This window comes from Caretta caretta, chromosome 8 (genome assembly GCF_965140235.1).
Source record: "Caretta caretta isolate rCarCar2 chromosome 8, rCarCar1.hap1, whole genome shotgun sequence".
Classification (NCBI taxonomy): domain Eukaryota; kingdom Metazoa; phylum Chordata; order Testudines; family Cheloniidae; genus Caretta; species Caretta caretta.
Window position 1 is genome coordinate 25814157 of NC_134213.1, and position 70916 is coordinate 25885072.

Genomic DNA, 70916 nt, shown 5'->3' on the forward strand with positions numbered 1-70916 from the left:
AAAATTAGGTGCTGTAATATATGTAAGCAGTCAGGATGAGCTCCACCCTGACATCTGGTGGTGAGGTGTGGCAAGTTGTGGAAAAGAACTTTAGGGGCTGCTTTCATTTGCATAGGCACACCCACCCCGCCTAGAATGAGGCCATAACTGCCCAAATGGTCACTTTGGCTGTTGTGGGATCCCCAGTGTCTCTGTATTGGGGCGGGAAGAATAAATTATTACCCTGATTATGGGAGCTGTGCTTGGAACTGTACTTTGCCTTTTGTTATGATGGAGGGACTCACCATCAACTAAGTAGCACTCGCTAGGCAAGGGACATGGGTTCCAAAACTCTGTGAATGGAGAGAGGCTTGACAGGTATTAGTACCAGGTGGTGTGGGCCCCATTGTGAGGGCCTGAAACACCCATTGCACCTCTGTCTCTCTCCACTGTGGAATGTCAGAGCTAATTTGGGTCTGTTAAGAGTCTTGCTACAGGTACTGTGCTGAATTCACTTTGGCCTTATGGTGCACCAGCACTAAGGCTCCCACTACTATGAGCTGAAATCACTGAGCACTGTGTCAAGTAGTGGGGAGCCAGAAGATCTAGAGTGCAGTGGTGCTGTTTGTGGATAGACTGGTGGAGTGTTCGTGAGACGGCAAGGTGAGTGTGCAGAGCGGAGCCGTTTGTGAGACAGCGGAGCATTCGTGAGATGCAGAGCAGAGCTGTTTGTGAGACGGCGAGGCAAGCAGAGCAGAGCCGGTCGTGGTGAAGCGGAGCCGTTTGTGAAACGGCGGAGCAGAGCCCTGTGGGGCAGTCAGCTTCAGGACACGTAAGGTGCCCCTTACCTCTTTCCCCCACACACAGGCACATTTTAGCCAGACTGGGGAGTAACACTATGCAGATGAACTTTTGAACTCTGGGGCTGGACTTTTTGGACTTTGGGTGATTTGTGGATTGCTGGACTCAAGAGACGTTTGGGTTCTGGAACTCAAGAACCGGAGGGAAAGGATGTGGCCCAATTTGCTGGGGTGGGTCTTTGCTCATGGTTTGGTTAATGAACACTAGTTGTGGTGTTTCCCCAATTTAATGCTGATGTCGTTTACCTCGTGTTATTAAAGATTCTCTGCTACACCGAGACTCTGTGCTTGCGAGAGGGGAAGTGTTGTCTCTTTGAGGCGCCCAGGGGGTGTGTAAGATTTTCCCAGGTCACTGGGTGGGGGCTCGAGCCAGTTTTGCATTTGCTTTGATGAGAGGGAACTCCTGTGTACTGAACCCGGCCCTTGCTGCTATCAACTTGGCCTGGCAGAAAGGTTACATATAAATAACATTTGGCCCTGGGGTGAATAGATTTCCGAATTCACTCTATTTCAGCTGTCACTTATAAACCTGTTCACAGGAGGTTGTACTTGTATACTCTTCAGTATAACTGGTAAGGAAAGATCACTGAATGAATTAACAGATATCTTTGTGACCTTTTTTTCCTCGTGCAGGTAACTTTAAAAGGGTTCAGCAGTGAAACTTCAAATGAGAAACGTGTTTATTTATTCCTGCAAAGTTTTCCAACAAAGGAAATTTCAGTGGTACTACTTGTTCTCCAGCACATGTAAGTAGTCTCATTGAATAGGTGTGAGCCTTAGGGACTATGCAACCCATCTGTGGGATAGACCAGTGTTTCCCAAACTTGGGACACCACTTGTTCAGGAAAAGCCCCTGGCAGGCCAGGACGGTTTGTTTACCTGCCGCGTCCACAGGTTCGGCTGATCGCGGCTCCCACTGGCCGCGGTTCACCGCTCCAGGCCAATGGGGGCTGCGGGAAGCGGTGGCCGGTATATCCCTCGGCCCGCCCCTCTTCCTGCAGCCCCCATTGGCCTGCAGCGGCGAACTGTGGCAAACAAGCGGTGTCCTAAGTTTGGGAAACACTGACCTAGGCTATTGCTAAATTAAACATAAACCTAAAACCTTTGTTAAAATGAAATATAAATCATTTCTTACCTATGTGAAAAAACCTGAATACAGTAAATAATCAAATAGAGCTGGTGGGATCTAATAAATACAGTTGGGAACATATGGTTGCAGCATTCAGTTTTAAGATATTGTTATGGATAAAAGTGTTAATAGTTATATCAATGCTTATAATGTTTTGTAAAATATAGTTTATATTAAAAGCCTGGCAAAAAAGGCAGGAAAGAAACACGCCACCATACTCCACCATGTAAAATAAGTGACACCTTCAAAAATATTGTATTTCCAAGAGTGTCAAAGGAAGGAGTGCTAGGGAATAATGAAACACCAAGGCCTTAAACTGAATAAACACCTCAAAATTCAATAGGCAAAATTGCTGACAGAGCTTTTTATGATTTACAAGCATAGTGTGAAAGCTTGAGCAAAATTAACTTGAAAATCCATGTTTGGAAAAGATAAGAATGCACAGGCATTAGGACATGTTGTTCTGCATAACTTTGCTACTCAAATAAGAAAAATAAAAGTTATGTTAATGAATAATTTAGGAAGATACACATGCACTGAACTATTATATTAAAATATTACAAAAATTACTGACCGGTTAGTTTAATGTTAAGACTTTATGACAAGGTGTGTTGAATGGTAAAAGGATAGCTGATGTAAAGTTAATGTTAATACAGTAATTAATAATAACAGAACGGAGAATGAAAAGCCAGTTATGAAAGTCTGAGTAAATAAATAACTGGGTATGTGTAATGTTACATGGCATAGAGGGACAAAATAATATATAAAAAAACAAGTGAACACAGGCCAAAGTTAGAGAACAGTGGTACAGAGACTGAGACTACCATCATGAAGTGGAGATCTTCCTGGTACCTCAAAGAATTTGATAACTTGGTCCCGTACCAGTTCTGTCTTATCTGTCTATTATATGTATATGATCAAAAACTATACATCGGGGTGGCCAACCTGTGACTCCGGAGCCACATGCGGCTCTTCAGAAGTTAATATGCGGCTCCTGGTATAGGCACTGACTCCGGGGATAGAGCTACAAGCACCAACTTTCCAATGTGCCGGGGGGTGCTCACTGCTTAACCCCTGGCTCTGCTACAGGCCCTGCCCCCAGTCCACCCCTTCCCACCCTCTCCCCTGAGCCTGTTGTGCCTTCGCTCCTCTCCCCTCCTCCCCCCAGAGCCTCCTGCACCCCATGAAACAGCTAATCAGAAGGTACAGGGAGGGAGGGGGAGGTGCTGATCAGTGGGGCTGCCAGTGGGTGGGAGGTACTGGGAGTGGGGGTGGGGAGCTGATGCGGGGTTGCTGACGCATTACTGTTGCTCTTTGACAATGTATGTTGGTAAATTCTGGCTCCTTTGAAGGCTCAGGTGGGCCACCCCGCTATACATGATTGCCAATGACTCTGTCTGAAAAATGGATTAATCCTAAATTGGGTGGATTTGTGCCTAAGTGTCTGACTTTACATATAAGTAAGGCCTCCTAGCATAAATAATGGTTATAGGATTGAACCCTTGGCATGCTGGTTTCTCAGAATGTTAAAAGGCAAAAGCTTGGTTTTATTTCCTCTTAGCCTGGACCTTTCTACCCTGTGCCTAGGCCTCTAGTTTTTCCTCCCCAGCCTTACTTCTTTTTTGATCCACAATTATTGGATCAAAAATGTGATTCAACTTTCAGCTCTTGGGCCTTTTATCCCAGAATGACCTGTGGCTCCCAGAGCTCAGGAAAATGGCCATATATGCCTAGAGCAGTGGTTCTCAACTCTGGTCCACCGCTTGTTCAGGGAAAGCCCCTGGAACGCTGGGTTGGTTTGTTTACCTGCCACGTCTGCAGGTTCGGCCGATCGCGGCTCCCACTGGCCCTGGTTCGCTGCTCCAGGCCAATGGGGGCTGCGGGAAGGGTGGCTAACCCATCCCTCGGCCCGCGCCACTTTCCGCAGCCCCCATTGGCCTGGAGCGGCAAACCACGGCCAGTGGGAGCTGCGATCGGCCGAACCTGCGGACACGTCAGGTAAACAAACCAACCCAGGGTGCCTGGGGGTTTCTCTGAACAAGCGGTGGACCGGAGTTGAGAACCACTGGCGTAGAGAGTGAATCCCCACTCCCTAAGACACTTTCAGATCTCCTGGCTGGAGACTGTATCCTCAGGCATTTAAGCCTGCTGCAATTTGATTTGTAAGAGTTTTTGAGGTCAATTCCCTTCTCCTTTGTCCTTGATGATACTCCAGGAAGGCCACGAATGGTAAACTGGTGGTAAGCAGGCACCAACTGCATTCTTGTGGCTCAGTTTAGATAAAGGCCTGCTCTCTGCTGTCCCTTTATTGTTTCTCATGCTCCTGCTACACTCACTGTTTGTGTCCCTTGGATGTTGGTGAACCAAACCTGGAGGTGATGATTGGGCTCCTGCCCCAGATTGGGTCTGGGGACAGAGAGACTGGATAGGTCCAGTTAACCCTTTGACCCTTTTTCTAGTTGCATATTCTGTTTGTATGTTCCTGGGGTCTAGCTTGGTGCAAGTGCAAACCCACTGCTTTTCTCATTACATGCAGTAAAGTCCATATGTAAGGGCAGGTGCATATGTGTATGTGCAAAGACAGTCATGCACTTTTTTTTTTTTTAATTAGGTCTTTGCTGTATCATTTTTTACAGTCCCTGAAAGTATACAATGGATTCAAAGTTTTTCACTATTACGAAATACTCTTTTTCTACAAGCAACATCTCCGATACGGAGGCTGTCAACAATCACCTTCCATCTTTTGCAGTCTCGACTGTGTTGTAAAACTTCCATTCACCTTTGGATACCAGCCCACCTGGTGATATTTCTGACATAGCTGGCTTTCTTTCTTCCCCTTCCTGGTTTGCCTGCAATCTTGGCTGATATAGTCTGAGTACTGGAATTGAGTCACTCTGTGATCAGCAAGCAATGTGTCTGCAGAAAGATGTTGTTCTCTTACCAAGGGTCTCATGTAATTGTGATCTTTTTAAACTTATCCTTCTCATCACCTCATTGTTCATAGTTTTGGTTATCCAGCAAATTTTTAATTTTCTTTCATAACACCAAAATTCCACTTCCCGGAGTCATCTCTCGGTGTCTTTTTTAAGTGCCCAGCTCTCATATCCATTCAAGAGTGTTGATCATTTGTTGCACTTCAGCAATCTAGTGCAGATGTGTAGTTTTCACTTTTGACAACACAGAAGTCCTTGAAAATTGTTGAATGTATCTTTTGCAAGCTGTATCCTTCCGGTTTTTTTTTTTTTGTTCTGTCCTCCATTTGATGTTATTAGACACCCTAAAAGGGGAAACTACTCACCACTTGACCATCAAGATAAAGATGTTACCTACCTTGTCCATTGCTAAATTTACTTATTTTTATCCTTTCTGTCCTCCTGACATTAATTGTCATTCCATATTTCTTGCAGTCAGCAAACCCCTCTACCTCCCAACCCCCAACCCTCAAGTTACTTTTATATTTCAAAAGAGGGATAAAATGCACCATCGTGTAGGTGTATGCTGATGTGTATCAAGATGTGAAATTGTTAACAGCCTTTGGGGTAGGGTTCAGCATTTCTTCTAAAGCTCTGATCATTTATTTTTAGCCTCTATTAGGCCTTTTATAAACACATGGGTAGATCTAGCAAAGGTCTGCCATCTTTTTCATCTTTGAACTTCTGGAACATCTATCCTGGTTGTGACTCAATTTATCAAAAATGGTATTACATGATGATGCTTTCCTATCCCTAAAAATATTTAGATACCAAGAAAATTAATAAGGCTGCACCAAAGCACCTTGTGGTCGTAGTGGCTCTTAATCACAGTTGGAGCAAGTCACCTAATACCACAGTGATAGGTAAGTGAACATTATAGACTAGTGGTGGTACAACAATTGAACAAAATTGAATTTTGATGTGATGGCACTTTGATACTACCAGCCAAGTCACCTGATGAAGAGGTGGCATTTGGATATGGTTGGACGAGGTTGCCTCTTGGATGGTGGTGCTTTAGAATGACTAAGTGAGGTTGTCTCCTAGCACGATAGCATTTGGACAAAGTCAGCCCAGGTTGCCTCAGTACTCTCAGTCCCAAGTATTCAACAAGCATGAGTTAGGCCCTCAAAAGTCATAAAATTGGTTTAAAATTCATGAGATTTAATAAATAAATGTAGGGTCCTTTTATCAGACTTCTGTATTTTGACCCTTTGGGGTACACACAAACATTGCTTTGCAAACCTGGGGGTTATAAACTTGTTTTTTTGTTTTTGTGACAACTGAGATTTTCAAACATTCACATTATTCTAGGAACTAGGGCTTTAAACACAGCCAAATAGCATGAGATTTGCAGTAAAACTGTGAGAGTAAGCAATACTATATCCCTCCAGTCATGAAAGTGGTAGGACATGGCTGGGTGGTGCCACCTTGTAACATAGTGCTATTTGGACATAGCCTGGCCAAGCTGCTTCATAGCTAGGCTTGAAAGAATTAGATCTTTGTTGATAAATGTTGGTAAACATTGATTGTACCATATGCACACAAACCAATGAAAAAAATTTCCATTGATAATAACAGAAATGTACAGATAGATAAAGTAAGAAAAATACAGCTTCAGAATTTATAAGAGTCAAAATCAAATGATTCAGACTTTCAGATTAGGCTTGTTACCAATGAACTCGCAAATAAATAGTAAAAATAGGTATGATTTGTTGATTTAACGATATTTACTTTGTATATTTTGATATTGACAATTTGTGTTTTAATGGTCTATAAAGCTTTAACTTTTGAATCTCAGTGTCTGTCATTAAATAACTGTCTGATCCCTCCCATAATTTTCCATAACTGTGAAAATTTAAATAGATAAAAGTAGAAAACAATGCTTAAAACACCCATGATTTTGCACAAATATGAAAATTTAAATAGATAAAAATCTAAAAAAGTTTAATAAATCAGTATTATCCTTTTAAATTATTTTTAAAATGTATTCTGCCAAGCCTACTCATAATACTATATTGCTTAGACGTAGCCAGGTGAGCTTGCTGTGTTGCCCACATTCGTGATTTCAGCCTGAATCTCTCATTATTTGATGTTTTTTTTCCCTAAAGTCCCAGCTCCCAGAGCTATATAATTAGGTGAGAAACTCAGCTTTCATTAAAAGATAAAGTAAGCTTCAACTCAGATGTTATTTCTACCTTGACATACAGATGTGCAAGCTGGAAATCCACCAAAGTTATAGACAGATGTCTAAATGCCTTCAAAAGGAGGAGGAACATAAATTTAAAACAAAATTCAACAATTTAACTCTGAAGTTTTCTAGAAGAGAAGCAGGAAACATCAGGACCCTACAAGATGAATGAAGCCAGAGCATCAGCTGTTGGGTAGCTGGAGAAATAGGTAAAAGGTGCCAGCCGAAAGAATCCCTCTGTCAAATGGTATCCAGATTGGGGAAAGCTTATGGGACTTAAAAACACACAAAGAGGAGCCAGCAGACTTATTTGGTGGTGCTGGAAAGATTCAGATTCTAGCCCTCCAGGGCTCATGATGGCTTGTGGGCCATTTGACTCCTGGCACAGCCCGAGCAGAAAAGCGCCCAGAAGCCAGGGACTCTAGGCAGGAGGGAAGCAAGGTGCCATTGGCGACTTCATCAGCTGCTTCCAGGCATCAGTCTGACATTTCCATGGTGCTAGGAGCTGCCTCTGCCCCCTACCGACCAAGCCAGGCGGCGCTAAGGATCACTGCGTCCTCCCCTTCCCGACCGCCGAGGCTTCTTCAGAGGCCGGTAAACTCCAGCCTCGCCCTCCCTCTGTCAGCGTCTTGATTGGCCGACTGGCTGGTGGATCAGCCCCTGAAGCAGCCAACCGGAGGCGAGTAGGGGCGGGACTCGTCCTCCCCTCGCTACATAAGGGCTGGGGTCGGAGGGTGGTGGGGCAGGCGCCGCCGCAGTGGGGTCTCGGGCCGGCTCTGCGTGGCGTCGCGCGGTTATTTATTGTTAACCACTCTGGGGTTTTAAGTAACGTTTTATAAGTAGTTAGCCGTGAGGTGCCCGCCCCCGTCACACGGTAAGGGGTCGGCGGGGGAATGTCGGGTGCGGGTTCGGCTGCGGGGATCGATCGTTTCTGGGTGTGGGCTGGGGGAGGTGGGAGGATCCAGTCTTGGGCAGGTCGCGTGGGGGTTTGGGGGACCAGGGGCTCCAGGCTGGGCGGTCGGTTCTCTGCCCCATGACCCAGCCGGTCTGTGGTGGTACAGCTTGGGGCTACAGTTGCTGGGAGGGGGAGGACTTGAAGCTCCCGCCCGCACTCAGATCGTGTCTCGGGGTCTATAAGCCCGAGTCCCCTTTCTCCCCAGCGGGGCGGACAAGCCCAGGCATGTCCCTGTGGAGGGGGAGGTGCCGAGTGACTGGAGGGGCTCGGGCAGCTGACGCGTGTGCAATGTGTCTGTGCTCTTCAGTCAGCGCTCCAGCTCAGCTGTCTGCAAAGTGCTGACATCTCTCTCTCGGCGGAATGCTTCTGAACTTGAGTTTGGGTTCCTTGCATACATAAAATGCCAGCCCAGATTCCTGTATAATGTGGGCGTTTCAGGGTGTAACCTAAAGGGGAAGGCTGCTTGCTGGCCATCACACAAGGCCACCCAAATCCAGAAATAATAATAATCTTCTGTAAAATGTGTACTGTTAAAATCAAAAGTCTACGTTCAGAAATATAACAGCAGAAAATGTCAGTCCAGAACAATGGAGAGAGCCTCTATAAAGCTAAGGAGCTCTAGCTAACGTTATGAACGTTGAAGAGCTTTTGTGTAATTGAAAGAGCATCTTTGCCACTGATTGATGTTGGGGCAAATCTGTAACTCCCCAGCATACCATAAAGACATTTTGGGACTTTTCTTAGTAGCGTCTTGCATTAAGTATTTTTCTCTCATTACAGATGATTGAAATGCTTGTAACAACTGAAGCTCAGGAATTGCTATACCAGCTCAGTGCTCTGTTGGAACAAGAGTTAAGATATCAGCCAAAGGCTTCTGGCCTGAGACTAATTGAAACTGCTCATGACAATGGCCTCCGAATGACTGCAAGGTTGCGAGACTTTGAAGTAAAAGATCTCCTCAGCTTAACTCAATTCTTTGGCTTCAATACAGAAACATTTTCCTTAGCCGTGAATTTCTTAGACCGGTTTCTGTCAAAAATGAAGGTATGCTTTGGAAACATAAGCTCTAATGCACTAACTTTCAATGGCCTTGCCTTCACTTAAGAAAAAAAAATGTTAGCTAGGCTTCATAGCCTTTAATGTAACCACCTATGTGAAAACTACATAGTCTTGTCTTCAATAAGATTTTTAACTCTGGTTAAGAACACCTTTATTCCAAGTGAAGACACAGCCTGTGGGCTTGTCTATACCAGGGTTTGGTCAGTTTAACTATGGTGTTTTTTGGTGGGGGGGGGGGATTTTTCACACCCCTTAGTGATGTGGTTAAGTCTACTTAATTTTCGGATGTAGATGAGGCCTATGTCTCAATTTGTGCAGACACGTCAGTTTCACATCTCTGGTTAGTCTTAAACAATAAACTACTCTTGCTCTTTTGTACACAGGCTTTCTTACTCCTTTCAATATAAGATGTACATTCCTGTAAACTATTTTTTATCTTACTACTCTAGATCTGTAAGGTTCTTGTCCAAAATGCCAGGTGCTTAACAGACTTCAGATGTAGGTCGCACTGAGAGTTTCAATAGTTTTGGGGACTGAAGAGTACTCCTATAATTGCAGAGTGACCAAAGGATCTCATTATGCCATTGTATATGCTATCAGCAATAAAAGTAATCAAAGATACTTGTATAATAATCAAAAGTAAGCGATTTAAAATGTTCCAACTCAGTCTTAAGGCAGTTTAAGCGTACCACAGTTGGAGACCAGGCATATTCCAACCCCATCAGATTAAAAAAGGACTAAGCACACTCGCTTCTGAGCACATGCCAGTTTCTTTCAGTGTTTTGAAAGAAATGTGCACTAAAGTTAGATTATTATTAATTCTCCTCCAAGGCAGAGTGATAAGTAATTTTGGGCATCTGATATCCTAGTGCGTGGATGCGGATTGCTACCTGCAGAGCTTGTCTTAAAAAAGAGCCTAACATCTAATTTAGCTGAATACATGTTTGTTTTTTCTGACTTACTATAAAATGCTTTCATTATAATAAGAAACTTGATCTCTCTCTTTTAGGTGCAGCCTAAACACTTAGGCTGTGTTGGACTAAGCTGCTTCTACCTGGCTGTGAAAGCAACAGAAGAAGAAGAAAGAAACATTCCCTTAGCCACTGACTTAATTCGAATAAGCCAGTATAGGTTCACTGTATCTGACATGATGAGAATGGAGAAAATTGTGTTAGAGAAGCTATACTGGAGAATCAAAGCTACAACTGCCTTTCAGTTTCTACAACTCTATCACTTGCTCATCCATGAGAATTTACCTTGTGAAAGGTAAAACAACTATTTCACCATGACTTTGAAGCTTCACTGCCCACTGGAAAGGGCTGGTGGGGAAAATCGCTCAAGTAATCTATTTTCATGTATACAATTTAAATCAAAAGTGAGAATGCAAACAGTTACGAACAGGTAAAAAGTGGCTGATATGAATTCCTGTGGATTGATACTGTGCTCTGATGAACAGAGCTTTTTCCAACTTCAGTGACAACGTTGTTTACAGCTAGAATAAAAATGACCCAGAGCATAGTTTTAGATCGGGGAAACAGCCTTGCTGAACAGGTGCAGGTTAATGCATTGCTGATCAAGCAGCAGTAGTGTCTGGCCGATAGTCTTTCAAAACGTCTTCTCTGTAAAGAGAACTGGTTCATGAATGTCCTTAGTTACTTCAAGATCAAAACTTGCTTGGTCAACAAATATTGTAAGCACATCAAACCTGTAATACCCCTTAGCTGGGTCAGAACAACCAGGGATATAAAGGCAAAACTACTTTAACTTTACCATGTTGCCAGTCTTGCAAATGTATATAGAAAAATATCTATGCATAAAACAAAGAAATAGCACATTAAGCTGCAACACTTAATTTTATAGTACAAAAACTGAGTCCTAGGGTGGTCTACACTGGGAACTTACATTGGCATACCTACGTCTCTCAGGTGTGAAAACTCTACACCCTGAAAGTAGCTATGCCAACCTAACCCCTGGTGTAGACAGTACTAGGTTGACAGCTGAAGGGGGGAGGTGGATCACCTACGCTGACAGGAGAACCCCTGCAACTGGCATAGGTTACTGTATACACTGAATTGCAGCAGCAGCACTGCTGTAGTGGTTTAAGTGTAGACATACCTAACACCTCTGAATTTAAAAGAAGCCTGTCATTCTTCTTTCACAAACACTTCTGAAACTGATGGAGCCCTTTAAACTGTATCCAAGAGAATGTCTGAGTAATTTTGTATTTAAACACTCAGCAAATTTCTAAGGCTGTTGCAGTCTTGATCTGATTTTTATATACTAAACTCTTAATACCATTCTTTTACAGGAGAAAGCATCTTAATTTTGAGAGACTTGAAGCCCAGCTTAAGGCATGTCACTGCAGAATCATGTTCTCTAAAGCCAAAGTAAGTGGTTTTTAATAACAAGTGCACTGAGTTTACTGAAGCTTAACAGGCTTGGCTGTCAGTATTGACGTTTACTTTCTGTTCCCCTTAGCCTTCTGTTTTGGCATTATCTATATTGGCACTAGAGATAGAAGAAAAGAAACTGCTAGAATTGAAGGAGGCAATAGAATGCCTTCAAATACATTCCAAGGTAGGTCGTGGGGAGGAAATGACCCTAACAACAACTAAGTGTAGAGCCTCTTAACGAGATTAACATTAGGTTGTTGAACATAATTCTCCTTGTCTTGAAGGCTCCTCCAAAGAAAGGATTCTGGTTTGCTACTGTTAAAAATGGAGTAATTCTTTACTTGAACTGATAAATTGGAGTTGACTTTTTTTCTCCCTGATGGAGAGTTTTGAAAAACTTGCTTGTAACTTTTATTCAGCATTCATCCCCCTATGAGCCAGTCACATGAAAGGGCACAACAGTGCCTCACAGTATCCATGATGTAAATAAACAGTGAAGGAAGACTGACAAATCAGGTTTCTGCTCAACTTGACTATTACTGTAATCCACAACTTATATGGTGTCATTCTGTGGAACTATTGTGAAACTTGTCACAAGGGAAAAACTAGTCCTTTCTGTTGGAGGTGCACAGTAAATCACAAAAGTAACGTGGAGTATTTTGTCCAAGCTTGTGTAGTTTTTTTTCTTTTTCTTTTTTTTAAAAGAGCAATGTTTCAACTTAAACAGTTGCAGAGGCTGCAATAGCATAAGAAATGGAGGCTGGTTCTGGTTGATCCTTGACTGAGGATAAAAAAACCTCATGTGCTGGGGTACACTGATACTAGTCTCCAGGTCAGGGGTAGTGTGGGGGGAGCAGCAAGGCTCCTTCAGTGGAAGCTGGGGGAACCTTTTAAGAACTAAGGGCCTTTGGGAGTCCATTGGTGCCCACGCTTGTCCCCTTCATACCTCCCCCAATTGGCATGTGGTACAAGGCCTTTCTTAATTTAGCACACTTGTAGGTGGTGGGGGTGGATTACAACTGGGAAATGGGTGTCTAATTCTAGCTTCAACCTTTCTTCATTCAGACAAATAGCAGAGACCTAACTTTCTGGAAGGAGCTGGTATTAAAGTGCCTTGCAGAATACTCATCAAGCAAGTGTTCAAAACCAAACGTTCAGAAGCTGAAGTGGATTGTGTCAGGACGTACAGCACGGCAGCTGAAGCATAGCTACTACAGAATCTCACACCTCCCCACAATCCCAGAGACTGGCTCGTAACAGGTAAGTTTCTTTCACTGCTTTCAACTTAGATTTGTGCACAAACAGGAATCCTTAAACCACTAAAACTTTCTTCATGCTTACTAGACTGGAGGCTTCTTCAGCCCCCTAGGCACAGCCTAGATATTCAACTTAGTTCTCAAACAAAGCAACTCTTCAAGAATTGACAGGCCACTTGAAATGTTTTGATTAAATTGGACACATTCTGCTGACCTTTAGGTGCATCAACACTAATGCCTGAGTCTGAAAATACAAACTGGCAACCCTCCTAATGTCTCCTGTAAGCAGAGTACCAGTTCTTTCCCATACTCTGGTGTCCGCCACTTGAATCTCTCTCACTGAAGTCTGGAGCACAGCTAGGTGAGTAGAGCAAGTGGTGGGATGTGACACAGATGCCAGGTTGTTAACCTGCTTCACATTCTGATGCTTGAAAGGAAAGGAAGAAGAGTGTCTATACTTGAGCAGCAGGTCCAATGTGTCAATCAGTGCACCAAAAATTAAAGTGAAGGTTCGTTAGCTCATCCTCCAGACACCAAGTTACTGAAATTGGCTTGCCTGTAACAAGTTTCTGGTTGTCCTGAAGTCCTAGGACAATGTTCCTAACATGCATACAGGCCATGCAATACAGATTCTGAGATACTCGTCATAGAAGTCTACAAAGCTGATATCAAACAATGATTTTCCAACAAAAATACATACTACTTCAGTTGATCGGGTATTTAATGTGTAAAGACATTGGTTCCCCTCACACTTCCAAAGGCTCTACATTAGAAATTCAGTTACAAACACCAGAGTTACAAACTGACCGGTCAACCCCACACTTCATTTGGACCTGAAAATATGCAGTCAGGCAGCAGAGATTGGGGGGAAAATCAAATATTGTACAGTACAGAATTGTGTTAAATGTAAACTGCTAAAAATAAGTCAAGGCAGTATATTAAAAAAAACAGATTTGACTAGGTAAGGAAACTTTCTGTGCTTGTTTCACTTAATTTAAGATAGTTAAAAGCAGCATTTTTCTTCTACATAAAGTTTCAAAGCTGTAAGTTAATGTTCAGTTGTGAACTTTTGAAAGGACAACCATAACGTTTTGTTCAGAGTTAAACGCTTCAGAGTTACGAACAACCTCCATTCCTGAGGTCATAACTCTGAGGTTCTATTGTATTTACATTAAGCTTAACCATGTTTAAACTGTCTGGCAAAACTAGCCTCTAACTTTGTCCTGTGCATTGATTAAACAAGTTGTTTTAAAACATTTTATTGGAACACTGCCAGTATCTAACCAATGTATGGTAAACTCGTCTTGCTGAAACAAACTTTAAAGGCCTGAAATTTCTGGGGTGGGGAGTCTAAGCGGGACACAAGTTAGTTATTGTTTTAGCCTATTACCCACCTAACTTTCATTGCTGAGTTGCTGTGGTTTTTTTTGTTTTGTTTTTGTTTTTTGGGGGGGGGGGACAGCCATTAACTGTCTCTTCCCCAGAATATCCTTTTTCCCCCTTACCCCATCCTCTTTCTACTTTCAGGGGCAGAAATTGTCTTACTGTACTATATTTGTACAGCACATAGCCATTTGTAGAAACAGCTGTTTAGTTAACTTAATGTCTCTTATACTGTCTGCACAGGAATCTTAAAATGGAAAAATGACTGTCCTGAAGGCTGGTTTACAGTATTCGGCTGTAGAATTGAAAACTGAAGCCTAAAACATAGCAGCTGTTCTAGCATCTGAAGTTCAACTCTTGGAAAACTGAAACATCCAGAAGGTTTCTTTAATAGATCTTTCCAGCAAATGCAGTTGTATTGGTGCTGACTACAGGAGTAATAAGTAGTAAATAATTCCTGAAGGATGAATGAAATATACATATGTATAACAGTAAAGTATCATGCTGTTTTATAGTAGTGAATAGCCTCAGACAACTTGGTAGTTAACTGATAGAACAGCTAGTGTAGTTTAACTTTGGCTTACTGCAACTGTGGCTGTTTAGTTGGATTACTTCATGCAATTTGATTCTCCACCTCCTAAAACTTGTACGTGGAACATAGGAGGTATAATGTGCTTCAGGACTGCTGAGGCTACCAAATTGTCTCAGACAAATCTCCCTGATACTGCACTGAATAGTCTCTGGGATGCAGTTACCTAAGTCAAATGTTTTGTATTGTCATGTTTTGAGTAGCCATGTTCTCCTGCACAAGGCATTGGTCCTTTGATGCAGTGCAGTCCATTTACTTCACCTCCAGTGCAGAGTTAACAACTCTGGCTAAGATGATAAAATACAAATCAGAGAAATGCTGGGAAAGCCTGCAGTTGTTACTCTGCATCATTATTGAACTTGGCCATCCTTCTACCCTCATTTTGTGAAAAGTATAATTTTGTGAACTTTGAATGGTGGAGATTGAAAGCATGGCTTAACAAGCAAACTGCACCCTATATCAGTTTGCAATGTCCGTAAAACTGCTACTTTGCTATTTCTGTCTAAAGTCAGAGCCTGACAATAGCTTTTTCGCTAGGGTCACTTACAGACAAGGGGACAAATTCTGATTATTACACAGGTGCAGTTTGCATGCCCTCAATAGAAATTGTGCAAGTACCACCATAATGTAAGATGATCATCAGCTTTTGTTGCCCAATAGGAAACTGTATCTATACCTCTAATTTTGAGTTCTGAATTGGCTCTGCTACTTCATTCTTGGTTTGTCCCTGAAAGACCTAAACCTTGTGTCAATGCTAGCTCTTCATCATTAGAGGAAGGTCAAACATGAGGTAGTACCCTCTAAAGATGTTCAGAAAGGGGATGCCTAAGAGCAAGTAAAGCTGCAGTGTTGTAGTTCATGAAATGAATGGCTCAAGTTGGGATGTAGGTAGTGAGCTCTGAATGCTTTACATCACATTGCATGGGAACCTCTTATTGGTCAATCATTAAGAACTCCTGCATGCACTCTTAACTAATTTGGGCAGTGGGAGAAAAGAACTGTGAATAATTAAATAAAATGTGGGGCTGGTACACAAACATCTATTTTCCAAAGGCCAACATTGATTTTGGGGGGATATTCCACACCCTCCTTCTAATGTAGTAAAGCATAGTCAAACTTCCTACAGAGCACTTTAAACTACTGCTAAGTAGTGAACAACTTAAGGGGGAAAAAATTCTACTATGAACTTATAGATGAATGTTACCAGCCTTGACCATGCAGATAGGTATGCTGTATGTAATTACCACTGCTAACTGGTGAAAAGTAAGCAAAGGATAGGACATGCTATGCACGTTGAATGCAACTGCTGAAGATGCACTGTGCCATTCTTAGAAGTAACAATGTCTCAGTATTCATTAAAGAATGTACCTTTCAATAAAATGTATTGAAATGCAGGTATGCGTAATTGTCCTTTTGATCCTCTTGCCAATACCTGTTACAAAACTCTATCAGAGTTTCTTCACTACTGTTCACAGAACAGTAATTAAACTTCCAAATGTTTTTAAAGTAAAACTTAGCACCAACAGTTTGAGTTATTGTAGAGATCACATTGTCATTTATCTTAAAGCAGCTGTCAACTTACTAAGGAAAATTTTTTACATGTGACACTTAAGACTCACAAACCTAGCAAGATTTACTGTATGTACAGACGATGATAGGGTTGGTTTTCATTTCCCCTTTCTAGTTAGACTTTAAATGTCAAAGCAGGAGACCTAGCTGAAATAGGATTACCATACACTTTAGAAAAAGTCAGGCTAAGTCCATAGTGGCTGCAGCACTGACACTGCACTATTTACTAGTAGGCTACATGTTCCTATGTGCTTTATTGTTTTAATTACAAAAACAAACCTTAAGTACCATCTACTGAGAGACTCCAATTTTGAATGACAACAACCACCTAAAAGAAGCAGTGAGAAATAAAAAGGTATTTTTTTAAAAAGTGGAAGTCAGATCATAGAAAATCAGGGTTGGAAGGGATCACGGGAGGTCATCTAGTCCAACCCCCTGCTCAAAGCAGGACCAATTCCCAAATAAATCATCCCAGCCAGGGCTTTGTCAAGCCTCACCTTAAAAACTTCTAAGGAAGGAGATTCCGCCACCTCCCTAGGTAACGCATTCCAGTGTTTCACCACCCTCCTAGTGAAAAAGTTTTCCCTAATATCCAACCTAAACCTTCCCCACTGCAACTTGAGACCATTACTCCTTGTTCTGTCATCAGCTACCACTGAGAACAGTCTAGATCCATCCTCTTTGGGACCCCCTTTCAGGTACTTGAAAGCAGCTATCAAATCCCCCCTCATTCTTCTCTTCTGCAGACTAAACAGTCCCAGTTCCCTCAACCTCTCCTCATAAGTTATGTGTTCCAGTCCCCTAATCATTTTTGTTGCCCTCTGCTGGACGTTTTCCAATTTTTCCACATCCTTCTTGTAGGGCAGGGCCCAAAACTGGACACAGTACTCCAGATGAGGCCACACCAATGTCAAGTAGAGGGGAACGATCACATCCCTCGATCTGCTGGCAATGCCCCTACTTATACAACCCAAAATACCATTGACCTTCTTGGCAACAACAGCTTCTCGTCCACTGTGACCCCTAGGTCCTTTTCTGCAGAACTGCTGCCGACCCATTCGGTCCCTGGTCCGTAGCAGTGCATGGGGTTCTTCTGTCTTAAGTGGACTCTGCACTTGTCCTTGTTGAACCTCATCAGATTTCTTTTGGCCCAATCCTCTAATTTGTCTAGGTCCCTCTATATCCTATCCCTACCCTCCAGCATATCTACCTCTCCTCCCAGTTTAGTGTCATCTGCAAACTTGCTGAGGGGGCAGTTCAGATCATCCTCCAGACCATTAATGAAGATATTGAACAAAACCGGACCAAGGACCGACCCTTGGGGCACTCCACTTGATACCGGATGCCAACTGGACTAGATCCTAGTGAGGTAAATAGAAAGGAGCATAAACACTACCAAATTAAATACAGTAAAAAAAGCCAAAAAAGTTTGAAAACAGCTAGCCAAAAAACTCAAAAGGTAATAAAATGTTTAAGTACATCAGAAGCAGAAAGTCTGCTAAACAACCAATGGGGCCCCTGGATGATCAAGATACAAAAGGAGCACTTAAAGACAAAGTCATTGCAGAGAAACTAAATGAATTCTTTGCTTCGGTCTTTATGGCTGAGGATATTAGGGAGATTCCCAAACCTGAGCCATCTTTCGTAGGTGACAAATCTGAGGAATTGTCACAGACTGAAGTGTCACTAGAGGTTTTGGAACTAATTGATAAACTTAACAGTAACAAGTCACTGGGACCAGCTGGCATTCACCCAAGAGTTCTGAAAGAACTCAAATGTGAAATTGCAAAACTGTAAACTATGGTTTGTAACCTGTCCTTTTAAATCAGCTTCTGTATCCAATGGCTGGAAGACAGCTAATGTAACACCAATATTTAAAAAGGGTTCTAGTGGTGATCCTGGTAATTAGACTGGTAAGTCTAAAGTCAGTACCGGGCAAATTAATTGAAACAACAGTAAAGAATAAAATTGTCAGACACATAGCAGAACATAAATTGTTACACAAAAGTCAACATGGTTTCCATAAAGGGAGATCATGTCTTACTAATCTATTAGAGTTCTTTGAAGGGGTCAACAAACGTAGGCATAGTGTACTCAGATTTCCAGAAGACCTTTGACAAGGTCATTCACCAAAGGCTCTTAAGTAAATTAAGGAGTCATGGAATAAGAGGGAAGATCCTTTCATGGATTGAGAACTATTTAAAGGACAGGGACAAAGGGTGAGTCCTAGGACCAATCCTATTCAGTTTACTCATAAATGATCTGGAGAAAGGGTTAAACAATGAAGTGGCAAAGTTTGCAGGTGATACTAAGCTGCTCAACATAGTTAAGACCAAAGCAGACTGTGAAGAACTTCAAAAAGATTTCACAAAAGTAAGTGATTGGGCAACAAAACGGCAAATGAAATTTAATGTGGATAAATGTAAAGTAATGCACATTGGAAAAAATAACCCCAACTATACATACAATATAATGGGGGCTAATTTAGCTACAGCTAATCAGGAAAGAGATCTTGGAGTCACTGTGGATAGGTCTCTGAAGACATCCACACAGCATGCAGTGGCAGTCAAAAAAGCAAACAGGATGTTAGGAATCATTGAAAAAGGGATAGAGAATAAAACAAAAGTTAAAAACAAAGAGTTAAACAAAAAATTGTGCTGATTCAGCACTTGCTAGCTAATAAACTCTATTCCCACAGCTCTGCTGAATTACTAATGCTAGTACACAAAGATGGTACTGGGAAACAAGTTTAGCATGAAATCTATTCAAAATAAAGGAGGAATTATTTGCCCAGTGAGTTTACTCTTCTTTGTCTTCCAAACAAAGTTTTGACTGTATGTTCTGTATAAACGTACTGAGGAGACTTGATTTTGGAAAATAAACTTTAAATACAGATATGTAATCATTCAGAGAGAGACTGCCATATTCAGGTCCTCTTTCAAGGCTCAATTCCCCTGCTGTTGGGTACTTACAACTTTTACTGAAGTCAAATTGTAGCTCTCACGTTGAAACAGTTCTTTAAATTCTAAAACAGAGGTGGGCAAACTACAGCCTGTTTGGGGAGGCCCTTGAGCTCCTGGCTGGGAAGGCTAGCGCCCGGGCCCACCCCTGCTGTCCATCCCTGCCCCCGCAGCCTCAGCTCACCATCCCGCCAGTGCTCTGGGAGGCAAGGCTGCAAGCTCCTGCCAGGTAGTGTGGCTGCAAAAGCCGCCGGCCTGCCCAGGGGCACTAGACTGCGCAGTAGCATGGCTGGCTCCAGCCGGGCATCACAGCTGCCAGTCCTGGTGCTCTGAACAGCATGGTAAGGGGGTAGGGAGGTTAGATAAGGGGCAGTCAGAGGACAGGGGGTGGTTGGATAGGCATGGGAGTCCTGGGGGGCCTGTCAGGGGGCAGAGAGTGTGGGGGCAGTTAGGGGCAGGGGGTCCCAGGAGGGGGCAGTCAGGGGACAAGGAGTGGGGGCAGGAGGTTGGATGGGTCAGGGATTCTGAGGGGGGCAGGAAGTGGGAGGCGGTGATAAGGGGTGGGGGCCAGGCTGTTTGGGGAGGCACAGCCTTCCCTACCCTACCCTCCATATAATTTTGGAACCCTGATGTGGCCCTCAGGCCAAAAAGTTTGCCCACCCCTGTGCTAAGAGTTTTGGGTTCTAAGTACACAAAATTGCATCCTACAGGCAAAGTATTCCACCCTTTCAGAAATCAAAACCTCTTCTCCTTCCACTAAGAATATTAAGTTACTATACTGTAAGTAGACCTACGAGTACTGGAGCCCAGGCTTCAACCTAAACCTTTTGACTTTCTGCTGCCAGTTTGTCCTTCAGCAACATTTGGCACAACACTAAAATGTCAAACCTTATTTTCTGCACTTAAGAGTAATATTCTTGTTTCTGCCACTGCGGTTTTAAAACTGAATTTACTAACACACATCAGAGGGCTGCTAACCAAGTGAGAGCTACAAAAGTACATTTTTAAAATTTAGAAAATACAGTTCTTTCAAAGTTAAGGATAATGGTAGGTGGCTTGCCTGTAGGATTAATTCTCCACAAGAGGATGAGTGCTGACATTTATGTAGCATTCTATAACTGTGCCTCTATGTCACTTCACTGTGGAATATTTCCACAAAGAAAATACTGCTTAAAAACAGTCATGACACCTTTAAAGTACATTTATCATGTATGCATATTTTCTATTAATATCAAAGAGGTTAGCACACATTTAAAAATGACCCTCTATAACTTTGCTGTTTGTCTTGATCCTACTGAAAGGAATTCCCCTGTAATTATCCACAGAGACAGTATTTGATGACATTCATTCTGTAGACAGGTGAAGTCTTTAGCAAAGACATATTTCACTCCTTCAGTTTAACATATTATTTCTCTCTGGTTCTTTGGAACACTGCTGAAAGAAGTTTATTTCTCAAGTTTGGAAAAGTCTGGTCCCCCTTTGCTGTAGTTCCCAGAAATTTCTGCCCCACTGAAGTCAAAGCCAGGATTCTGTACAGAGATAAAAAAAATTCATATAAAGGTTAATACTCAAAATATCACTGTATAAATCAAAGTTTGTTAACACTCTCCCAAACTGATAAAAAGCACACAACCTTCTGCTTCTTGTGTTCCTGGGAACTGGCACAGTTGAAATTCTCTAGGGAGAGTGAAAATTTTTTGCACACACGCATCAGCAATTACACACAAAGGGAGATTGGTGGCTTGCCCAGCTGCAGAAGTGAGTTTGCAGGCTGTTGCCATCCCAAGTTTGGGAGGCAGCAAGCTTTCCATATCAAGAAAAATCTTTAAAATGGTTTCAGGGAGTGGGGTTAAATAGTACAGCTGTTGACTTTTACAGTGTCCCTTTAAATGGTTATCTGAAAGGGGAAGTTCCTGCAGTACTGGACAGCTAGTTTTTATAAAAATGCTGCTGGTTTTTGTTAAACAAAAAATTGTGCTGATTCAGCACTTGCTAGCTAATAAGCATTATTCCCAGAGCTCTGCTGAATTACTAATGCTAGTACACAAAGATGGTGAAGTGCTAGAAGTAGTAGTCACAGCACTGGGAAACAAGTTTAGCATGAAATCTATTCAAAATAAAGGAGGAATTATTTGCCCAGTGAGTTTACTCTCCTTTGTCTTCCAAACAAAGTTTTGACTGTACGTTCTGTATAAACGTACTGAAGGAGACTTGATTTTGAAAAATAAACTTTAAATACAGATATGTAATCATTCAGAGAGAGACTGCCATATTCAGGTCCTCTTTCAAGGCTCAATTCTCCTGCTGTTGGGTACCTGCAACTTTTACTGAAGTCAAATGTCAAGATTCTGAATGAACTATGCATTACTTTCCAAAACTAATGCCTTTTTTAAATTCTAAAAGAAGAGGTTTAGGTTCTCTCAAAGTACCGAATGGCATCCTGTAGGCAAAGTTCAGTATCCTAATGAAGATTCAACCCACTGAGTGACAAATCAACCAGAATGCGTTAAAATAAAATAGTAAAAATGGGTTAACTTTGTGTATTTCTGATGAATGTAAAAGAATTTTTCCGTTTCATGGCCATAACCTGAGCAGAATATGTATAAATAAGACACAAACAGTAATTGGTGTCCTCTGACTTGCCTCTCTTTGGAATCTCTCCAGTGTAAGTTTCCTCTGCATCTGGTCCTGTACCCAAGGATCAGCAGCATAGTCATTTTCTAACAGAGAGGTCCAACAATTTCCAGCATCTCGATTGGTTTTCATTAGAACAATACGTATCAATTTTCTGTCCTCTTCATAAGAAAAACAGAAATAACCATTGGACTTCTTAAGTGCTATACTCTTTTTCAGCCAAATTCAACATTAATAATTCAGTGAATTTTCTGGTGAAACTTCTTCTTAAAGCCTATGCAAAAAGATATTTCATTCGCTGAAAATGAAGACAAACTCAGAAGTCCAGACCAATGTGTAACAAGAAAACTTTAAGGGAAAAAAGATCCCTTTATTCATATATTTAAAACATGGTACATACATATTTCCTCCCTCCAAACTAAGTGGAACCTTTCTAGAGGGACTGACTGATGAGGAAAGATTAATAATATTAATACAGTAACTCCTCACTTAAGGTCCTATCGGTTTTGTTGTTACAGCACTGTTCTATTAGAGAACATGCTCATTTAATGTTGTGCAATTTGGCCGCCTGCTTTGTCCACACCTTGCAGGATTCTCTGGAAGAGCAGCCCGTCCTCGTGGGGGCTTGGAACCAGGGTGGGTCAGCAACCCCCCATCAGCTCCCCTGCACCCCCCCCACCTCACCCTCCTTCCTCCCTCCCTGTGCCTCTTGCCCACTGCAATCAGCTGTTTTGCAGTGTTCAGGAGGCTGGAGGGCGGGGAGGAGTGAGGATGCAGCATGCTCAGGGGAGGGCATGGAGCAGGAAGAGGTGGGGTGGGGCCTTGGGGGAAGGGGTGGAGTGGGGGCAGGCCTCGGGCGGAGCACCCCCCAGCAAAGTTGGCAGCTGTGCTTGTACCTGAGTCTCAATGGGGGAATCTGCCGCTGCTGCTACTCAGCCTCCTTCAGCCTACTTAGGAGTCTACTCAGCCACCTTCAGCCTCCTTGCCCGCCTTATTGTCTGCAGCGGGCTGTGCCTGTGTGGGGTAAGGCAGGGGCACCTCCCAACTACTGTATGTTTGTAAACACACTTCAGGTGCAGGCTACCCCCCGATTCATCATCGCTTTGCCATTCATTTCAATGCCAGCTTTATCTCTCTGCCCCTGCATGCACACAGCAGGGAGGAGTGCAGCCCTGCAGCAAATCTTATTTTCCTCCTCTGACAACAGTCACAGCTACATTGGCTGCAGTGCTGCCTCAGTGCTGAGTGTGTGGTTACTATGGGAGGTACAGCAGGGCCAGTTTTTCCAGGGCACCCTGGAAGACAGGCCTTTGGTCCTCCAGCAGGGCTCCTGTGAAAGTAAGAACCTGCAAGCGAAACTGACTCCATAACTAGTCCTAGCCTAAACCCACAGGGCTTCCAATAGGGGAGCAGATTACCATAGAGAATGGCATGGGTTTTCCAAGTTCTTTCCCTTTCAATAGTTGATTGATGCTGCATGACCCCAACCACTCAAGGCTGAAGGGAGTGAAGAGTAGTACATGCATGCGCCGTCCAGAGGAGTATCACCCAGCATCATGAGTCAAAAATGTCCAGCAAGTGATAGTCAAGCGCCTAGCAGTACCACGAGCAGTAAGAAAACCAGGAAACCATTAGTTTGGGTACTAAATTAGACATTTTAAGGTATTTTGATGCAGGTGAACGTGCGGTAGACGCTGGCATCACTCTAGGTCTTACCCCGACGACTGTGAGAACAATTCAGAGTAAAGCCAACAAGAGCAGGGCTAGTGCTCGGTGTGTAACACTGCTTAGTGCTCCTACAATAAGTCAATCAAGAAGTAGTTTGCTGGAAAACATGGCGCATCTTCTTTCAGTGGAGATAGAGGACCAAAACTAAATTTGCGAGTGATACAAACTTTTTGCCTTAGCTTGTATGACAATCTGAAGAGAGACCAAGGTAAAGGATCACAGACAGAGATGTTCACCGCAAGGTGGGGATGGTTTGATCAGTTCAAGAGGCGCTTCCACCTGCATAACATCAAGATGTCCGGTGAGGTGGCTAGTGCCAATATGGCAGCAGCTAAAAAATTCCCTGACTAACTCAAGAAAATAATTGAGTAAGGTGACTATTCCCCTAAGCATGTCTTCAGTGCCAATGAAACGGGCCTCTACTGGAAGATGATGTCTAAGCGGACTTACATTTCCCGAGAGAAAAAGAGAGCGCCCAGATTTGAAGTAGCTAAAGACCGCCTAACCTTGCTTCTAGGTGGTAATGCTGCCAGAGACATGAAGATGAAACCTCTGACAGTATACCAATTGGAAACACCACAAGCTCTCAAGGGATTTTCAAAAAAACACCTTCCAGTCATTTGAAGATCTGGAGCTATTTTTTCCAGAATGACTGACTCTCTATGCTGTCCCTGCATGGAAGGAATACTGTGCCAAGGAAAATCTTGATTTCAAGATTTTATTGCTTATTGATAATGCACCGGCTCATCCAATCAACCTGGACGACCTGTGCGAAAACGTCAAAGTTGACTTTCTGCCACCTCACACCACATCACGCATCCAACTCATGGACCAAGGAGCCATCGGTGCATTTAAAGCGTATTACTTACGCTGTACTTTCGACCAGCTCATCAGAGGCAAACCTACGATTCAGCAATTTTGGCATGACTACAACATCCTGAAGTGCATCAATAACATTGGTGAGTCCTGGGCTGAAGTTACTCAGGCATGCATGAATGGTATGTGGGGAAAGTTGTGGCCTGAAAGTGTCAATGACTTAAAATAATTTAAAGATGTTGTCCTCGCTGTGAAGAAAGATATCCTCGGCTTGGCAAAGAAAAGCAGGTTTTGATGAGGTGGAAGAAGCCAATGTTACACAACTTCTGCAATCACACGGAGAAGAGCTAACCAATGAAGATCTGATGCAACTAGAAGTGATGAGAGCAATGGAAGAGGGCCAAGTAAAAGAAACACCAATCCATCAAAATTTGACTGCCAAACATCCTTCTGAAGCTTTCCAAATTATTGAAGCTGGCTTGCAAATCCTTAGTGATGACGATCCTGACAGGAACGCAGCTCCAAAGTGCTTAGGGGAGTTGGTCTTGTAATGACTTGCTATAAAGAAATTTACCAAAAGCAGTGGGGGGGAAAGGAAAGCAAAACAATCTCTAAACGTGTTTTTTTTTTTTAGTTGTTCAGCAAGAACAGCAAGAGGAGCAGCCAGACGATCCACCCTCTTACTCGACCACCTCAACCGAGCTTCACAGTCATCAATTCTGAGTATAATATTAAATTGCATGTTTAAAATGGTTTAAAATGTATACTGTATGTATATAGAATGTCTTGTATCTGATAAAAAGAATGTCCCTGGAACCTACCCCTCTCCCCCCCACTATTTACGTTAATTCTTACAGGGAAATTGGATTTCCTTAAATATCGCATTTTTCAGGAACATAACTACAATGTTAAGTGAGGAGTTACTGTATGTGTATCTTGGCTAAGGGAAAACAATGAAGCTGAGGTCATGGTAACAACTTTCAAAATGGTCAACACTAAAGAGGGCAAGGAATGACTTTGGACAGCATACTGAGATATAACCAAGTAATGGGATGAAATTAAGAAAAGGAAAATTTAGGCTGAACGTCAAGGGGGAAAAAAACCTGGACAGCAGTCTCTCAATGAGGTTTGATTGCTCATTACATTTATAACTAGATGAATGGAACCAGCACTCCAAAGTATACTAATGGGAACAATCCTGCATTGGTAGGAAATGGACTAGATGACTTAATATTTTCCTTTCATCTCTAATTTCTATGATTCTCACTAAAAAAACAAAGACGTCATTAGGCTGTTTTTGTATTGTGATCCAAGAACTGTACGTTTGTGTCATGATCTGCTTTCTTCAATTATAGTACACTCTGGTTCTTAAAAAGAAATAAACTCTAATGTCGAGAAAGATTTGAACACACAGAAATTTAACTGTCTTTCAAAATTTCATTTAAAAGAAGCAGATAGTTACCTAACGTCCATGTCCCTTCATCAGCTATTGTGCAGTCAAAGAGTCTACCCTGAAAAAGACATTTACAAGGTTAAGTAGTTTATCAGTATCTGATTGATATTAGCAAAAAGAAAAGGAGTACTTGTGGCACCTTAGAGACTAACCAATTTATTTGAGCATAAGCTTTCGTGAGCTACAGCTCACTTCATCGGATTACTCCCAGTTTATACAGAAGTTTGAAAACTTCCTACAGTTTAAAAAGGAACAACCTGGCACTGAAAAGTTATTATTATACATAAGAAAGTAAAATTAATTATGAAAATAATTGCTTAATACAATAAAAATACCTGTCACTGTTTCAGTATCTCAATGAAAGGGACTGTCTTGGGGAGGTGGGGGGGGATTTCCCATTTTAATGTGACTTCCCATCAAGGTTACAGTATGTCTGTAAAGTGCCATGCACACCTATGGCACAATATAAATAAATTATAATGATGCAAAGAATTGCTAATTACCAGCGCCAATGAGAAAGCAAATGGGCTTTCCAATGAGAAAGGAAAGAAAGTCAGAATGTTTTGAAGTACTAAGATAAATCCTAAAGTGTACAGTCTCTCTTAACAACTACTGAAACAAAAACTTTTAGACATATACCATAGAATTTACACTGCAACAACTTTGAAAAATTTCTCATTTCTAATTTTTTTTAAATTAGAAAGTTGATTCTTTCATTCCCATGGATATTCTACAATGCATCATCATTAAATGCGTTTTACTGTTTGCTAATGAAATACCTTGAAGACAAACTTTGTAATGTACTGTTTGTAAGTAGATACAGTAACTTAAAAATATTTAATGGACAGTGCCAAGACAAATACAAATTTTATAAAGTATCAGGGGGTAGCCATGTTAGTCTGTATCCACAAAAACAACAAGGAGTCCGGTGGCACCTTAAAGACTAACAGATTTATTTGGGCATAAGCTTTAAGAAGTGTTTTTTTATCCACAAAAGCTTATGCCCAAATAAATCTGTTAGTCTTTAAGGTGCCACCGGACTCCTTATAAATTTTGTAGAAGTCATTACTTATGTTACCAATACACTATTTTTATTATTTATTCGTACAGCACTTTGTACTGAAGGGGAAATGCAAGATCTCCATCTTCAAATGCTTAAATCAAATGAAATCAATTATGCTAATTTGAGGAGTGAATGAGTGGACCCCTATGCTTGTATTTCTACTCAGTTTCACTTAGGTTCTCATGTACTAGTAGAATACTACAGTTTGCATTTCAAGCATTGCAAGGAAGTATTTTAATTCCCTCAAAACTGTTTTAACTGTTTTGGGGTTTTTTTAGAAACTGCAAAACCAAACAAGAAAGGTGTACTAGCAGGTTTCATAAAAAAGAAAAAAATTAAGACCCTGGGCATAAAGTTACTTAACTGTCTCTCTCCTAAATGGAAAATAATCAACCTCAAGGATTGAGAAATGAGACAATATTCTGAATTGTTTACAGTGTTGCTGTGGCCCTGTCAGTCCCACAATATTAGAGAAACAAGGAGGGTGAGGTAATATATTTTAAGGGACCAACTTCTGCTGATGAAAAGACAAACTTGGGAGTTTAGACCAGCCTAGACCAGAAGAGCTGTGCAAACTCCAAAGCTTTCTATATATTGCCTGACCCACCTTATCAGTCTAGTATTCTCAGCGTTAAACAGCCTACTCCCATTTACCTTGTGTATGGCCTTTCGCAGGTTTCCACTGGATTTTACAACAAACATAATTTTTTAAATCTGAATTCCAAACTCTTTGCTGACACGGGTCGAAAATGTTCAGAGCTCCCTGCGCGAGCTGCATCCCAGCCACTAGACTCCCTATAGCCAAAAGAGATACTACTCAGAGGGCCATGTCAACGACACATAGCCCCCCAGTCTCATACCACGGTGCTGGAAGCAGCGTCTCCCGCAAGGCTCCCCAGCAGTGCGAGCAAGGGCACGAAGAGGTTACACGTTCCCCAGTGCAGCAAGGACCGCGTGTCAGCGAACCAGCGCCGGAGCAAGCGCACCCCGCCGCTCTTGACTGCCTGCAACAACTGCTGGGGCCTCCCCGCAGCTCTGCGGCCCAGGCCAGGCCCTGCCCCACTGGCAGCCTAGTCGGCCAGCCTCCCCCTTCCCAGCGCTACCTTGAGCACCTCCTGCCCGCGCACGGCCAGCGCCAGGTGCCGGCTCTGCAGGCTGCACTGGATGTCCTTAGCCCGGGTGCCCGGCGGGACCTGCACCTCGATGAACACCTCCTCCAGGGTCTGGTACCAGCAGCCCCATGGAGTCGCGCACGACACCACCCCGCTCCGCTCCTCAAAGGAGCCCGACATTGGACTCACGAGCCCCACCGCGCTCAACTAACTGCGCGCTTTTCCCGTCCTCTCCGAAAACAGGGCGACACGCATGCGCCGACGCGGGCCAAGCAGGTTTTACGCACTTTTCAGCTCGCGAGCCGACATCACTGGTTTCCCGTGGGATCCGGTGCGCATGCTCCAGGCAGAGGCTGTGACTGGCTGGCTGTCTCTACAGGCTTGCAGGCTGTTCTGTGATTGGCTGTCGGGGGCGAGTTAAGAAGGCGGTTGGCAGTTTGAATCTGAAGCGGAGAGTGGTCTCTGGGAGCGTGAGTGGCTGTAGCGGCGTGTGCAGCCATGGCCTTCCTTAAGGCTCCTCTCAAGCGCTTTAACGAGGCCGCTGGTGAGCGTGCGTGGGGCCTGCGCTCCGGGCCTGGTGGCGCCCTGGGCAGCTTGAGGGCGGACCTGGCAGTGCGGTGTGCAGTCGCTAGCCCCGGGTAGCTGGGGCGTCCAGTGGCCCTTCTGGGGAGGGTGCACCAGCCCGAGTAGGAGGGTTAAGGGTGCTCTGTGGCCTCGCAGGGGAGGCGATTGGGGGGTGGGGTGGCTGGGCTTGATGGTGTCCCTGAGGCCTCCCCCTGCTCCGGCGGGCTGAGTGATGCTGAGTTAAGGTTTCTCTCATCCCTGAGGTGCTGGTAGGCTCCCAGGCTTGCGGGCCTTTGTGCCTTGATTAACTACCCAATCAACCCCTGAAGGCCGGCGTTGGTGTAGCGCCGGAGGAAATGGGGTGCTAAGCCCCCTGAGTGCTAGCATCCAGGGGGGGGCAGCTGTCCTGGGCCTACAGCCCTTGTTCTGGCTGCCTGTGACGCTAAAACGTCTGCTTGAAGGGGTCTCAGGTCAACAATGCTATTCTTGGATTTTTGTGACCACTAATACAGCAGATTTATTTCAGTAAGGCAGCAAGGTTGTGCTTATGGATTAAGGTGCATCTCCTTATCCACATCTTCTGGACTGTGAGCCATGAAATTGCATGCATTAGGACTTGGCCTAACTGCGCAACTTCTTCCTAAGGCTGCTCTGTTGTCTTCACTGGAATGTAAATGGCCCTATTTATGCCTTGTATAGGGAACTCAGTGTAGCATGTGGGTATGTCACAAGCGTACTTGACAAGGACTCCTGTAGTTACACTGTAAATATCTGCAAAAAGAACAGGAGTACTTGTGGCACCTTAGAGACTAACAAATGTATTTGAGCATAAGCTTTTGTGAGCTACATTTCACTTCATCGGACAAAGTGAGCTGTCGCTCACGAAAGCTTTATGCTCAAATAAATTTTAGTCTCTAAGGTGCCACAAGTACTCCTGTTCTTTTTGCAGATACAGACTAACACAGCTGCTACTCTGAAACCTGAGAAGATTATGCTTCTTCTATTGAGCTTTGTTTGAGATCTTTCTAAAAATATATGCTTTAATCCAGTTGCTTGGATAAATTCTATTGTCTGTATGCTGGGGAGGTCTTAGTGGTCCCTTCTTGGCCTTGAAATCTGAATCTACAAATCCCACTTTTCATCCACTTCAAGGAGAGAACAGGATTTCCTCCCTTGCGGCTCTACTAATCAACTCTCCTACTTCGGCTAGTTGCCTGCGGGGATCTGGAGAGAATTTTTCCCTACTGTATAACTGGCACAGCTGCTCTTCTTCCCATTCTCTTCTTCCTCCCCCCTCGCCCCCGAAGCCATCAATTTGTCTGGTGTCCTGTCACTATCTGTGGCCAGAGTGAACTGGTACTCCGAGACAGTGCAAAGAATTATTTCTTAGATGCCTGGCTGGTATGTTTTGGTCATATGCTCAGGGTCTAACTGATCAGGAGATCAGTTAAAAAAGACAGGAATATTTTGGTCTGGAGGTTTTCCTCTGCACTTTGGGGCATGGTTTGGTAGCTAGGATCATCTGGGCATGTCTCACCTAATCAATTTCCAGGCATTGGTGGTATCTCTCTCTCGTTCTCTTCCTCTGGCACACAACTGTTTCATCTCCTGAGGACTAAATTGCTTTGGTCTAAAGTCATTAGTCTCAATACAGGGGTATATGAAATGTTATGTCTTGAGATAAACAAGAGGTTAGGCAGATGATCTGTGGTCCTTTCTGGTCTTAATTTCTATGAAACAGACTAATAAATCCTAAACTTTAGGACATAAATAACCTGAGTATTCCTCTAATGGGCTGGTACAACTAGCCTTGTGGGTAGGATTCCTAGAGTTCTACAGTGGCACAAGTGTCTTGTGAAAACCATTCTGATTTTTCCACCAATTCCATTGCATTCTTTTTTCAATATCAAGATACTCCATGTGTACTTAATGTATATGTGTGGTTCCCAGACTATGTTCCTTGAATCAGCTGGCAAGTCACATGGTGGTGGCTTTTAAAAAAAAAAAAAAAAAGTTGCTAAAATGCCCTTCCATCTCCTGTAGGCAGCTGTTACATTTGCCACAAATGTTATAACATGTGGGAGAGGAGGTGGTCTAAACTATGGAAATAATTTAAGAACTTGTTTTGTAGATCATGGCCGTCCAAGGACAGCAGTTCTTCCATCTCTACTTTTTGGCTTCTTAGTGCTTGTCATGAAGCAGAGGCACTTGCAGTAATGTGTCATTAGCACTGAATATTACTGACTACACTTTTTCCAGTCAACCAAAGGTCACTGTAACTGTCCAATCCTCCTTTTAGAGTGGAATCTAATTTCTTCTTGAAATGGGACTACAGATACAGGCCACTCACTAATAAAAGGGCACCAAGTTAGATGTGGTTTTGTTTTTTTGTTGTTGTTGTTTTGGGGTTTTTTTTAAAGCCTTAATACAAGATATGAAAAAGCAAAGATTATCCCCACAAAATCCTAACCTGTGAGTTTAATACAGAGCTTTAAGACATTCACTAAGAACTTCCTTTCACAATAGATATTTATCAGTGACTGCAGCTGTATGCAGTCCCACCAACATATATTTGGAGAGATCAGAGGGTGGTAATTCATATCCATTCAATCCCTGACCTCTGTGCCAGTAAATCTGTCTTGGAAACTGAAACAAGTTGACAGATATGCTTAAATTAGCTTGTCATACCCGAAGATCACTGAGGTCAGGTAAGTGTAAGAGCAATGATGAATCCATGCCAGTGTGTTCTCCTATCTTTCCTGTTTCTCTTCAAAGACACTTTTTTGGAAGCAGTTTTTTTAAAATTACACACTTGGCAGCATCTTCTAGTGTTAGGAAGTGAAAAATGGTGGAGTTCAAAATGAGCCTCCCTTTTAAAGTGGAAGGACTACCTTTTAAAAGTTTGTGCCAATAAAAGTGCTGAAATGTTGATCCAGTCTTAAAGGAACAAGATTGCCTTCTAATTGCTCATGTGTTTCCAATAACTACTTGAATAGACTTTAATGAACTAATTTTTAAATCTTTCTGCGGTATTGAGAACACACAACAAATCTAGTTTATGGTGGTGGTCCATGCACAAACAGGTAAGAATGCTTTGCTATGGACATAACTCTACTGCAGATCATATCAGCAGTAGAGTTTACTTGGACAAATGACGTCCATCTTCTGCTCTCTTATTTGTATATCTCTTGTGCAGATTAAAAACTGGGAGATGAAATATAGGTCTGAACTGCTTGATGGCAATCAATCCATAAATATAACTGTCTTCTTCCAGATTTTCATAACTAGTGTAATCTCCTGTGCTGAACATCTCATTCCCTCATTTCTAGCTTATGCCCCATCACCAGGGTTCTATGAGCTCAAATCTTCAGAGGCATTGAAGGGACCTGTGTCCTTTGACAAATCCCAACGCTTTAGAAAGCAGAAATCTCAACAGTTGAGAAAGCAGAAAGGTAAGTAGTCCTACAAATTTAAAAAGTTTAAAAGAACTTGCAGTGCTGAAACTATCACCTAGTCTATACTTAAAAAATAGATCAACCTAGTTACATTGTTCAGGGCTGCTGGAAAAATGTTGCATCCTAAGCATCATAGTAAGGTCAGCCTAACCCTGTGTAGACCCAAAAGAAGTCTTCTGTTGACCTAGCTTCTACTTCTTCAAGAGGTAGATTAACTACATACACGGGAAAAACTTCTTCCATCAGCACAGCTGTAGCCCTTTTGCCACTGTAGTGTAAACATGGCTTTGGTGCTGATATGCTGCTGCTTCAGTTTGCTTTCTCAGTGCTTGAGATTATGGTCTGTGCTTTGCTTTTGCTTCTGCTTCACATTGGTTCATTGACTACCTGCTTCTATTTTAAAAGGCTGCCAGCAATTTGAAAAGTATGCTTATCTGAATTTCCCTCCTCCCAGTAATACTGCATTATTTTCATTGAAACATTAGGGACTCTTTTTTTTTTTTTTTTTCTTCCCCATTTACTTCATGCATTCCATCCACCTCCCTACGTAGTCGGTTTCTCCTTCACACTGCAATTGAGGAGATACCATAACCTATAAAGTGGCAATATTTCACTTCCTGAGTGTATGTCTCAGGACCGGTGGTAAGTTCAATGGAAACTGAATAGACTATGAATTGATGGTGTCCATCTAACTCTTGTACGGTGCCAGGCATAGAAGATAGTGTTTGTTGGGTTTTTTATCAAACCTTGGGATTTGAGGTTGGCATTCTAACAAAGATCAAAGACTCTATTAAATGTAGTCTTTCCACAAAAACAGTTAGTCAATCTTGACCCATTAGTATGGTGAAATTTTGTCTCCACAGGGGAGATGGAAAGTCAACCAAATTTGAATAGTGAAACGAATGACTGCTTGCCCCGAACTGCAAGAAGACTTAAATCTCTGGGATCAACAGTAAGACTCTTCTGTCTCTGGTATAGCTATATCCATGCTGTTAATTTTGAGCAAACCTATAATTTAGTCTACTCTGAACTCAGGTATTTAAAACAATGCATTCTCTAAATTTTGAACCATTCAGTAGGACAATTGGGTTTATTTCAAGGCCCATTCTTGTGCTCAGGTCCTATAGGGACTAAGAAGGAAGTCCCTTTTTTCCCTTTTAAATGGAATGTAACTTAGGCAGACCTGGAATAATCCACTTGCTCAGGATCAATAGAAACTCTGCCTGTGACTGGAGAGGTGACAGCTTTTTCCTGAGAAGGGAGAGGTAGGGAATAGACCGTTCAAGTGCTACTCTTTCTGTTTAGAGTGTGGAGAGAGAGGAGTAAGGAACTCAGTAGCTATTGAGCCTCTGCTGCCTTCCCCATAGAATAAAGTGAAAAGCAGAAAGCTCAGATATGGGGACATAAGAGGTTGAGGGTCCCAAATGCCAAGGATGTTTGGGTAGGGAGAGACTCCCTCAGTGATGTCCTGTGAACAGTAGGGGTAGAACCACTTAGTGTGTGTGAAAGTCAATTTAAATATATTGTAGTTTTGAGGGAGGAGGGAATTCAATGCAGGGTTGCGGGGGGGGGGGGGGGGTTGTTTAAAACAAAACCATGGGCTAGTAAATGAAGTGCTTGTGAAGTATTAGGAAGTCTTGCTAACATAACTTCAATGTCATGTTTTCAGTATTGTATGATAATCATAAGGAATTTTATATTGATTTACATAAGTTCAAATAGCCCAATATCATGCATCTCATAGTGGCAGTTTATTTTAATCTGTAATTTTCAAGAAACCCTGCAATGGAATAACCAGCTTTAACTGAATACCTGTTAGTACTTAGTTTTTGTGCTCTTAGGTATGAAAATGTGTAACCCTTACATGATTTTTTTTCCTATCTAAAGGATACAACCATCATGAAAGAACTGAAAAAACAAAAGATGCTTGAGAAAGAGGTATGAACAGATGTCTTTTTGGATTTTTTTAAATAATGTGACCACTATTGGCTTCACATGTTAGCTAGTAATTTTAATTCCTTACAAAATATGTAACCTGACATGTCCAAGAATCTTATGAATAGCTCTGTATAATGACCAAAGCAAAATTTTATCAAAATAACCATGTCCTAACTTGTCAGTATATAAAACTAGGACATTTTGATTTAAGTGTTGCCTATTCTGTATAGGTTCTTATAACATGCTCATTCCATTAATGCAGTCACCTGAATCTTCTAGGCTGGCAATAAACTCTGGGGAAAATATCTCAGAATGAATATGAGAAAACTGAATCCTGCTTTTAGATACTGATTTTTTTTTTTTCCTAGTCAAATGGTGGGGTATTGTTCTACGTAATAATCACCTGCTGAAGTTGTAGCTTTGGAATTAAGATACAAACTTCAAGTTTGGGGATGTTAAACTTCTCCCTTTCACCACCAAAACTATATTTTGGCTTCATGTAAAAATCGCTCAGATGTTAAGGGTGTGATATTGTCATAAGTGTCTTTCCACCCCTCAGTCCAGAGGGCCAGCTTTGCCCACACGGCAAATTAGAGAAGACATGACATTACTGACTTGCACCCCAGTTGAAATAAACTGAGTAGGGTAAAATAGCCAGATGATATGCTAAGGATACAAAATCCACTAAACTTAATGGCAGGTAAAGATTTTCTGTAGTAACTCACGTGTCCTTTCCAACAGTTGAAAGTTGTTTATAACTAAGGATAATCTGTCTTCACAGGAGAACAATGAGCATCACTCAAACCGAACTTGGCAGGGGATGGCTGTATGTTTGTGGGGTGTTTTTTTTTTTTTTTTTTTTAGAAATTGGAGAAGTGTAATAAATATTCAAACAACATGTTTCCTCTAGATTCGTGCATTAGTGAGAGAACGTGGAGAGCAAGATAAAAGACTCCAGGCTCTAGAGGAGGATTTCATGAAGTCTGAAGCAAAACTAACTGCAGCAGTCAGGGAGAAAACCTCTCTCTCAGCAAATGTTGCTTCCTTGGAAAAACAGCTTCTTGAATTAACAAGAACTAATGAATTTCTAAAATCAAAGGTATTTGTCTGGAATTGGATCCGCTTAATCAAGTTAGCAGAGACTTGCTATGGTTTTTGTCATTTTCTGTGCAGGTAACATCTGCAAGCTTGTTCACAAGCAACAAAGTTAATGTTTTGGGGGGTTTTTTGGGTACAATTAAGAAAAAAGACTGGACCTAATCCGTTAGATTGGGGTTGGTAGGTTGACCAGTAGGGCTAATGCTCAGGCTTGTGTGAATGGAGTACTAGGCTGTATTTGTAAATTTATATGGCAATTTAAACTTTAGTTGCACTGTTGTCTTTCACACTTTCTCACTGTAATGTGGAACAAATTATGTTATAACAAAGTTGAAGTAATACTGCTGGGTAGACAGGGACGCTTGGTGTTACTGTCTGCAAAATGTCCTCTCATCTTGTCCCTGTGTGAGTTGTACCAATGTAGTGCATAAGAGAGGAAAGGTAAATTTCCTGCTAAACTAGCAACCAAGATGCTGTGCAAGGAAAGTGTGTTTTTTGTTTTTTTTTTGTGATTGTTTGTTGCTTTGGAGGACACTGACAAAGAGTTCATAGGTGGAAGAAGGTTAAAGATAATGGGTGAAATTCTGTCCCCATTGAAGTCTATGGAAACTTTGCCACTGACTTCAGTAGGGCCAGGATTTTACCTACTAGCTTTAATTACCTTGACATAAGCAACTGAGGCATATCCTACCCTCCGACTAAAGTCCCATATTAAGTGTGTACTTGTGTGGCTGAGTTCTTTTGATCAAACTGGTTAGACTTGACAGGTAACAAGTTCAATTCTGCTGTTGATTCTAAGGTGCAACTAGAATTTATGCATAAGCAAATGGTAAACTTTCAGTGGAAATTATTAGTGGCTTGTGTAGAAACATTTTGGGTATAGTAAGTTTCTAGGGCTCTAACTTCAACCCTTCAGGTTCCTGCCCTCACCAGCAATGGGACCTATTATACTGTGTTAAATTCATAACTCTGATTCAGTTAAATAGAGTGAAACTTTTACAACACTTCTCTTATGCTACATTGCAACACTTCAGTAGTGGATACTGTAGAACAGAGTCAGCAACCTGCAGCATGTGCGCCAAAGGCAGCACGCAAGCTGATTTTTAGTGGCACTCTGCCAGCGTGGGTCGTGGCCGCTGCCGGCCTGGATGGACGGAACCCTGGGCCGGCAACGGGCTGAGTGGGGCCAGCGGCCAGACCCCAGCTGGCAGATGGAACCCCAGACTGGCAGCGGGCTGAGCGGCTCAATGCATTGCCAATCTGGGGTCCTGGCCATCCAGGCCTGCAGCAGGCTGAGCGGGGCCAGCAGCCAGGACCCCAGACCAACAGCACAGGCGACAGATGGAACACCAGACTGGCAGCAGACTGAGCTGCTCAGCCTGCTGCCGGTCTGGGGTTCCGTCTGGCACCCACGCTGCCAGTCTGGGACCCCACTCAGCCTGCTGCCAGTCTGGGGTTCTGTCAGGAGGCCCCTGTAAAAAATTATTACTGGCACACAGAACCTTAAATTAATGAATGCTACTTCTCAAAGATTACCAACCCCTGCTGTAAAACTTTATAATTTAAGAGTCTAAAGCCACAAATATGCTTTTTCAATGTACATTTGCCTTGGCTTGTGCACTTTGCAATTTAAGCAAAGTCAATTTACAAGTGCTTCCCTTAAGTCTGGTAAGAAATGCAGATATCTTCTTTTGGAGGCAGGATTAAGTGGGGGGGAGATTAAGTGTCAGGGAAGGCCCTTATTAAATGAATATGTGAATTGCTCTTCAGTATAGGGCTAATTCTGTGTTAAACTTTCTGGTTCTTTAAGTTTTCTGAAGATGGCACACAGAAAAAAATGAGCAGTCTATGCATGGAGTTAATGAAGCTCAGGAACAAGATGGAGGCAAAGAATAAGGTAAATTACTATAATGAAATTGCTCATAAGACAGGAACTTGAATCTCTTCCAGAATTAGAAGCAGGGTACTAGCATTTCTACATTGTAGCTTGCAATTGAAATGCCTTTAATTACAAATCAACTTGCAAATAATGGGTTCTTCCAACTCCACTGTCAGAAGTAGCTATTCTTCCCATTTAACAGAATGGTGGAGTGAGCCAAAGGACTCAAATGACTTCAAGTTTGCACTCCAAATCTACAGCAAAGACAAGAGCAGAACCCAGATAATGAAGCTCCTAGAAATCCTTTGATGTCACAACATCAATGTGCCTGGGATGTACCACACTGAGAATGCCACACTTGGGGCAGACTGCAAGAGACAGGGTAGACATTAACCAAAAGTGTAGTGGTTTATCCTTTTAATTAGATTCACCAAATCCCTATCAAAAGAGCTTCTGTAGCACCACACTGACTACCGAAAAGCCAAACACAGTCCCTCTTAATTATTCCAGCCATTGGTTTCCCATCCAGACAAACCAGTCTAGTACAGTGAGAGGTTACTGGAAAAACCCAATTCATTATATGTGAGGTTCTACTAATCCTGAAAGATCAGACACCCCTGGTCAATATGTAAGTATCTCAGATTTTACCCAGCTATCGCACTGTCAGCTTACTAAGGATTGGCTAACTATAAAAAATGTTATTAAGAAAAGAAGTTATTGAATGGCTAAAGAATCATATACATGCCAGTGATTTTTTTTTTTTTCAGTGGTTGTAGATCAGGATCATAGCAGTGATGGAATAGACTGCTGGCTTGCAAAAGTCTGTCTGGTAACTTCCAAAAGATTGGAAGGTCCTCAGTCCATAGTTAAAAATACTCATTTTAGTTGTAAACCCATAGTCCAGAGAACTGGAGCAGGAATGAGGCAAAATGGAGATAGCTCTGGCAGTGTTCTCTCAAAATTCATTCTGCACATGTGGGAAAAATTAATGTGCACCAATATGGAGGTGATGTGTCACACATCTCCATATTGGTGCACATAACAAAATTCATGTGGCTAGGGTGGGACCAAGGGGTTTGGAGTGTGGGAGGGAGAGGGTTGGTGGGGCTGGAGATGAGGGGCTCAGGACTGGGGCAGAGGGTTGTGGTGCAGGGGGGTGAGGGCTCCGTCTGAGGGTGTGGGCTCTAGGGTGGGGCCAGGGATGAGGGGTTGGGGGTGCAGATTGCCCCAGGCTACAGGGGTGTGGGAGGACTCCTCGGGGGAGGGGGGGCGCTCGCTCTCGCCACAACAGCACCTGGGCTGGCTGGGACAGTGAAGCAGGGGGAGGAGCCTCTCCCTGCTGTAGCAGCTCTGGGGTTGGGGGCAAGGCACCTCTTCATCACAGGGGTGGCCATTGGTTCCTGGCTGTCTGAGGCATCCACACAGGGATTGGCAAACTACAGCCTGCAGGCCATTTTAATCCTGCTCTCAAACTCCCGCTAAGGGTCTGGGGCTTGCCCTGCTCTAGTGCTTCAGCTTTGGAGCAGGGTCAGGGGCCGCTCCACATGGCTCCCAGAAGCAGTGGCATGGCCCCCCTCTGGCTCCTATGCCTAGTGGCAGCCAGGGGGCTTGGCCCCGCATGCTGCCCCAAGCGCCACCCCCACCACTCCCATTGGCCGTGGTTCCCGGCCAATGGGAGCTGCAGGGGCGGTGCCCACAAAAGCGGCAGGGTGCAGAGCTGCCTGGCCGTGCATCTGTATAGTAGCCGGAGAAGGGACATATATCACTGCTTCCGGGAGCTGCTTGACGTAACCACTGTCTGGAGCCTGCACCCCTGAGCCTCCCCACATGCCCCAATCCCCTACCCCAGCCCTGATCTTCTATCTTCCCCACCCCCCTCCAAACCCCTCAAACTCCATCCAGAGCGCTCTCCAAACCTCTCATTCCTGGCCCTGCCCCAGCCCTGATTCCCCTCCCACCCTCTGAATCCCTCTGTCGCAAAGCACCCTCCTGCAGACCAAACCCCTCATTCCCAGAGCGCCCCCCAAACCCCGATTTTGTGAGTATTCATGGTCTCCCATACAATTTCTATTCACAAAGTTTGCCCACCCCTGCAACCACAGGAAAGGCCCATTCAATGGCCCATTGTGAGCCATTGAAGAGGCAGGCCTTAATGGGCCACCAACACATAGTTGGCTAGCCCTGATATAAATCTAGCTTGGAGGTGTCACCAAGGCATACAATACATGTTTGAGATACAAATATTGAATATAGATCTGTATCTGAAGTTACAGAGATGCATGGATTTAACCAGAATAATCATTCTTGACAAATTGTAACTTTTCCATTGACCGCTTACATGATACACTTTGTATAAGATTTGTTACGACTGTATAACAGCAATACAAATGGTTATCTTCAATCATACAGGATCACAATCCAATTATGTGTTTAGACTCCACTGCCTCCAGAAAGAAAACAAAATAGTGTCATTTAATTCTGTAAAAATCGCTGCCTTTAATATACCTTCCTGATATACGTTCTCACTTCATATTCATCTTGAATTCCAAAGTCATAATCTGACTCCAACTGCACTGGGCTGTACCAATAATAAATGCTGATTTATGGTAGCAAACTACCCTGGATAAATAAGCCTGCCACGATGCATTGTAGGAATATAACTTGCTGGCTGTATTTTTATGCTTGTGAAACTGCTATAGCTATTAACTAATGACTTTGTTTTTTCTCTTCAAAGAATGTCCTTGCTAAACAGGAAGACATGGAAATGAAACTGCAGGCAGTCCAGAGGAATCTAGTGCATTCCAAAGGAAAAGTAGCACAGCTGGAAGAAAAACTGTAAGTAACAGAGGAATTACCTCTGGTGTAAATTACCAACTCTTTCATTGTTGCTTATACTTAACTGTAAGTGTGTAACATATGGCAAATTTAAATGAGTGCCCTCAGATGCTAAGGAGAAGAGAAGTACTGAAAACAGGGAGTTGACAGGAGCTTGCCAGTGGATTGGAATCTGGTGTAGGAGGAAACTAATAAAGTCACCCTGCAAATCTGGTTTAGGCCCTGTTGTATAGGGGTTGTAAGAGGTGCCTAGTATATGACACTACCCCTTAGCATCTATTTGTAGCAGACAAAATAGCTCCTCTAGTACTCCAGTTGTGACTGCAATTAAAATCAGTCAACCTTGGGTGACTTCCATTCCATAGCAAAAAGAAGGGATTGCATCCTGCAAGACTTTAATTTCTTTTGTATCAACTTGAGCTATTGGTGTACTGTAGGTAACCAGTTGCCCAACACTCAGGTGAACTACCATGTATAATATGGTAAGAAGGATAGTTTAGAGGATAAGGCACTGGACTAGGACTCAAGCGATCTGGATTCAGTTCCTGACCCAGCTGTAGACTCTTCAGTGAAACTTATGCCTCCGTTCTCCAACTACAAAATGGGGAACAACACTTCTCTCCCTCACGAGGGTGTTGTGAGAATTTCTGACCTGAAGGTCCAGCTATTCCCCCTCCAACTTGCTGTAATACCCATTGTGGAGAATGCCTTTCTATGTAAGAAAAAGTTGGCTTCTAAAGACTGCAAATCAAGTGCCTCAAGTTGAGGTGGTGTATCACAAGGGCAGAGAGGCAGGCCCCAGCCATCACCTCAAATTCTACCCTGAAGCCAGTCAGCAACTAGTGTACTTCACCTCACTGTGCAGGCTACTGCTTCTCTATATCAGTGCACACTTCAAAATGAATCTCAAGTGTGACCCATACCACCCTGAGCTCAAGCATTATACTAAATATGGTTTGTACACTTTTCAATGTCTCAGCTCAGTCATTTGACTACTAACATTGCACTTTGAGTTTGATAATAAAAGTAAAATTCATGAAACTGGTGGTGGTGATTCTACTGGTAAACTTAGAGCTAATAGTTCCTGAGGAATGCAACTAGTCATGAGAGACCTCGGTATGTTGACTTGTTAATGTGGCCAGGACATGAGAGAGGCTTCAGCCTTTTGAAGAAGGCTACCTGGTTGTCGTACAACTGGTGTCCCTAATCATGAACATCACAGATGGGCAGAAAAATCTACTTGATTTTTCAGATCCCTAATACCATTTTCTCACTTCTACCAGAAGCAGCAGTCACTGACTAGGCAGGACCTCGGCATCTCCTGCCACCTCCTTCCCAAACTGTAGGACAGAGAGCCCCTAGGCTGGGTATGGAAGAGATTGAATTAACTTATTCTGTGAGTTAGCATTAGCTCTCCTTAAAGTTTGTTTGTTCCTTCCCACATATATGTGAATGGCTGAACATTCATATTTGAAATTGACAATGCAAAATCTACTGAAATGCAACTCTCATTTCATATTGTGTAGTACTGAATTACTTGTCGTCTAGGTGTCTTCTGGTGCATGATTAGATGCCTTAATACTAGCAATCCACAGATGAATGCAGAATGTCTGTTAGTTGTCTGCAGGCAGCTACTTATTAACCTCTAGCTCTGTGCTGCTCTTCTTGAGTATCTGGTTTTAGAACTGTCATGTTAAGTGCAGCATCTAAATGTCTTATTTCTAGAACTGCTACTGAGAGAGACAAGGTTGAAGAAAAGTCTGACACTGAGAAACTCTTGGAATATATTACAGAACTCAGGTAACAAGTCTCTATTTTAGATTTGACAAATCAAGTGTCACTTAGTCTTTTAGTTGTAGGGGCTTGATCAAGCCTTTAATGGTATTTCTAATTTGAATTGTACCAGCATCAGTATTATGACTCTTCCCTTTATATAGGTGGGGGGAAATCTCTAGTCCATTTCTTAAATTTAAAACCTTCACATTAGCTTGACTCTTGGAAGTTTTGAGCAAGGTTTCACCTCTCTATGGAAGTAGCTTTCTACACTACTATGTACAAACTGTCTGGTCAACACTGTCTATGCAGAGTGTGGTGGTTTTTTTTGTTTTCATTTTTTTATATGCTGGATTTTCCCTCTTAGGCCTGGTCTACACTGCCACTTACAGTGCCAAAACTTTCTTCGCTCAGGGGTGTGAAAAAACAACCCCCGGAGCGATGCAAATGTCAGTGCTGTAAAGTGGCAGTGTAGACAGTGCTACAGCGTGGGAGCTATTCCTCTCGTGGAAGGTATGTTTTGGTTTTTTTTGCAGCCCTGGTAGTCAGTGCTGTAATAAAACTACTTCCGCGAGGGAAAGTTTCAGCACTACACAGCCACAGCAGCTCTTTAACATCAGTTGTGTAGACATACCTTCAATACATATGTCTTCCAAGATCAATGGGACAGCTAAGTGTATTGCAGATTGCAATATAGAGAAGGCATATGTACAATTAGTGTGGAATTGGGCTGCAGTAAATTCTGTAGCACTTTCTTTGTTGGAAATCCACCCTGCCCCTTAAAGGGGTGCAGAGAGATACAAAGATGCACGGGGGTCGGGGGGGTGCTTAAGCAGAGCCTTGTATCTTCATGCAGTGAGTCGGACATTGTGACTTGCTTGGATCTGTGCAGTTCCTGCATAAATATGAGACTGGTTTCCACTTCTCTCTGGAGAAGGGCAAACCCCCAACCAGTCCAAGTGGCTGGGGTTGGGGGGCACTCAGAGAATTTCATAGGAGTCTTCATGAATATTTTTCCATAGGAGGAATGATCTGAGTCTTTTAGTTAACTTGTACTGAAGATTGGTTGTGTTAACTCTCTAATGCAGCTTCCACTTTGAAAGGTGAACTATAAAGATCTGATCTCCATCATTGCCCATTAATATAGATCCTGTCCTGAGCTCTTCCACCTAGAAAGGAATCTTTCCCAAGTCCTGTTTAGATACTTGGGACCTCAATGTTACATGGGGATTATGTTGGTGAAAATTGTAACAAAACAAATAAAATTAAGCAAAATGTAATTCTGACATATATCTGGATTTTTTTTCTTAGTGGAGTTGCAGAACAGATAGAGAAGTACAAACTAGATCTTCTCCATATGGAGCAGATACTGGCACAAAAGGACCAGGACATTGTGGCCTTGAAAGATTGTTTTACAACAAAAGAAGAAGAGCTATCTAAACTAATCAAAGAGCTTAATGAAAGGTGTCAGTTGCTTGAACAAGAAAAAGGTAATTGTTATAGCCTATGGGCTGAGTCTCTGGGCCCATGTCCAAACTGATTTCATTTAGACCTTATGTAACATGATTCTGTTGAAATGTCAGCTAGTGTGTCCCAAGTCAAAACTGTGGTATGTAGTTACACTGATCTGCTTCTTTACCTATTATCCCAGATTCTAGTCAGAAGTATTGTTACTAACAAATACTAAAAACTTCACCCAGCAGCAGATGGGGGTGGAGTGGGAATGGGGAGTTGTCTGAACCAGTTAGTTTACACTCTGGAAATTCCAGGGTAAGTATGGTTCCACTTGAAAAATCACTTTGGTTCTAGTTCCATATTCTAATATGGTGGGTAATGGGGTGTAAGCCATTCTCCAGGCAGCAGTGCAGCATTGCATTGTCACAATTCACTGCTGCATATCGTGGTATCTTCTGGCTCTTGACTCCACTAAGTGACTCTTATCTCTGCACACCCCTCTCTAATCCCCAGTAGCTGTTCTGGGAGAGGGTTATGCTTCCTCCTGCCCCACTTCCTTTGATGCTAAGGGAGGTAAAGTCTTAATGGTTGCTCTTGTCACCTAGGATGGAAGAATGTTCATATGATAAACTCAGCAGCTCACCAAGTTGTGGGAAAGGTGTGTGTGTGTGTGTGTCACTTTTTTTTTTAAAGTGAAGATGGAGCACCACAGTGTACTGTAGAAAGAAAAGGAGTACTTGTGGCACCTTAAACTAACCATTTTATTTGAGCATAAGCTTTCGTGAGCTACAGCTCACTTCATCGGATGCATTCAGTGGAAAATACAGTGGGGAGATTTATATACATAGAGGACATGAAACAATGGGTGTTACCATACACACTGTAACTAGAGTGATCACTTAAGATGAGCTATTACTAGCAGGAGAGCCTGGGGGAGGGGGAGACACACCTTTGTAGTGATAATCAAGGTGGGCCATTTCCAGCAGTTGACAAGAGTGTCTGAGGCACAGTGGGGGGAGGAATAAACAAGGGGAAATAGTTTTACTTTGTGTAATGACCCATCCGCTCCTAGTCTCTATTCAAACCTAAGTTAATTGTATCCAGTTTGCAAATTAATTCCAATTCAGCAGTCTCTTGTTGGAGTCCGTTTTTGAAGTTTGTTTTTTTTTTTTTGTTGAAGAATTGAAACTTTTAGGTCTGTAATCGAGTGACCAAAGAGACTGAAGTGTTCTCTGACTAGTTTTTGAATGTTATAATTCTTGACTTCTGATTTGTGTCCATTTATTCTTTTATGTAGAGACTGTCCAGTGTGACCAATGTACATGGCAGAGGGGCATTGCTGGCACATGATGGCATATATCACATTGTAGATGTGCAGGTGAATGAGCCTCTGATAGTGTGGCTGATGTGATTAGGCCCTATGATGTCCCCTGAATAGATATGTGGACACAGTTGGCAACGGGCTTTGTTGCAAGGATAGGTTTCTGGGTTAGTGGTTCTATTGTATGGTTGCTGGTGAGTATTTGCTTCAGGTTGGGGGGCTGTCTGTAAGCAAGGACTGGCCTGTCTCCCAAGATCTGAGTGATGGATCATCCTTCAGGATAGATTGTAGATCCTTGATGATGCGTTGGAGAGGTTTTAGTTGGGGGCTGAAGGTGATGGCTACTGGCGTTCTGTTATTTTCTTTGCTGGGCCTATCCTGTAGTAGGTGACTTCTGGGTACTCCTCTGGCTCTATCAATCTGTTTCTTCACTTCAGCAGGTGGGTACTGTAGTTGTAAGAACACTTGATAGAGATCTTGTAGGTGTTTTGTCTCTGTCTGAGGAGTTGGAGCAAATGCAGTTGTATCGTAGAGCTTGGCTGTAGACAATGGATCGTGTGGTGTGGCCTGGGTGAAAGCTGGAGGCATGTAGGTAGGAATAGCGGTCAGTAGGTTTCCAGTATAGGGTGGTGTTTACGTGACCATCGCTTATTAGCACCATAATGTACTGTAGGGCACAGATCTTAATTATTCTGTCCTCAAAGCTTTTTTTATATTGGCAACTTTCTCTTCCATAGAGAAACTCTTAATGGAGAACAGAGAAAAAGAGCAAAGTATGAATGCTGAAATAGAAAGCTTGAAAAAGAGACTCCTCCTAGAGGAGCAAGAACACCAAAAACTTCAGCAGAAACAGGAGGAGATCTGTTCTCAGCTGCAACAAGAGAAGGTAAACGAAATACAGACTTGATCTACTCCCATAGCAAATGCTATTGAATTCTTGCTCTGGTTTAGATTAAACCCATTGTGAATGTATTGATGAGTAAGGGCTTGTTTACACAGAGGAAACGGACTGGCATAGCTATAGTAGAATAGCTGTTAGCTAGTCAACCTCATGTACACAAGCCCTTAATCTTGTTCATGAAAACTAAGATCACTGTGTAAACTTAAACAAAACTCCTTTGTACTAATAGCTATGTATTTGTACTGTTTGTGCCTGCAGGAACTTTCCACTTCCATGTATCAAAAGCTGCTAGAGTTTCAAGAAGAGATGAAAAATGAGAGGCTCCTTTTGGAGGAAGAACTGGAAGAAGCTATGGATGAGTTGGATAAACTGCATATTAAGGAAGAAAAGGCTGATAAGCTGGTAAAGCGCTTGGAACAAGAGAACAAGTCCCGAGCTGAAGAGCTAGCACAGATGGAAGCAAAGCTGAAAGGGTTTGTGAAAAGAGTAACTCTAACTGTTGCTTGTAATGAATTTGGAAATACAAATGCCAATCCCAGGTTTAGTTTTAAAAAAAAAAATTCTCACTAGAATACACAGGACTAAATTGACCAGTGGCCACCTGCTCATTTTTCTATAGCAATTGGATCTAATGCAGTATTTTCAAAAAGCAGCTCTTAAATTTTAACAACTCAATCGTATCTGTTATAAGGCCCTACCAAATCTACAGCCATGAAAAATGTGTCAGACTGTGAAATCTGGTCCTTTTTTGGTGTGCTTTTACCCTATACTATACAGATTCAGGGGATACCAATGTTTCTCAAATGGGGGGGGGGGTACTGACCCAAAAAGGGAGTTGCAGGAGGGCAGGCACAAGGTCATTTTAGGGGGGAATTGTGGTAATGCCACCCTTACTTCTGTGCTGCCTTCAGAGCTGGACAGCCAGAGAGTGGCAGTTCATAGACTATCAGGGTTGGAAGGGACCTCAGGAGGTCATCTAGTCCAACCCCCTGCTCAAAGCAGGACCAATCCCCAATTTTTGCCCCAGATCCCTAAGTGGCCCCCTCAAGGATTGAACTCACAACCCTGGGTTTAGCAGGCCAATGCTCAAAACACTGCACTATCCCTCCTCCCCATGGCAGTTGTGCTGCTGGCAGCGACTGAGCCTTGAGATCTGGGCTCCCAACCAGCAGCCACTACTTTCCATTTGCCCATCTCTGAAGGCAGCAGCACAACTGCCTATAGCAGTGTCGCATCCCACCTGCAATAACACTGTGACCCCCATCCCCTCCCCCATAACTCCCTTTTTGGGTCAGGACCCCTACAATTACAACGCTGAAATTTTCAGTAAAATGTCATGATTCAGCTATTTAAATCTATTTGTAAAATCCTATGATTGTGAAATTGACCAAAATGGCCATGAATTTGATAGGGCCTTAGTTATAAGGACACCAAGTTGCTCAGCAACTTAAGGACTGAAGTGTTAAGTTAAAAACACTGGTTGAACAACAGCTAACCCTGTAGCAAAGGTGTTAAATCAATTACTATTTTTATTTTTCTATTCAACATTAGTGTGTCTAATCTCAGAATTAGATGTAATTTATGAACTGCTAGACAGTTTACTGATTCAGAATCATGAAAAAGTACATAAAGCAAGGTGTTGTGCACAAATGTACTCTATTTAAGCTCTTATTAGACCTGCTAGCTCTAAAGAGCTATTTCTGTTCCATATGAAGATTTAAAATCTAGAATACTCTAGCCCAACTGGATAACATTGACTTTAGGGTTCTGGAGAAATTAAACTATCCCAAGGAGACATGCTGTGAGGACCAGGGAAGAAACAGTTTGTTTTAATCTCAGAGTTGAGATTAATTGGGCTAAGCGCCTTACATGCAGCTCTTCTTCCTCCCACCTGAACTCAAATTCCTTCTACTTCCATGGTAAAAATCCCAACCTACAGACACAACTGAAATTAAAGCTCTGGGGAAAGGAAATTTTGTAAAATCAAACCCGCTAGGCAGTGTAATGTTTAACTCTTGAAAGTGGTGTTGAGGAAAGAAATATACTGGTTTGGATCAGAGGTAACAGGAAGCACAACCACGGCTGTTTGTCCTAGACCAATACCAAGATTTGGACTCAAGAATAGAATATTAAAATCTATTTTCAGGAAGAATGCTGAGTTGGAGAGAACCAATGAAACACACAGTAAAGCTATTCTTCAGATGCAAGAAGAGCACAGCAACACGCTGCGTAAACTTGGAGAAAATGTCGCTGAATTTGAAAGGTATGCAAATTTACTCTAGATGCTGGAGGGAGATATCGGTAAGTGTGCTTTCACAGGCTCAGACTTTCACTTTTTCCAGGTAGGTGCTCCACCCGCTCTGCCTGGTGCCAAACAGGTGACCAGAGAGTGCTGAGCATCTGCCCCCCCATGGATGTTCTAGCCCTGGAGCACCCATGGAGTCAGCACCTATGTGGGCTTTAAATCTTTCACTCAACTTCTTGTGTACATGACACGTGCCATACACTTGTAACCCAACACTATTAATGTTAGTGGGACACTTTCCAAATGATATTCCCATTCCTGAAACCAAAACTACAGTAGGACTATTTGGATTGGCAAGTGCAGCTTAACTTTCTGTTAAGATCCAGCTGAATATTATGATAGCTAAATTTCTGATCACAAGCTGTTCTCCAATAAGGGATACTGTTGTTTTAATCCCTGGAAACTACACATGATGTTGCAAAGTATTTTAAAATTGAACTGGTAATCTTGTACTTTTAAACTCTTTGCTATTTCTGTATCCACTGCCAGTTTTAAAAACACTTTGCTTGTCTGCCAGTACTTTCCTAACTTTTAAAACAATGAGTAACTGTTTGCCATACAAAAGGGCATTCAGAGAGTTATGTCTGACCCATTGGTGACTTCTGACAGAAATGGAGAGGGTTTTTTGTATTTGGTCATCTGTACTAATTGAATTGAATCTTGAAGTTTTGGTACAATCTCAACAGGATTGCAGACTCTGCTTATAATTTGGGCACTCCAGTAGGTATCTGTAAACCTATATTTGATGTGCCATTAATGACTTGGAGTATGGTTCTAAAACTTGCGGATTGCACCACACTGGGAGGGTTGCAAACACTTTGGAGGGCAGGATTAGAATTCAAAACAACCTTGACAAATTGAGAATTGGTCAGAATTCAACAAGATGCAATTCAATAAAGATTGGTGCAAAGTACTACACTTGGAAAGGGAAAATCAATGCACAACGAAGAGATGGGGGGGGAAACTAGCTAGGCAGTAATACTGTAGAAAAAGGTTTGGGGTTATAATGGATCACAAATGAAATAAGAGTCAACAATGTGATGCTGTTGCAAAAATGGGTCATGTCCTTCTGGGATGTATTCACAGTCTTATATGTAAGACATGGGAGACAACTGTCCCACTCTACTCGGAACTGATGAGACCTTAGCTGGAGTCTTTCCAATTCTGTGCACCCCACATTAGGAAATATGTGGACAAATGATAAAAGATTTAAAACACCTGACCTATTAGGAAAGGTATAGCGTGTGGTGTGTGTTTTTTTTTTTTTTTTTTTTCCTTTAAATACTCTTTAGTCTAGAAGAGAGGGTTGAGGGAGAACCTGATAAATCATCTCATATGTTAAGGGCTGTCATAAGGAAGTAAGTGATTTGTTCTCCAATCCACTGACATTAAGCCGATTGCTGCTTGTCCTAATCTGTAGGAAGGGAGACTTAGGTTAGATAATAGGAAAGTTCTAACTGTATAAGGATAGTTAAGCACTGAAACAGGAGGTTGTCAAGTCCCTGTCATTGGAGGTCTCTAACAGATTAGACACACCTTTTCACAGATGGTCTTGAAATACTTCATCTGCATGCTGAGGCAGAATTGATTAGATGACCACTTGAAGCACCTGGCTCTACACTTCTACGCTTCTGTAATGGGGATCTCAAATACAACTTGCATCAAACTTATGGTGGATTGTTACTGTCTTCAAAAGGACTGAACACTGCAAAATGAAGTTTATCATTTAAGTAACAGATTCTAAACCTTTTTCCTTCTAGTTACAAGGGATCTATGACTGAAGAAATGGCATGTCTCCAACTGGACAGTTCTTCTCTACAGGAGAAACTAGTTGAGCTGAGAAAAGCAGGTCAGGATACACAACAGCAACTCCAGGAGCTGGAACATGCTAAAGACAAGGCAAAAGAGGAATATGCAAGGTAATGGACCATCTGATTATTCCTTAAAGTGGTTGGGGGGCATCTCTGACATGCCTATGGCCAGACCATATGGAATATTTTTCCAGTACAACTAGTGTTATGAACTGTTGCTCGTTGTTGGATGAATAGACCTTCAGCTGCAGGGCATTGAGAGGTTGCTGTGCAAAATCCACCAGTATATGCACTGCAGGGTGGGAGGTGACTCAATTTAGTTGGATAGCTAAGGACAATACCTGGTCCCCCAGTGACACACTTAAAATCCCTCATCATAACTTGGTTAATGGACTATCAATCTATTCCATTGTATGTAAATGCTTGTCACCCAAAATCTTCTTGCTGTTGGCTACACTGAAAAGGGAACTTCCAGTCTTCTCTCTTTCTATCCCTACTTACTACTTCTCCAAATGCCTTCTATGACCTAAATCTCACAGCTCTAATTCTGCAATTCTGGGGTTCGTCCCTCAAGATGCCTGCCTTAAAGTCCATCCAGGTCAAACATTTTGTGACTAATCTGTGCTACCCAACTTTCTCTTGCTCTTTAATCTAGGATGTCAAGATACACTACACTGGTATTTAACTGTCTTGAAAGCTGTCACAAGTTCACTTTTATTTAACCTTTTATGTCCAGTATTTAAGACTACAACAAGATATGTCTAGTAAACCACAAGATTACCAGTGAATGAAGTAGCATTTTAAAAGTCTTTGATAAGATTATAAAAGAGCAGTTGGCCTCTTGACATCCAACTGATTTATTTTTTTTTTTTTTCTTCTGTGTACAGTGAAGTTTGTAGCTTGGATAAATAGCGACTTACAGAAGTCGCTAACTGTTCAGTTTAGAATCTTACAAATAGCTTCATTAAAACACTTTGAAGTTCACACCACCTTGAAATGCTGAAGGAGACAAAAGTGAACAATTCCTGCTGGATTTACTTAAGGGCTCTTCTTCGGAGTCTAAGCTTCTGCTTATATTAACTGTTCAATCACACCTGTTTAGTTTAGCTTTGCAGGTCTGTTGGTATGAGACGTAGCTTGAGTGGGTAATCCGTTACTAGACACCCAAAATTGTGTCCAACTGTTTTTTTGTGTCTGACAACTACTGGAATAAGACAAATACCTTGAGTTAATTTAATGTGCCAAAACAGTCCTCATTGGACAGATCAACAATAGGTTTTACAGAAGCTTTCCTTGCACAGAAAGGGATATTGTCTGAACTACTGAAACATTACAAATATTGTAGGCTTAATCTGATGATAGCCCCTTACAATCGCTCTGTTGGCTGCCTTATGCAACATTGCCAGTGAAAACCTTGCTGTTTCAGTCTAACCATTCTTTCTGTAAGTATAGTAGCTGGAATGCTGCAAGCTTTACTTACTACTGATTAAATCTGAAATTCTCCAAATATTTCATGAAGAAATAACATCTGTTTTGTTGTTTTTTCCCTTCCCTAGGATGCTTCTAGATGCCCAAACAAAGCTAGCACTAAAAGAAGCAGAAATAAGGAGAACCAAGGAATCCTGCATAGCACAGATAACTAAACTTCAGGCAAAACTGGAAGAGCAAACTGAAGACTTCAAGAAACAGCTTGAAGTTGAAAGATCAAGGTGACTTCAGATCTCTGACTAGCATAATAATGGGAATACATCTAAGACTAGACTGAGTGGTTTTTAAAAGCTTCCTTTGCAAACGCATGATGTTTAAAAATCTTTATATTTTAAGAAACTGTGCTTGTATTTCTGTTCAGGAAAACTGTAGATGAAAAGGTGGCTGCTGGCTTCAAAGAAGAGATACAAACCTGGCGCACTCTCTATGAAGACTTGCACAACAAAACTAAGCCTTTTCAGGTTAGTCTCTGTGCTAAACACTTTTTTTTTCTTAAAGCAGCACCTCGAAATTTAAGATTCATCACTGTGGGTCAACACTCAACTATTAAGAGTTGGCATTAACTTGGAAGATATTACAATGCCACTGAATGATCTACTCAAACTCTTTCAGCAACAACTGGATGCATTTGAGGCAGAGAAGAATGCTCTCGTGAATGAACATGGTGTAGCCCAAGAAGAGCTGAACAAATTAAGTGATGCATATGCTAAGCTACTGGGTCATCAGAATCAGAGGCAGAAAATCAAACATGTTATGAAGCTGAAAGATGAGAATGCCCAGCTCAAACAGGTTTGTCAACTGACATGTCTAATGCATGTATTATGTCCAGCCAGTAAGCAACATCACCTTAGTTTAAGAAACTATCCATATGCTGACACTAAACATCTGAAATGTATTCGGAGTTTAACACTGAAATCATCTGGGACAACTTTCTCTCTAGCCTGGAGTTGGACTGAGCTGCTTCAGCTCTAGGCATCAACATCTGGGCTAGTGTTTAATGTTTACAAACCAGGTAATTGTGAGAGGACAAATCTCTCAGCTTTTCCTCTTGCTAGACCTAATAGAAATGGATCCCAAGATCCATATTGCCACATTGGCTAGAGCCTTGCAAAGAAAGCAGGAGAGGTTGATTGGTGCTATGAGACGCTAATAGACTTGAGGGCTTCAAGAATGCCATGCTCTTGAGTCAGATGTAAGTAATAGATTTTGGATGGCTGGGAACTTTAACTTTCAGTTTTTACGGACTTCTCTTGGCTAGTGTTCTTTAACATATTTTAACATAACTGTCTCATACCTGCTTCCTTCATAATGTGGTGACCTCAGACTTATACTAAAGTGTTGATGGTTTCCTACTTCAGGAGGTTTCAAAACTCCGTGCTCAGGTAGCTAAGGAAAAACAAGCACAGAGAGAGCTTCAGGAGCAACTGCATGAAATTCAGGGCATCAGGCGCTTTGATTCTTCTAAAGCTTTCCAACATGATAGCAAGGAAAATGTTGCTCCCAAGACTCCTTTAAAAGAAGGTAAGTTGGGGTGTGTGTTCAGGTCAGTGATCCTCAAATTGAGGCTCGCATGGGTCTCCTGTGGCTTTCCAGCACATATTAAAACACTGATTTAATTGTTAACCAATTGTGGTTGAAAAAATAATACTGAGTCACTCATTTTGCTGTGAGGGAAAAATGTATATATAAAAAGTAGTAAATGAAACCATGAATTCACACTATTATGGCTTCTTTGGGTAACATTGATCGCTAATTTTGGCTCCTGAATCACTGAGCTCTGAGTATCAATGGTTCAGATCATGGGTAAGTGTCCACACTTGCCTGCAATTATCCCTCCAATATAGTCAAAACAAGACTTCACATTATATAAACTACCCATTCCATATTGGGGAAATGCAGAACCGGAACTTGGTTGCAGGAATTAATAATGTCTTAGGTAATGTGACCTTTTTGAGTTACTGTTTATCTACAGTCATAGAAGCATTTACAAGAAGTTTACAGCAGCTTTTCTATTGCAGGCAACAGGGACAAGTGCTGACCTGCTCTTGGTTTCAAGAGGAGCCTGTTAACTTGCTGGGAAAAGCGAAGTGCTGCTTAGAAGATTCAAGGGACCATATGTACATTATAAAATCAAGGATCAAGGTTGCACAATGATGGGTCTAGTAAGAGCCCTTAAGGGAAAAGCTTTCTTTCATATTTTTAAAGAACAATGCTAGGTTTATAACCTATTACCCAGCAGGCAATGGATGACTGTGCACTGTAAAGGTTCCCTGGTCAAAGCCTGCTTCACACTGGGACCCAGGGAAATATTTGGCATGTCACTTCCTAGTATATCTAAACTGTCTCAATTGAAGAGAACAAAATACCAAAAGCAGACTTAAAAATCTGTCCATGTCTATGGCCATTTAGTACAACCGGTAACAAGTTAAACAAAGTAACAAGTATTTAATTTTAATTCAAGAAATAAAGCTTTTTATTTAGGTTAACTGCACATGATTCTTGTACATTAAGCTTAACTTTTTTCACTGTTTGTTCACGTGTGCTTACTGATGGAAGGAATGTTTTGTGAGATCAGTCATTTGTCTGGTTTCACATGTGACTCCCTACACCACAGAATAGATGTGAAATTCAGGTTGCAAAGTTGATTTCCTAGCCGGGTCCATGCCCCCTTAAACCACAGTTGACATTCTAACTGACAGTCTTAGAGGTTAGTGACTAAAACATATTGCTGTAGAAGTCTCTGGTCAAGATTGGCACAGACAGACTGAGAATTTTGTTTGACTGCCTGTGCCCCTACATCCTGATGGGCTTCCATATCCAGGTATGTCAGTGACCTTTAACGAATGCTAAACTCACTGGGCTCTTATGCAGTTAACACTTCACTTTTATCTAGCTGTTTGCACAAACTCAACACATGGGAAAACAAGGCAGCTGGTCTTCATTGGATGGAAGATGTTCACTGCATAAGTAGGGGTTTCATTATATAAGGTTTAGACACTGGCAGTATAGAAAGACAATACACGTGCTTTGTTAAAATGTTATACTGGTAAATATGTATAAGGTTTTTTTGGTTTGAATAAAAATGGTTTTAATGAATTGGTCTGAAGTCCTAAATCTTAGCCCTGGTCAACACTTGGGGGGTGGGGGATCAAACTAAGTTAAGCAACTTCAGCTATGTGAATAACATGGCTGAAGTCGATGTACTTAGACCTACTCACCACAGTGTCTTTATTATGGTGAGTTGACTGCTGCCACTCCCCAATCAACTCCGCCTGTGCCTCTTGCAATAGTGGAGTACAGGAGTTGATGGGGGAGTGCTCAGGGGTGGGGGTCAATTTATCTCATCTAGACTAGATGCGATAAATTGACCCCGTTGGATCAATCATTGCCCACCGTTCCAGCCAGTAGTATAGACATACCCTTAGTCTTGTTAAGTTGTCCACTTGTTCTCTAAGACTGGTGCCATTAACATTTATTTTGTCACACAAAGAAATCTAACTTTTTTTTTTTTTTTCTGACAAGACTTCTGGGCTGGGTGGGGCAGTCTCTCTCTTCCCTTTGCCGACGCCCCCCGCCCCTTCTTAAGCTAGCTATGCCCTCTATTGCCTGTACCTGTATGACTGTAAGGGTTATTGGAGAGTATAATGCTAAGTTACATACTCAATTCAATATGAGGTGAAATGTTCCACAAGGGACTTGTGGGGACCAGCAGGGGTAAACTTATCTTTTCTAGACAAATTTCACCTCGTCAAAAACTTGCCTGACAGCACAATCTCATATCAAAATTCTATGATCTGGGAGAAGCTTAGGGGAAAATTATAACTTTTTGTACAGTCCACCCTAAAGCAAAGAAGCACTGTTTGGTGTGAGGAATGTCTGTTTGGGGTTGTTTTTTTGGGGGCCGGGGGGGGTCTAATGCAGAGTCTTCCCCCAAATGCACAAATGTAGTGTGGGAGCAAATGCACCCTTCCTGAACCAAACTCTTGCCTTCTTACAAGTCATTGCAGTCTCAGACATCAGCAGGTACAATTTCAGCTGGAAATGGCTAAGATATCTTAGCTTTCAGGCTGCAAATTACATAGGTGCCCATGAGCTGTAGAACACGTGACATGTTATCACATGTATTATCTTCTATGTACACTGTCCTTGAGGTTATTACTACAAAGTTTATGGATAGTCATGTACATGATTTGAGGGGTGGAGGGGGAAGTCTGAAACCACCTACCTTTTTATCAGATGTGTGTATGGTTCATTCTATCTAGCGATACTATTTGTCCAGGTAGCACCATAAAGACACCTAATACTTGCTGTCCCAGTTGAGAACGTAAAACTGAAACTTGGCTCTTACGTACCCCGAGACAGAACCTGTCAGTTATAACAGCGGATAGGATTTCAAATAACTGAATGTACTGCACAAATGGATGAAACCAAGGATTTATTTGTTTTTTTTTGTGTACCCATTTATGTTGACTCTGAGCTTAATGGTAGATGAAGGGGTGGGAATTCCCTTCACAATGAGATTATATGTTGAAAAGGGGTGACTTGTGAAGAGGTGAGATCTTTTGAAGCATGTCATGTTGTGGATATGTGGGAGTATTCATAGACCCTTGAATTAAGAGATGAATATATCTTTTGTGTTTCTGGCTTGCTGTAGATACTCAGCCCCCTGAAGCTTTGTAGCTATCCTTCCTCTCCTTCCCCCCCTCCGCCCCCAAAAAAGGGGGTCAGTGATTTGTTTACTATTTTCAGGAGGCCTGAGGAAGAAAGGCTGACTAATACAGATTCAGAGCCTAAGCTCTTTCAGAACAAAGATCTGACAAACTTTGAACAGACCTACCAGAGTCTTCATGTAGAAGATGACAGGTTTCAGAGTAACAGCCGTGTTAGTCTGTATTTGCAAAAAGAAAAGGAGTACTTGTGGCACCTCAGACTAACAAATTTATTTGAGCATAAGCTTTCGTGGGCTACAGCTCACTTCATTTGATGCATGCAGTGGAAAATACAGTAGGAAGATTTTATATACACAGAACATGAAACAATGGGTGTTCTCATTCTCACCATAATGAGAGAATTCACCCTACCTGATCAATTACCAGCAGGGGGAACCTTTTTGTAGTGATAATCAAGATGGGCCATTTCCAGCAGTTGACAAGAACATGTTGGGGGCGCAGAAATGAACATGGGGAAATAGTTTTACTTTGTGTAGTGACACATCCACTCCCAGTCTTTATTCAAGCCTAAGTTAATGGTGTTTAGTTTGCAAATTATGAATGATTTAACAGTATTCCTTATTCCCTGTAACTAGAGGTTTTTAGAAGAGCTGTTTGACATTAACTCTACTTTCTGAGAAGAAGGGGTGTGTGTATTCATACTCTAAAGGGAGCAAAGGAACAGCAAAGATGGAAAATACAGCTTGTCTGGTACTGACTTTTTTTGTTTGTTTTTTCTTTCTCCTACAAGTATCCTCAAGGCTGGAGAAATAGGTACAGTATCTTCTCCGCTACTTCAAGGCCTGGGAAACCTTTTTCACCAGACAAGACATATGTCTACACAGTATAAGTTTTAAACAATTTAATACTGTACACAATGATGATTGTGAAGCTTGGTTGAGGTGAAGGAAGAGGGTGGGCTATTTCCCACTCAATACCTTACAGCTAAATGATGAACTAGCACTCAGCTGAGCCCTCAGTGGTTAACACATTGTTAATGCTGCCTCACTCTACAAGGCAGCAGGAATGGAGGGAGGCAAGATAAATATACACCTTGTGTGAGAGAGACAAACTGTATGTGTGTGACAGACACATTGCCCCTTTAAGTACACTGACCCCACTCAAAGCACACTGCCTTTTAAAGTAGGGGACGGAGGACAGACATCCTGACATTAGCACCTCTCTTTCTCTCCTTCTCCCCCCCCCCCAAAGCAAGCAGGAGCCTCCTGCAGGCAGCTCTAAAGCAGAGGGCAGGAGCAGCACATGGCACTAGGGGAGGGACAGCTGGACTACCCAGCAATTGATAGCCTGCTGGGCAGCTGCTGCACAGGGAACTTAGGGGAGCTGATGGGGGCGGGGGGGATTTGCCGGTCCACCCTAGTTCCAAGCTCCCACCAGCTAGCTCCTGCGGGCTGCTCTTTCTGCAAGCGGTGGACAAAGCAAGCAGCTGCCAAACAATATAAGGGAGCACTGCGCAACTTTAAAAGAGCATGTTCTCTAATTGATCAATGTAACAATGGTAAGTGAAGACTTGCTGTATTGGGCTGTGCAGGGCATGGCTTTTTTGGGTTGGGAGCAGGAACCCAGGTCTCAGATTCTCGGTAGGGGTTCAGAATTTAGCTGAAAGTGGTGCCAGTGCTGCTGTTGTCCATGCTCTAGCCTGAGGGCTTTAGGATGCTTTTCAGGATCAGGATGATGCCCCGAAGGTATCCTGGGAGATAGCAGGGTCCCAGGAGCCAATGGGTGTGGCAGCCATGATAAAGCTCACTCTTTTCCTGTTACCCATCACCTTGCACCCGCTAAGTGTCTAGGAAGGGGCAGCAGCCTCATCCCACTAACCAATCAACGCACTGGTGCCCTCAACTAAAAATGTTTCCTCCCACTTTTAGAATTTCAGCTTGCTAGATCAACTAGTGGCTCTACCAAGCCTGGAAGACCCCTTATCCCTGTTCTCGTAAGCAATCCGATATGTACCAGTCTACTTGTTCTTGATTCTTACAAACAATTTTAGGTAAAAGGTTAATTTGGACAGTTTATAGGCGAGGCCCCTGCATGACATTCCGTCTAGTTATGAACTAAATTTGTGTAATAGTTCTGATGTTGGTTCATAAATTACAAATATAAAACATTTCCTTTTAACATAAAACAACAAAGTACTTTGTATTTTAAGGTCTGCAGACTGTGTCCCAAAATTGGAATTTACCTTATTTGATTAGATGTCATAAAACTTGTTAGCTCTTTTCAATATTAAAGCTTAAAAATGTATTGTATTTGCAGTAAACACAAACACTAACCTCGTGGTGGCAGTCTGTTCATAGATGTATAAAAACATGGCAGGGCTAATCACTTTTTTTTTTTTTTTTTTTTGGTCTGTGTGTCCAGAATGGGTAGAGATGGGGGAAGAGAGTGGGAAATAACACCCCTTCCCTTTTTTAAGCTTGTACAGTTAAAGCTGCACACTTACACAAACTGAAAATTCTATGCAGAAATGGTTAAACTTTGTTAAACGCTAAACATTTCTCCATTTTTTTTTTTTACCCAAGTATAGTATTTTAAAAGAAGCAACAAATTCATGATCTTTGAAGCCATTTTTTGCATTCATCAGCCACTTGCAAAACCAGGGGCAGTAAAAATAGGCAGGCATTTTTATTTCATGGTAGGATGTTTACCTTTTTACCCCCAGCATCTGTGTGAGGACATCATGGCAATTTAGCCCATCTAAGGAATCTTAACCTGCAATACTAGGCTGACTTACATGCATAAAATAAATGCTTAATCAACCACAACAAAAAGTTTGGTGCTGCACTAGCCTTTAGTTCAGGTGCCTTGACTGCAAACAGAATCTCTGTGGTACCAGCAGATCTGAATCAAGATGGCATTCTGTTAACAGGAGTTACTTCTGGTGTTAATTTCGTATGGGTGGTTTTTTAGCAATGTAGGTTTTACTGCTTTTAAAAAAAAAAAGGGGGGGGGGGGCAGAAAGAAAAGTCTATCCTTTACATGAATGTTGCAATCAGGAAACTTACAAACCTGAAAATATATGAAAGAAAAATACAAAACATTTGCTAAGAGTAAAATTATAAACCCTTATTTCATGATTTAAACAAAAACAAAACAAAACCCCTTTTGTTTTGCATGCTTAGTCCAAACATGCTCAATGTGTTCAAGAATTTTAAAACCAGCTTTTGTGTGAAGTGGATAAAGGTTTACAATAAAGGTTTCCAGTTTTTATACTGCTGATCCTTTTAATGCTGCATGTGAATTATGCTGTGTACACCTAAAAAGATTTTTGGATCTACAATTTTTGGTTTACAAGGGTGGATGTAAAGCCCACAATTTTTGGCTTAGGGAGCAAATACTGAGCCCTCCCCATGGATGCCTTGTGGGAAGGGCTCAGTATTTGAAAAAGGGGTGTCTTGGACCCAATAGGAGGCTAATAAAACCCAAGACCACACTTAACATTTCAGTTTTGCATGTCAATTTGACTGTCAACTCCCATTATAACAAGCACTATTATAATTTTGTTAACTTTTTATTAAAGTTTATTTAAAGACAGGAAAAATAGCTAAAGCAGCTGAAATGTAAAATATTTGTGACAAATGCACCCCTGTATTCACTGTAATAATCTTTGTACAAAATATGCTTGTAAGGTCTCACTTGAAAACTAACTCACTCGCCTATGATACCATGGTGAAATGTTTGTGTCAACATTATATGTAAAGTTACAAATTCACCCTATATGATGTTGGGAGCACATGTTCAAACCCATGTCGCCCTGATTAGGCAGGAGTGGTTAAGCAGGTCTATCTTAAACAAAGGAATGTATTTACCTCAGTTTACATACAAGTAGTAAATGAGGTCCTTGAGACAGCAAAATGGAGACAGGGCAAATCTGCATTTTACCAGACACAGGGAAGAAGAGAGCCTGGGGCCACTTTCATCCCCAGACTCCACATTGAATAAATACTGTTTGAATGAACTTTGCCTTGAGGGGTAATCCTCTGAGGAATCCACTTTAAATGGGGACTGGACTAAAAAGTGAGAGGCAAAAACAGCTCAGGTATCTCCCTTCTAGCTCTCAAACTTTCACCTAAGAAGGCAAAGGAAGCAGCCCTTTGGGGACAGATGCTGATTTGAGCATTTGGCCAGCTATATTGTTGGGAGCATGTTGTAAGGATTTTTACCTTGAACCAAGTCTAGTATATGTCTTGGTTACAAGATAAAAGTTCTAGTAACTATTTCTGACTTCAATGGCTTATACTTGTACTCAAAATCTCTTATTTAAATAACTTTTGTTTTATTCTTTAATCAAAACTCATCCAGCATTCTGTTTAAACTGATTTGTTTAACTCCAGTTAAAGTAGCAAACTGTTGTACACTGACCCCTTACAGGAGCACCAGACCTCTCATATCGACTGTCCAGGAGCGGGCTAGACAGTGCAGAACACAGTTTGGGGGAAATTCTAGACTGGGATTGTGCTGGGGGTTACTTGCAGAGTAACCAAGGCTGCTGGAAGCCAATGTGTGACTGTTTTGTGAGTGGCCCAGGTTGGGAGCTAGAGCAGCAAAGCATTGTGAGTTATCTAAGGTTACAGGGCAGATGGTGACACAACTCCTCACTAGTTTGATTGCACCCTGGAATGCAATAACAATTAAGACAAGGACAGTGAGGTAATATATTTTATTGGATCAACTTCTGTTGGTCACTGTAGCAGAGACAATATGCTGCAGGTTTTGCATCTGTTGTTCTGGTAGTACTACTATGAGTCAATGTATCCCAATCTGTGGGGTGCTTGCTTCTGATGATGAACTTAGTGAGTCTGGGAAATTGTTTGAAGGCCAGAAGACAGGATTCAGGAAAGATTTATTTCCGGATGGGATCCCCATCAAGCATGGGTTGTAACTGTTGATACTCCGTATGGGTTCCAGTGTGGCACTGTATACAAGGACTGAGGTCAGCTATGAAGTGTTTGTTTTGCAAAGTGAAGAGTTCATGCAGAAGTGAAAGGGTGTTTGTTTTTTCTCATCATTTTTTGCATGTGAGTTCATTCAAAACCATAGGGATTGTATGGCTTCACCCACATAGTAGTTGTTGGGGCATTTTTATACCCATATGGTATACCGCATTCTGTGCTATCTCTGGGTATGTGGTCAGTGGATATTTTCTGTATTGAACAGGTCCTCTCAGGATATGAAGATGTTAAGCAGCACCAGACTTTGCCATAACAAAGATGCAAAAATCTGTGGCCAATGATCAATAACCCTCACAACACAGCCATGTGTAGGAACCATGAATCCTGAAAGCTTCCCAAGGAAACCTGCATGACACCTTCAAAGGATAGGCTTCAAAGTTTAAATTTATAATTCTGCTAGATACCAAAAATCATGGACTAAGTAGAAATACTAGTTTTATATCTCATTACAGAAATCTGCAACCCACTAACTGTCCTGACTGCTAAGGTGTTAATTGCCCACTTAATTTTGAATGGTTTCAGAGTAGCAGCCCTGTTGGTCTGTATCCGTAAATAGAAAAGGAGTACTTGTGGCACCTTAGAGACGAACAAATTTATTAGAGGACAAGCTTTCGTGACCTACAGCTCACTTTATTGGATGCATACTGATGACATGAGCTGTAGCTCACAAAAGCTTATGCTCTAATAAATTTGTTCGTCTCTAAGGTGCCACAAGTACTCCTTTTCATTTTGAATGGTTTCTTGTGACATGTAGTTAATGCCTTTATGATTAACAATCTGATCCACCTTGTATTTAGCTGTGATGTTCTGATTACTTTCCCCACTAATCTCCAGCCCTGAAGAACAGCTTTATTGAGCTCAAAAGCTGGTCTCTGACCAGTTTTTGTTGGTGAAATAAAAGCTATTCATAGATATTAAGGCCAGAAGGGACCATTATGATCATCTAGTCTGACCTCCTGCACAATGCAGGCCACAGAATTTCACCCACCACTCCTAAAAAAGACCTCACACCTATATCTGTGCTATTGAAGTCCTCAAATTGTAGTTTGAAGACCTCAAGGAGCAGAGAATCCTCCAGCAAGTGACCCGTGCCCCATGCTACAGAGGAAGGCGAAAAACCTCCAGGGCCTTCCAATCTGCCCTGGAGGAAAATTCCTTCCCGACCCCAAATATGGTGATCAGCTAAACCCTGAGCATATGGGCAAGATTCATCAGCCAGATACTACAGAAAATTCTTTCACGGGTAACTTGGATCTTACCCCATCTAAAAACCCATCACAGGCCATTGGGCCTATTTACCTTGAATATTTAATTACCAAAACCATGTTATCCCATCATACCATCTCTTCCATAAACTTATCGAGTTTAATCTTAAAGCAAGATAGATCTTTTGCCCCCACTGCTTGCCTTGGAAGGCTATTCCAAAACTTCACTCCTCTGATGGTTAGAAACCTTCGTCTAATTTCTAATCTAAATTTCCTAGTGGCCAGTTTATATCCATTTGTTCTTGTGTCCACATTGGTACTATTACCTCAACCTTCATATGTCTCATATCCTTGGACCAACACAGCTACAACAACATTGCAAACAAGTATTAAGTAAGGCTTTTATTTTAACAATATTCCTTATTCCATTTAGCTATATGGAGGTTTTTTTTTAATGGGGAAAATACTTTTTAGCCATTCTGAGACCTGACAAACTTGTACCAGAGGTGGGCTGGGTGAGGCATTGCCTTTAGCTGCCTCACTGGTTACAGACTCACTTTTCTGTTACAAAAGTCTCAGTTGACACAGCTGGCTAAGCCAGGCTCTGAGACAGAGGCAATTGGGACATAGGGGAAAGGAAAAAGAGAAACCCTCCCTTGTGTAAGAGAAGGAACCCAAACCTCACATTCCAAGTATTGTTCAGGATTTAGCAGAAGTACCTGTAGTGCCAATGTCATCTGTTCCTTCAGCCCTAGTTGGATAAGGACACCTTTCAGGATCAGACCAGCGAAGGCCCAGTGGTGTCACTGGGGATCCTGGGGTTCCAGGACACCAGGGGAGTGACAGCCATGATGCTAAATCTCACTCCTTCTGGTCCACCCATCCTCCTGTTTCCATGGAGCGATGCTCAGACAAACCATGCCCAGGAAGGGGCTGCCTCAGTCTGTTAAAATTAATCAACCCACATTGCAGTGATGTCAAGACTAAGCGTTTGCTCCCATTTTTAGGATCTTTCAGCTCATCATATTAAGCTGTGACTCTCTGTTAGGAGGAGCCTGGAAGGACCCTTATCCCAGTTCTTTTAACCTAGACAATCCAGTAACAGTCTTTTTGTTTTTTTGAATGCTCCTGACTTTTATCAACAATTGTAGGTAACAGGCTGAGTTGGGCATTGGGTAGTTTGGACAGCTTAGACTACAGGCCTCTGCATCACACTACCCTCTCCAGGGATTCATACACCAGGTTCTTTGCTCCTTTCCACAAGATTCACAGAACTCCCAAAGGGGCATGTTTTACCCTGGAAGACAACAGTAGTTGGGCAGAGTAGAGAGCCTGCTCATACTGCCTACCACATGCCTCCTCCTACCACATATAAATACTGCCCTTGCCCTTGGCCCCTTAATGTGAGGTGAATAAACAGACTATATAAAAAAACCCTCTTATTAGTACTCTAGGCAGTGACCTTATACAAAAACTGCAACGAGCAGCAAATGTTATCTTGAGAAATCTATTTAGGAGTCTTACTTCTGGAGAGAAAGAAACTATGCAAATAGTATCTTTAGATAATGGCTCTCTCTTACTCAACCATTTGCCTTTTTCGGCTGAGTGAAGAGATCCTCTTGTGAAATTCTTTATCCAGCCTACCACCCCTCAAGTAGATTTTGATGTATCTTTTTCTCTTGTGCTTGGCTGAGAAGTTTAGAGGCAGCACATGTCTATCTAATGCGCAGCATCCAGAACTGGCTTTTTCCTAGAGTTTTGTTCCCCCCATTTGTTCAGAGGAATAATCATTGAAATATGAGGAGGGAGAAAATACTATATGGACCATGAGTTGTATGCACTATGCAGTAGAAGACCTAGACCACTCATAGGTCAAAACCTTAAGCTGGGGGGAGTTTTGCCTGTTTGGTGCCAAGCAGCAAAGACCCAGCCATGAGCATCATTCAAGGTGAGTAACTTTCTCTTTTTCCCCCACACTACCTCCAAATACAGACAGAAACCTCCTGAAAGATTAAACTACCACAGACTACCAAGCAGTTGTGCACAACTTATTTCATGAGGAATTTATAATCAAGGGCTTTGTTATACTGACACACATAACATGGAGAAGTGTGTAACGCATTTATATAAACCACATGATCTTCCAAATCCTACCCCACTGCAATATATTGGCATCCAAGAACAGCCTTAGAGGCCTAGAACAATTTAAAGGTATATCTTGTTTCCTAGAGTCAGAATCCATTTAAAACTGTAATGCTCTTTTAAAAATCTTTTTATAAAAAGCACCTTTTTTCCTCTCTCTCCTCCCTCCATCAGAGCCTGAAAGTGAAACTATGAGCAAGTGGAAAAAGTATTAGTTTTAATTTTCTTTGAAATGCTGCACAAAAACTGTTAGAAAAGTAAATGACAGGTTTCAGAGGAACAGCCGTGTTAGTCTGTATTCGCAAAAAGAAAAGGAGGACTTGTGGCACCTTAGAGACTAACCAATTTATTTGAGCATAAGCTTTCGTGAGCATAGCTCACGGGTCAGTGGCTGCACCACGTGGCTCGGTCCCACTCCGGCTGGGTCGGGGGCCCCTCCAGTGCTCCAGACAGGGTTCTGGGTCACAGGCCGCACCACACAGCTCAGCCCCGCTCCAGTCGGGGTGCTGGGTTGGGGGCCGCTCCAGCGGTCCAGTTGGAATATTGGGTTGCGGGCTGCACCATGCAGCTCAGCCCCACTCCTGCGCTCCAGCTGGGGCACTGGGTCGGGGGCTGCACCACGTGGTTCGACCCAGCTCCGGCACTCCAGCTGGGGCGCAGGGTCAGGGCCGCACTACGCAGCTCCCGGAAACCATGGTGTGGGCCCGCTCTGGCTCCTAAGCGCTCCAGTGGGAGCTGCAGGGGTGGTGCCTGCTGATGGGCCAGCGTGCAGAGCTGCCTGGTTGCACCTCTGGGTAGGAGTCGGAGAAGGGACATGCCACTGCTTCTGGGAGCCACTTGAGATAAGCACCACTCTGAACCTTCATCCCGAGCCCCTCCCCATGCCCCAACTACCTGCCCCAGCCCTGATCCCACTCTCCAAACCCCTCGATCCCAGCCCGGAGCACCCTCCTGCACCCCAAACCTCTCATCCCCAGCCCCACCCCAGAGCCTGCACCCCCAGCTGGACCTGCACCCCTTCCCGCACCCCTGCCCCAGCCCTGATCCCCCTTCCACCCTCCAAACCCCTTGGTCCCAGCCCAGAGCACCCTCCTACACTCCAAACTCCTCACCCCAGAGCCCGCACCCTAATTTTGTGAGCATTCATAGCCCACCAAACAATTTCTATTCCCTGATGTGGCCCTCAGGCCAAAAAGTTTGCCCACCCCGGTCAAGTGCAGTGGTTCTCAAACTTTTGTACTTGTGACCCCTTTCACATAGCAAGCCTCTGAGTGCGACCCCCCCCCCCATTATCAAATATACACTTTTTAATATATTTAACACCAATATAAATGCTGGAGGTAAAGCGGGGTTTGGGGTGGAGACTGACAGCTAGCGACCCCACATGTAATAACCTCATGATCTCCTGAGGGGTCCCGACCCCCAGTTTGAGAACCTCTGGTCTAGTGGTTGTGTGAGCAAAGACTGATATTCCCTCCACCTTGTGGTGAAAGGCTGAAATAGCTGCTAGGTGTGCTTTGATTGATCTTATGAATAAGCCAGATTTTTTGAGTTCCAGTATATTTATCCAGTATGATCGGTAGAGGCGCCGTGATTGCAGTTAAATTTTTTGGTTGGCACCATAGTGAGAATCTCTTTCATTTTTGGAGGTAGGTATGGTGAGTGGTGGATCTCCTGCTATTTAATAATACCTGTTTCACTCTTTCTGAACAGGCTAATTTGTCACATTGGAACCATACAAGACATTCTTTGAGGTGACATTTCTCCGGAATTGGGTGGAGAGTCTGGCCTTTGTTCTGTGAGAGGAGGTCTGCCCTCAAGGGGAGAACTCGTGGAGCACAAACTGCCAAGCGCATCAAGTAAGGGAACCAAGTCTGTCTGGGCCATGTTGGAACAATCAGTATAATATGGGTCCTGTTGGTCCATAACTTGTGAATGACTTGTGGGATTAGAGACATTGGTGGGAATGCATACATGAGTGCTGTGTCCCACGTGTTGAGGAAGACATTCCCTAGGGACTGGGGTGGTATTCCCTCTCTGAAGCAGAAAAGTGGGCATTTGTGGTTCGTTGCTGACATACACAGGTCTACCAATGGAAAGTCCCATTCCTGGAATATTCCTTGGAGAACACTGTCATGTATTTCCCATTTGTGGAATGGCCAAAAGATAGTAGTCTGTCTTGACAGCGATTGAGGCCCACCATGAATCTTAGAAATCATCATGTGTGAGCCAGATGTATGGTAATATGAAAATAAGCATCTTGGAGGTTGAGGACTGAAAATCAGTCCCCCTTGTCAAGCACTAGGATGATAGTGGTCAGTGTGACCATTGTGAATATGTGATTCCTCACAAATTTGTTGAGCTTCTGAAGGTCTAAGATGGGTCTCCATCCACCATTTTTCTTTGTGGTGAGAAAATAAGGGAGTAAAAGCCCTTCCCTTTGCATTGAGTTGGAACTTGTTCCACAGCACCCAACTGTAGAAGATGGTTTACATCTGGTTGTAAAAGGTGCTCATGAGAGGGGTCCCTGATGGGGGACAGGGAAGAGAGAGGAAAAGGATGGCATAACCCAATCTTATAATCTCCAGTACCCTTTGGTCCGTTATTGCTGCCCAGGCATGATAGAATGGGTGCAGGCAGTGACCATAAGGTTGGGTAGGAGTATCTCACAGCATTGTATTGTGGAGAAGGTCATTCATGCCATCGACCAAGAATTAAAACTGTGGCTTAGTGGTAGATGGTTGCGAAGACAAGGACTGAGTTTGGAGAGCCCTACGTCTTTGTGAGTGTTGCTTATTTCTGTTCTGGTAGAAGTGCCATTGTTGTGGGTGATGGAAAGAGATGTCTCTACCCTTTTGGTATGGTTGATACCAATATTGTTTGTTTTAGTGGCATCTATCTGCCTAAAGTGCATTGAGTGGCCCGAGAGTCCTTCACCGAGTGAAGATCGTCACCAGTTTTTGTGGAGAAAGGTTTCTCCCTATCGAAAGGTAGATCCTCCACCTTGAGTTGGAGCTCTTTTGGGATCCCAGACAACTGCAACCACAAGGCCTTGTGCATTATGACAGCTGTGGCCATCATTCTCACAGCACTGTCCTGTATGTCCACTGAAACCTGTAGGGATGTATGGGCAATTAGTTGCCCCTCCATCACGATAGCATTGAGTTTAGGGTGTTTTTCCTCCAGTAAGACCTCAATGAATTCTTGCAGCTTACTGTAGTTATCAAAATTGTACTTGGCTAGAAAGGCTGTCAGGGTTCCCTCCCCACTCTGAAGTCTGGGGTACAGATGTGAGGACCTGCATGCAAGACTCCCTAAGCTTATTTTTACCAGCTTAGGTTAAAAACTTTCCCAAGGCACAAACTCCACCTTGTCCTTGAACAGTATGCTGCCACCACCAAGTGATTTAGACAAAGAATCAGGAAAAAGGACAACTTGGAGTTCCTCTTCCCCCCAAAATCCCCCCAAGTCCTTCCACCCCCTTTCCTGGGGAGGCTTGAGAATAATATCCTCACCAATTGGTTACAAAATGATCAAAGACCCAAACCCCTGGGTCTTGGAACAATGGAAAAATCAGTCAGGTTCTTAAAAGACGGATTTTATTAAAAAAAAGAAAGGTAAAATCATCTCTGTAAAATCAGGATGTACAATACTTTACAGGGTACTCAGATTCAAGAACACAGAGGGTTTCCCTCTGGGCAAAATTTTAAAGTTACAAAAAAACCAAACCAGGAACACACCTTCCGTCTCAGCACAAAGAAAAACACAAGCCAAAACAAAGATAAGCTAACGCATCCCCTTGCTTGTACTGGCTAATTCTAATGGCGTTGGAGTGCCTGCTTCTTTTGCTCTGTCTCCAGCAAGCACACGGAACAGACAGACCAGAACAGGAAAAAAAAAAAAAGCCTTGCCCCCCCACCCGCCCCCCCCAGATTTGAAAGTATCTTGTCCCCTTTTTGGTCCTTTTGGTCAGGTGCCAGCCAGGTTACCTGAGCTTCTTAACCTTTTACAGGTAAAAGGATTTTGTGCCTCTGGCCAGGAGGGATTTTATAGTACTGTATATAGGAAGGTTGTTACCCTTCCCTTTATATTTATGACAAGAGCGGAGTAATTGGCTACCCTGAATTGGAGTGTAGCCAACGAGTATACCTTTCTACCGAGAAGGTCTAAACGTTTGTGTTCTTTGTCTTGTGGAGTGGACTGGAATTAAGGTTGTTTGCGGCGGTGATTGGCGGCTTCCAGAACTAGGGACTTGGGTTGTGGATGAGAGAAGAGAAAGTCCATCCCCTTAGCTGGGACAAAGTACTTTCTGTCAGCTCGTTTGCTGGTAGGTGGTACCGCTAATTAAACAAAATTTACTAAATTGGAACTAATCTAACTCTTTCTATGGAGAGGAAAAACAAAGAGGTAGCCACTGAGCTCTGTCTGCAGGCAAAGAAAGTTAAGAAGGAACAGAAGGGTTGGGTTGTGTGCGCTACATGAGGCACCAACGGCACTGCGAGACGACTACTGTGCACGTACATCCCGACTGAGCACTGCTACTGAAAAGCTCCGATCTGTGGCACAAGGACGAACCGACACCTACATTGGAGCGACGCTACTCAAAGAAGAAAGCTGGGTTTAAAGTTTATTTTTCTGTTTATTATGGGTAGCCAGAGAACTAACAGGTTTATGACCATGGAGAAGTCATGCAAATGAAACCTGAATGAGCGAGTTCTATTCAGACTTTTCCCTTACTAGTCTCTTGTGAAAGACTTTGGGGCACATTTTTAAAGGTATTTAGGCACCTGAAATGCAGCTAGACACCAAATGGGATTTTCAAAAGCACCATTGATTTCAAAGGCACTTAAGCACTTTTGAAAATCCCACTGAGAACCAATCTGCATCTTTAGGTGCTTAAATACCTTTAAAAATCTGGCCCTCTGACAAAAGCTTTCTGAAAGCTCAGATGAATAATAGGCCAAATCTTCTGCTCCAGCTAAGCTGCCCTCAATATGAGACTGGTGCCGGAGGAAGAGCAAAGGTGCCTTCTTGCACCTGTAAAATCTTTTGGTGTGCGATCTGACTGGTTGACCACATCAAAATGGCCACATAATCAGCTGAATAACACTGTGCCCGACCCACTTCCTCATATAAACCCTAGAACTCCATCACAGACCCCACCTGGTGCTTCTGCTTCAATTTTTATTTTTAAAAAAATAATGCTGCAGCATTTGGAAAAATAGCCCAAAGTGAACTGAACATTAAAATAAGGTATTGAAGTGGCATGGGAATGAAGAGGAGTGGGCTCAGGGCTGGAACAGTGTACAATCTATGGATTCCTGCTGCTAGTGTAGTGTTGCATGTGAGAGAGGGTCTTAGTTAAAGGTAACTTCATTCAACAAATATTTAAAATCATAAATTAGCAGGAAAAAACCCAGATGTCAATAGTATAAATCTGATTTATATTTTAAATATTTTGGCTATTAGCATAGGAATTGCTTATTTCCATAGTATAGTATCTGCACAACTTATTGATATAAATACACAGCTTAAAAACAAATGAGATTTTTTGACAAGTGCAGCAACTTAATTGTACTGTAGTGATGTATATGTGATATTTATGGTTACATGTAAGAGATTAGCGACAAGAATTAACTACCTAACCAACTTAGTTAGGCCCACCTACTGTTTCCTACAAAAGGGAAATTGCACAAGATCTCAACAGCAAGCTATTTCCTGGAATAATTTGTGTACATAAAATGGTTCTGCTATCTCATACCGGCTTTGGTGAAATCAAAATTTCACCAAATAAGTTTTCACCGTGCATCTGAATTTTTTGCCACAGGGATTCAAGGATACCTTTAGTAGAGGGTTGAGAATCACACTGATCTGGGGCTGGAAATAGCATTTTTATTTCAAAGGTCAAATGGGCTATCACTTATTCCAATCCGTGTGCTCTCTGCAGGGAAAGGCAGACAAAGGAGAGAGGCAGTACTCTGACAGTTTGCAAGCCTGATAATTTGTTCTTTGTATTTGGGACAATGCCTGAAATACTGGTAGAAATGGAACAGGTAAGGTTCTATATATTTATTAAGAGGATGAGCAAAATACTTTCATGTATTGCTGAAACCTGGAGGTAGGGGATGAGCAATGAGAGGCAGAGAGAGACTTTTTTAACTGCCCTGTCTGTCAGAATACCATAAGAACGGCCATACTGTGTCAGACCAAAGGTCCATCTAGCCCAGTATCCTGTCTTTTGACAAAAAGAAAAGGAGTACTTGTGGCACCTTAGAGACTAACCAATTTATTTGAGCATGAGCTTTCGTGAGCCACAGCTCACTTCATCAGATGTGTACCGTGGAAACTGCAGCAGACTTTATATACACACAGAGAATATGAAACAATACCTCCTCCCACCCCACTGTCCTGCTGGTAATAGCTTATCTAAAGTGATCAGCAGGTGGGCCATTTCCAGCACAAATCCAGGTTTTCTCACCCTCCACCCCCCCCCCCCCACAAATTCACTCTCCTGCTGGTGCTAGCCCATCCAAAGTGACAACTCTTTACATAATCAAGTCGGGCTATTTCCTGCATAGATCCAAATTGGTTAGTCTCTAAGGTGCCACAAGTACTCCTTTTCTTTTTGCGAATACAGACTAACACGGCTGTTCCTCTGAAACCTGTCTTTTGACTAACCAATTTATTTGAGCATGAGCTTTCGTGAGCTACAGCTCACTTCATGAAGTGAGCTGTAGCTCACGAAAGCTCATGCTCAAATAAATTGGTTAGTCTCTAAGGTGCCACAAGTACTCCTTTTCTTTTTGCGAATACAGACTAACACGGCTGTTCCTCTGAAACCTGTCTTTTGACAGTGGCCAATGCCAGGTGCCCCAGAGGGAATGAACAGAACAGGTCATCATCAAGTGATCCAAAGATAAATTGAAAGAGAACGTCGACCAGCTATATATCTTGTTTGCTGTATCT

The 70916-nt window shown here is 42.5% G+C and overlaps 3 protein-coding genes across 6 annotated transcripts; 2 read left to right on the forward strand and 1 right to left on the reverse strand.

The window, feature by feature from the left end:
* The first annotated feature begins 7845 nt into the window (after window positions 1-7845).
* Window positions 7846-16157, forward strand: CCNG1 (cyclin G1). Of its 3 annotated transcripts, none has more exons than XM_048862335.2 (7): window positions 7847-8002; window positions 8864-9127; window positions 10152-10408; window positions 11451-11529; window positions 11621-11719; window positions 12601-12795; window positions 13012-14484. In XM_048862335.2, the coding sequence occupies exons 2-6, from the start codon at window positions 8864-8866 to the stop codon at window positions 12790-12792; spliced, it is 891 nt and encodes a 296-aa protein (XP_048718292.1). In that variant the 5' UTR covers window positions 7847-8002; the 3' UTR covers window positions 12793-12795; window positions 13012-14484. The 3 variants fall into 3 exon arrangements, with proteins under 3 accessions (XP_048718293.1, XP_048718292.1, XP_048718291.1); XM_048862334.2 differs by having other exon boundaries at window positions 7848-8002; window positions 14418-16157; XM_048862336.2 differs by lacking the exon at window positions 11621-11719 and having other exon boundaries at window positions 7846-8002; window positions 14418-16157.
* Window positions 16158-18713: 2556 nt separating this feature from the next.
* NUDCD2 (NudC domain containing 2) lies at window positions 18714-28369 on the reverse strand. The gene is made up of 4 exons (XM_048862337.2): window positions 28090-28369; window positions 25933-25981; window positions 21936-22087; window positions 18714-20821 (listed from the first exon to the last, which is right to left on the reverse strand). Exons 1-4 carry the CDS (start codon window positions 28276-28278, stop codon window positions 20738-20740), a joined length of 474 nt encoding a protein of 157 aa, XP_048718294.1. The 5' UTR covers window positions 28279-28369; the 3' UTR covers window positions 18714-20737.
* Window positions 28370-28391: 22 nt separating this feature from the next.
* On the forward strand, window positions 28392-54017 carry HMMR (hyaluronan mediated motility receptor). 2 transcript variants are annotated; one of them, XM_048862331.2, is made up of 18 exons: window positions 28392-28642; window positions 31992-32114; window positions 32981-33069; window positions 34005-34055; window positions 34966-35154; window positions 36964-37050; window positions 39767-39867; window positions 41593-41667; window positions 42952-43130; window positions 45154-45302; window positions 45576-45790; window positions 47464-47580; window positions 49383-49541; window positions 50990-51142; window positions 51283-51382; window positions 51534-51710; window positions 52280-52442; window positions 52940-54017. In XM_048862331.2, exons 1-18 carry the CDS (start codon window positions 28597-28599, stop codon window positions 52957-52959), a joined length of 2193 nt encoding a protein of 730 aa, XP_048718288.2. In that variant the 5' UTR covers window positions 28392-28596; the 3' UTR covers window positions 52960-54017. The 2 variants fall into 2 exon arrangements, with proteins under 2 accessions (XP_048718288.2, XP_048718289.2); XM_048862332.2 differs by lacking the exon at window positions 31992-32114.
* The last annotated feature ends 16899 nt before the right edge of the window (window positions 54018-70916 follow it).

Coding starts and splice junctions, on each gene's coding strand:
- CCNG1 (XM_048862335.2), top strand. CDS start 8,864: ATGATTGAAATGCTTGTAACAACTGAAGCTCAGGAATTGCTATACCAG. Junction 9,128..10,151: donor GGTTTCTGTCAAAAATGAAG/GTATGCTTTGGA, acceptor TCTCTCTTTTAG/GTGCAGCCTAAACACTTAGG. Junction 11,720..12,600: donor GCCTTCAAATACATTCCAAG/GTAGGTCGTGGG, acceptor TTCTTCATTCAG/ACAAATAGCAGAGACCTAAC.
- NUDCD2 (XM_048862337.2), bottom strand. CDS start 28,278: ATGTCGGGCTCCTTTGAGGAGCGGAGCGGGGTGGTGTCGTGCGCGACT. Junction 22,088..25,932: donor TGAAGGGACATGGACGTTAG/GTAACTATCTGC, acceptor TTTCTTATGAAG/AGGACAGAAAATTGATACGT. Junction 20,822..21,935: donor TGGAGAGATTCCAAAGAGAG/GCAAGTCAGAGG, acceptor ATCTCTGTACAG/AATCCTGGCTTTGACTTCAG.
- HMMR (XM_048862331.2), top strand. CDS start 28,597: ATGGCCTTCCTTAAGGCTCCTCTCAAGCGCTTTAACGAGGCCGCTG. Junction 45,303..45,575: donor CTCAGCTGCAACAAGAGAAG/GTAAACGAAATA, acceptor TTGTGCCTGCAG/GAACTTTCCACTTCCATGTA. Junction 52,443..52,939: donor CAAGACTCCTTTAAAAGAAG/GTAAGTTGGGGT, acceptor TTTCTATTGCAG/GCAACAGGGACAAGTGCTGA.